Here is a 71,641-nt window from a genome sequence, read left to right as displayed (position 1 = left end):
TTTCAAAAAAAGTTTTAGGTAGTCTGCCATCTTTCGTTATGTTAGCACTTTGCGACTTATCCATATTTACAGACACAACCCCATTCATGTCACCCATCATGATGATGTTGTTATAGTCTAAATAGTCCAGCATAATCTCATGCAGCTTCCTGAAAAATTCCGATTTTCCTTCATTTGGGGCGTATATTCCTAATATCAGAAATTTTTCTCCTTGTGTCTGAATTTCAATCGCCAAAATTCTGCCGTGTTCATCTTTAAATAAGAATTTCGGTGACAGGCTCTCCTTTGCATATATCACCACACCTCTTTTCTTCACTTTATCCGAAGAGATAAATTCTTGGCCTAGTCTTTTATTAATTAACACTTTTCTGTGGAGCCTTGTCACATGCGTTTCTTGCAGGCAAATAATGTCCAAATGTTCTTTTTTCAAAATATGAAATACTTTTCTTCTTTTTTCCGGAGAATTTCCGCCATTTATATTCCAACTAAGAAGCTGCAGCGACATCCTGGTCTAATTGGTGGGTCTACAATGGGGTGTCTAGGCTTCCCCCCGATCCCGGAGGTGGTAATGTTGGTCCAGATCCAGACTGTGTAGGCTTTGGAGATGGTCCCGGTGGTGGTGGAGGCCAAGAAGCTGCAGCTCCTTTCTGGAGGTCCTCCTCGTGGTCGTGTAGGAACTTCTGTTGGTCCTCCGGTGTTTTAATTCTTACTTTCCTTCCTTTGTAAGTAAATGATAGTCCTTGCGGAAACTCCCACCTATAAGGGATTGTGTTATATCTCAACAATTTGGTCAAATCTATATAAGTAGTCCTAAGGTCCAAAAGGTGTTTAGGTATGTCTCTATAAATTTCAGCCTTTTTTCCTTCTATCTCCAAGGATTTTTTAAAGTGTATGCCTAGTATCTTGTCTCTTTCCTCTCTCGATCTCAAAATAACCAAACAGTCTCTGGACTTGTCCTTCTTTATCAATTTTCCCAGTCTAAAGGCAGTCACAATTTTAAAGTCCTTATCTTCTTCTATCCCCCAGAATTTGGAAAACAAAAGTGTTAAAAATCCCTGTAGGTTTCCTTCCTCCAATTCTGGGATAGCCCTTAATCTGAGATTATTTTCCTTACTTTTCAATTCAACCAATGACAGGTAGGCTTGTTGTTCCCCTACCTGTCTTTTCAGAGGCCTTACTTCCCCCCTAATCTCATCAACCTTTTTGTTCGCCTGTTCTGCTTTTTGACAAGCTTCCACCGCAAGCTTATAATTTTCAGTCGTTGCCCCTTGTAATTTTTCAATTGCCTGGGTATGATGGGAAACTTGCTCAGATAATTTAGTGATAGACGATGTAGCTTGGTCAATTTTTGATGATTGGTTGTCCACTTTTTGATTTAAAATTCCAAGTTGTTCCAAGATTTGCTTCAGGACTATTTCAGATCCTCCAGTTGCCATATCTTCTGCAGCAGGCTCTGCAGCAGGCTCTTCAAATTCCACCTCCTGTGCTGTCAGCACAGTTGGAACGGATGATCTTCGTTGATGAGATAGGGTTGTTTGAACAAGTTGCCCTGGTTTCTTTTCTTTCTCTTTAGCTTTAGCTGCTCTTGTTCTCCCTGTGCCACTCATTCCACACCTGCCTCTGTTCAAGGTCAAGTTTTCTTTTGTTTCATAAGTTAGACAAAGTCCAGAGTGTAAACAATTTAACCACAGAGAATCACAATAAAGTACAGTTCCCAGGCCTCTATATCTCCACAATCCTCTAGGTGGGGGTATTTCAAAGTTTCAAGGAAGGAGAGAACTCTTGTCCGCCATTGAAGTTCTTATATTCCCTATGTTAAGTCTTTGATAGTTCCAGAGCACAAAAGGAAGTTTCCACAGGCTTTCTTTGTCTTAAAGAGAAGCCACAAAGTGTCAAGAAGGGTCCCAGCAACAATGTTTAAACGTTAATGTCTCAGTCTATGTATCAGTTAAGCTCCAATAACAGTATCAGCAGTTTGACAGCTCTCCTTTACACACTGACAGCCCGATCGCTGGGTTGTCTCTTTTAACTCCACATAGCTCAAAATTAGGAAGAAGGTCCCAAAGATAAAATCCACAACTTTTACAGAAATTTCCTGCTTGTCTTTTCGCTACAAAGTCTGTCAAATACACCCTCGTTTTACTTCTACAGTCCCCTTTCAGCGCTTCAGCACTCTTCTGCGCAATTGCTTTAATCTGGTTAGCAGGGTCGGGAGACGGACTTCCTGTTACTCGCCTCCCGTTTTCAGCCGAATTTCAACCAAATTCCCAAATTTTCCGATGTTTAGCTCCCCTTACTCACGGGTATGTAGCAGCCAATTTTGATGTTTTCAAGAAGAAAGGTCGGCGCTCATCAGCAGCAGCAGCGCGGCTTTGCATCCACGAAAAGAGCGATGAACTCACAGCGCCGCTCCCCCTTTCGCGTTCCGGAGCCCCTTACGGAGCCCCTTCTTCGTTTCCGGGGGGGCTTTGGGCGCCCGCCGAGTCCCACAGCCGCAGGCTCGCTCTGCCTGCAGTTTTTCTTAACGGGTCTCCGCTTTGCCGTAGCGGACGACCCTTTTTCGCGGAGCCCCTCTTCACCAGGTAAAGAGGACCGCCATTGCTATTTTGCGCCGCCTCCGGAAGTCCTCGGTAGTAAGCTCATTTTAATCGCCGCCATTCTCCCCAACCATGAGAGATGTATTCTATTCCATGTATCCAGGTCCTTCATTATTTCTTTCCATGTTTTCTTGTAGTTATTTTCAATCAAATTTATATTTTTCATAGTTAACCAGATTCCAAGGTATTTTACTTTTTTAGTTATTTTAATTCCAGTTTGACTTTCAAGATCGTTATTGGTTTCTTCTTCCATATTTTTGGTCATTATTTTGGTTTTTGCTCTGTTCAATTTAAATCCGGATAATTTTCCAAATTCCTCTAGTAGCTTTAACACTTTGCCGATGCTCTCTTTTGGTTCTTCCAATAACAGCATAAGATCGTCTGCATATGTTTTCAGTTTATATTCTTTCGCTCCTAGTTTTATGCCACGGATCTCTGGGGTTTTTCTTATCTTGTTTGTGATTATCTCTAAAACCATGATGAACAACAACGGTGACAGAGGGCACCCCTGTCGAGTGCCTTTTGCTATTTCAAACTGTTCTGTCAGGGTATTGTTAATAATTAATCTAGCTCTTTGTTGTGTGTAGATTGCTCTAACTCCTTCCAGGAATGTGCCATCTATCCCTGATCTTTCCAGGAACTTTATCAGAAAACCCCAGGAGACATTGTCGAAAGCCTTCTCGGCATCAACAAACATTAGAGCAGCGGGAATTTCATTATGACATTCTAAATATTCAATAATGTCTATTGTATGTCTAATGTTATCTTTTATTTGTCTGTTGGGAAGGAAACCGGCCTGGTCAATATGAATGAGATTAGTTAAACACTTTTTAAGTCTGTGTGCCATTATATCTGTGAATATCTTGTAGTCATTATTCAATAATGAAATCGGTCTGTAATTCTTGATGTTAAGTTTGTCTGAATCTGGTTTCGGGATCAACGTGATATAGGCTTCTTTCCAGGATGCTGGCATTTTTCCTCCTCTTAGTATCTCGTTGATTACGTCACATAGTACTGGTGTTATGTATTCCTCTAGGACTTTGTAATACTTGGCAGATAACCCATCTGGGCCTGGGGCTTTCCCCAGTTTCATCCTTTTGATTGCCTCCCGGATCTCCTCTATTTTTATAGGTTCTTTCCTCTTCTGATATATTTTTGGGACTATTTTCTTCTAGGTATTTTGCGATGTCCGTTAAATCTTCTTCTTCTCTTTTGTATAGGTTCTCATAGAATTTAAGGAAGTTCTTTTTTATTTCATTGGGGTCTTCCAGGACTTGTTCTTCAACTTTTATTTTATTGATGGTACTAAGTTTTCTTCTTTTTCTCAGTTGCCACGCCAGAAAATTTCCAATTTTATTTGCCGATTCGAAGGACCTTTGTTTCATTAACTTTATTCCCCATTCCACCTCTTGGCTTATTAATATTGAATATTCTGTTTGGAGCATTTTATATTGTTGCTTATGGCCATCGTCGTTTGGATTTTTTATCATGTTTTTTTCGCATTCTTTCAATTGATGGATTAATTCTTCTTCTTTTTTTCTTTAGCCTTTTTTCTTTGGGTATTTTGTTGTATCAGGAGGCCTCTTAACACAGCCTTGCTAGCATCCCATACTGTGTCTATACCTGTTCCTTTATTGATATTTAAGTCAAAATAGTCTTTTATGGTAGTTTTGGCTTTTTCGATCACTTCTTCTTTTTCAAGTAGGTAGTCATTCATTCTCCATCTGTACAACCCTTGGATCTTCCACTTTAATTGTAATGTTATTGGGCTATGATCCGATAAGGTTCTGGGTAGAATTTCACATCTCTCCGTTCTTATTATTAATTCTCTTGAGATCCATATCTGATCCAGCCTGCTCCAGCTCTGATGTGGTTCAGAGAAATGGGTAAATTGTTTCGTTGTAGGGTTTTTGTATCTCCATATATCTATTAGGTCCAGATTTTCTTCCAGATCATTAAACGATTTCGGTAGTTTCCCTTGATTTATGTTCTTTTTTCTTGTACTTCTGTCTAGTTCTGGCGTCGGAACCGCATTTAAGTCTCCGAGTAAGACCAGTTTATTGTTGTCTAGCTCTAATAAAGATTGTTCCAGTGTAGGCAACACACCGTATTACTTGTTGCATCAGAAGAAGCCGAAGGTGGGGTTTCTCCATGTTTTTGGGTCTCCGGCTCATTCCAAAAGCCATGCGCAGAAAGGGTGAGCCAAGGTCTAGGAAGATGATCTTTGTGGGCTATGAGCCGGGTTCAAAGGCATGGCGTTTCGCATACCCTGCTGGCAACCAGTCTAAGCTGCTTATTAGCGGCAGTGCTGAGTTTTGCGAGCAGAGTGGGTGGAAGCGTCTTCACGGGAACCCAGATGTTCTGTCAGACTCAGATGAGGAAGAGGAGGAAGGCGAAGCTGAACCTGTTGCCGATGCGCGCGGTCCACAGCAACAGGGTCCAGCGCCAGTTTCTCCAAAAGGGAGTCCCAGGACCCCTCCACAGGTCACTGTCAAGTCTGAGCTAAGGAGTGCACCATCCTCACCAGCAGAACCAGCTGTACGCCCAAAACGGTGCAGCAGGTCAGAGGAGGATGTTTCTGACACAGAGGATAGTAGAGTTGATCCAGGTGAATCAGGCGCAGTTCCAGAATTCACGCTGAGGAGGTCAGCAAGATCAACGAAGGGAAAGCCACCTGAAAGGTATGAAGCCACTAGTGTCTGGGTTGGTGTGGCTTCATACCTTTCAGGTGGCTTTCCCTTCGTTGAACTTTCTCTTTCTCAAGCTCTGGGAGGAAGACCTTTCATTGCCTACAGACAGCCACCCAATCTTAAACAACTCCTAACCCACAATAATATTACAACCAGACCTAACACGGACACTGGCACCAGAGCCTGCAATAAACCCAGATGCCAACTTTGCTGCCACATACACCCGGACAACACCATTACTGGCCCCAACAACATCACACACACCATCTCGGGACTATTTAATTGCTTATCGTCTAACATTGTGTATGCCATCAAATGCCGACAGTGTCCTTCAGCTCTCTATATTGGACAAACAGGCCAGACCTTACGCCAAAGAATAAACGGACATAAATCGGACATCAGGAATCACAAGACAGAGAAACCAGTAGGAGAACACTTCAATCTCCCAGGACATTCTATACAAGATCTCAAAGTAGCTGTTTTACTACAAAGGAATTTCAGAAATAGACTGGAAAGAGAAGCTGCTGAATTGCAACTTATCACCAAACTTAAAACCATGGAGAGACCTGGTCTGAACAAAGACATTGGATTCTTATCTCATTATACATGACAAAGCCATTTTTCACCTTCTCACCCCTTGCTTTTTCCTGTAAGACCTATTGCAGTCGTTAAGAGTCGTCAACAGGCTCATCACAGCTATCTGCCAATCACCCATTCCCACCACCCTTCTGAGTAATACCCCTCCCCACCTTCTCACTATATAGAAGGGTCTGGAAACTTCTGTTTCAGTGTATCTGAAGAAGTGTGCATGCACACGAAAGCTCATACCAAGAACTAACTTAGTTGGTCTTTAAGGTGCTACTGGAAGGATTTTGTTTGTTTGTTTTGAAATTAGATGTCAGATTCTATATTTTTTTTTAACTGTTGGCTTTTGAATTTTAAATACCACTAAGGCCTGATTACTGATTCTACTGTGGATCTTTAAGCCTCCAATTTCTGTGTCATTTTTGCATGTTGATGCATCTTTCGTTTGCTTATGTGTGCCTTGTAAGCTTCTAGATCTGCAGGTGCTCGGTTTGACTATAGAAAAATGGTAGTATGTTCTCTGCTATGGTGATTCTGCTCATCTTTTGCTCATGCAGGAATGTTTTGGATAATGCAGCAGGAAGCATATGTAAATAGATTAAGAATAGCACTGAACCCTCTCGCACAATTGAAGGAAAGGATTAAACTATTATGCATCAGCAAGCTTTTTAAAAAATAAAATAAAATATTTGACAACACCAACAGCTTTTAAATTGGGAAGGGCTATGAATACACAGAAATCAAGTTTCAGACTCCAGTGCTAGTCTTAGTGAGATGGGATCCCTGCTGAAATTCTAGCAAACATTAAATTGAAGTCAAGCAATGTGGTGTAACATTTTACCTAGAATGGCACATTCCCCACATTGCTAACAAACTTGCAATTAAAAAACACACCAAATAAATAAGCCTGTACTAGACACATCACCTTGCCAACAAAGGTCCGTATACTAAAAGCTATGGTTTTCCCAGTAGTGATGTATGGAAGTGAGAGCTAGACCATAAAGAAGGCTGATCGCCGAAGAATTGATGCTTTTGAATTATGGTGCTGGAGGAGACTCTTGAGAGTCCCATGGACTGCAAGAAGATCAAACCTATCCATTCTTAAGGAAATCAGCCCTGAGTGCTCCCTGGAAGGACAGATCCTGAAGCTGAGACTCCAATACTTTGGCCACCTCATGAGAAGAGAAGACTTCCTGGAAAAGACCCTGATGTTGGGAAAGATGGAGGGCACAAGGAGAAGGGGACGACAGAGGATGAGATGGTTGGACAGCGTTCTCGAAGCTACCAGCATGAGTTTGACCAAACTGCAGGAGGCAGCGGAAAACAGGAGTGCCTGGCGTGCTCTGGTCCATGGGGTCACGAAGAGTCGGACACGACTAAACGACTAAACGACAACAACAACAGAAAATAACATATCTACTTTTTAAAACTTTTCTTAAAAAAACCCACTTCATTTGGAAACTAATAACATGCCTTCTTAGTGGTAAAAACAAGATAAATTTTTAATCTGTGGCAAATGCTTGTCTGTGGTTGAAATGTTTATTGAACTGTGATGCCAGTTGTAGGGAATATACAGCTGTATCTCTTAGAATCTCTTTCTCAAAGGGATTGAAGCACAAGCGTTTTACATGTACCTAACCTGTTCTCAGTGCTGCTAGTCCATAGTGCATGTGATGCTGCTGTAGGGGAACCTCTGTAACGGTTCACAAAGCCACTGTTACATTTATTACATAACCAAGTCTTTGGTGCCAGTCTATCTATGTTATGACTTGAGATTTTTACAACATACCTGATCTGACCAGTGTGATGTGATGCTTTTGTTTTCTGATGCTGAGAAGATCAGGGGTCATTCTTGTTTACAAGGTTCTAAATGGCTCCCCCACCCCACCCCACTTTGCCAAGAGTTAACACACCATTACACCCCCCCCATCAGTGTGGAAACCCAATCTTTTTCTCTTTCTTTCTTTCTTTCTTTCTTTCTTTCTTTCTTTCTCTCTCCCTTTTCTCGTACAAAGCTTGTGTGTCCAGGCCCAGACGGGGGGGGGGGCATATGGGCCACTTGGCCCGGGCCTTTGATTCCAACAGGGGCCTCGTTCAGCATACATTCCCTATGTATTTTTAAAAAGCACTATTGTATATCTATAGTTTCCATTTTGTCTTTATATGCAGATACGGTTCAAGCCTTGAAATAAATGTATTTGTCAGCGTAACTTGTGTGAAAATTATTTATATACTTACTTATTTATAAGACTTCAGTTATCCCCAGTAAGGGGGGGCACATTATCTACCTGGCCCGGGCCTCTGACTGGCTCTGCAAGGCCCTGTGTGTGTCTAATGCATCTGAATTACCAAGCCATACACCCAGCCATGGATGTTTTCCTTTCTCGTCTCATCTGACATTTCTTTGTTGCCTGATATTTGTAATCCGTGCTGTGGTTTTGTACAAAGGTTCAATGGGGGAAGACAATTCTACTAAATAAAATTTGCAATCTAAAACTGTGACTCTCTACAGACCTAACATAGCATCAAGGGAACAAAATGCTGTAAAAAATGCTTTTTATGTTGTGTTTAAGTAACAAGGATATGACATTTCTGGGGTTTTGCTGTCAGTGTATTTTATGGCTTTCACGTTGGTTAATGTTTGCTTGAAATGTGAATACACTCATCGGTTGTGAATTATTGTACATGAATTTTGTATCTGAGACCCACTCAAATTATATGTACTACCAATATACATTAAACATATTTGCTTAAAAGTGTGCATTTCATCCTTCAGGAATAGGTAGGCTACACATTTAAATGAATGAAACTCAATCCTTACTGTTTATCATTATAATTCTGAACCACAGTGATGAATAATAATGTTATTTTCAATCATCTTTAAGAGCAGGAAGGCCCTCTTACACAGGCACTCTTCCCGCTTTCAGTTTTCATGAAAATCTATTATTTTCTTTCTTTAAAGCCAGAATGTAGTAAGAACCCTGCTGGATCAAACTCAAAGCCTACATATAGTCTAGCATTCTGTTCTCACAGTGGCTAACAATATGCCTATGGAACATCCATAAACAGAACATATGAACTAAAACTCTCTCCTCCTGTTCCCCAGAAACTGGTTTGGGGGGGGGGGGCATACTACCAATATATAGTAATTATGGCTATTGAAAATCAAGGCAATTCTTGTGAAAAATAGGAAATCCCAGGCTTGGTGGATTTTTTTAAAGTCTTGGATTAGAGACCGAAGAACCCACCTGCATTAGGAGTACATTGTGCTGTTTTTTCTTACTGTGATGTCACATACTGTGATGTCACATACAGCAGATATCTTAAATTTGGTTCTAGAAATGAAAATAGCCTGGAAATTTCTACCGAAAAGTGGGCTAAACATGAAACTATATGAGGGAAGCAATCAAAAAGGCTTTTTGGGGGGTGGGGGTGGGGAATCAACACCGCCCCACCCACTACCAGCCGAAATGCATTTTCATCTTGCATGGCCATCTTGGGACCAGAGTCACATTTCATTCTCTCTTTCTCCAGGCAGTTTTCAGATCGGTTCACAACCTTGACTATCGGCCCTGCCGACTGGGGCTGATGGGCGTTAGAGCTGAGCAACATTTGGAGGGCCCAGTGTTCCTGCCATCCCGGGGTAGACAACAGCCGACCCCTCAAGTGCCTCAATGTCCCAGGACATCGCGAATTCACAGATCCGGGAATGTCCCGCTTTCGCTTAGCTGGCAAGGAGACGAAGAGCCGCCGCCGCTTTCCAAAGTGCGCGGGCAAATGCCGCCGCCCTGCCCTTGCCTAGTGCGGCGGAAGGGCTTCAATGCTGCAGTTTCCGCGAGTGGCGGGCGGGGGGAACCTTTCAACAAGGGGCCGGGCTCGAAGCTGCGCTCTTGGCCGGCGATGAGCAGCGCCCCGTTGCGGGCGGAGTCCGGCATCCTCAGCTCCATGCCGTTCATGTCTACCATCCTGCTGTGGGGAGGCGGGGGGGGGGTCTCGGAGGGGCTGCCTTGGCTGGGGGGCGGGCGACGAGGAAGGAGGGCGGCCGAGGCGGAGACCGCTGCACTAGAGCAGATGAGGGAGATGGTGGTGGGTGGAGCAGGGGCGGGGAACAGCGGGGCAGAAGTACCATTGCATCCTGGCGGGGCGCCCTTGCCCGGCAGCAGGAGGGGAGGAAGGAGCCGAGCGGTGGGGGGCAGCTGCATCCACACCGCCTTCTTCACCTGCTGTTTCCCGGCGGCCTGATCTAACCGTGGGATCCAGCCGAGGGTGGCAAGCGGCTTTGCGAGGAAGCGATGATCTGCAGGGGCGTCTCCTGCTCCCGAGTTGCGCGCGAGCTTTCTCTGCGGGCTTCAGCCTTGTGCTCAGCTTGCCTGCCTGCTTGGAAGTCAGCGCCTTTCAGCCTGGGGCACATCGACATCAAGGCTTCAGCTCCCACTTACTCAGGCGGGGTGGGGGATAACAAAGGAGGGGCCGATTGTGACATAAGGCACCATAATGATGCTACAGTGACGTTTTCCCCCTGCGCGTGGAGACAGGCTCCCAGCACAATGACAGCGCTGCCTAGCGGTGCTTTGAAATGACAGTAAAACATCAAGATTCAGTATTGTCTCCCGAAGCAGACGGATTCCAACACCAACTTTTGGAAGAATATTTAGCAGCTTTGCAGAGAGACTGGGTCTAGAAAGGTTATGTATGGATTGGACCCTGGCTGGGACCTTCTGCCTGTGTAACTGCCCCCGAGCCCTTAGTTGGCGGGACCTCTGCCCCAGCCCTTCTTGAAGAGCTTGAAACTTGGGGGCTGATTTGGAAGGGATGCTAACTCATAAGAGAAAGAGAGAGTTACCCCTGTTACATCATATGTTAGACTTGGGGTGGGGAGGGAGGTGATTTTCTTTCTTTGTACAGATCAGCACTTTTTAAAAGTATTAACAGTGGATTACAAATTTTAAAAAAGCTAATGAGTTTGACAAACTGTACTACTGTGTACATTTCTCTTTTATTTTAGATAGTTGTACTGTATTTATATTGTAAATAGACATAAAATAATCAAAACATTAATAAAATCAGCAGTTAAAATATACATATTTAAGAAACACATACAGTATTGAATACATTGAGGCTTGCATTGCAGGGGGTTGGACTAGATGACACTCTGGGTTGCTTCCAACCAAAATGCAAAACTCCGTGTATTTGAAGAAAGAGCAAAGCTTGATGGCAGAACACCTGCTTTGCATGCAGAAAGTCCCAAGTTTGATCCATGGCACCATATTCATCTCCTTTTTGTGCTGCTTTTATGTTTGCTGCAAACATTGCAGAACACTGCAAATTCCTGTTCTCCTCCTTGAACTCCAAGGAACTCAGGGGGCCCTCTACTTCCTCCTGCCCTGTTATCCTTCCAGCAAGCCTGTGAAGGAGGTTCGTCTGAGAGTGAGTGAGTGGCCCAAGATCTCTTAGTGACCACTATGGCTGAGTGGGGATTTGGTTTCTGGTTTCCCTGCTTGCTGCAGAACTGCAGCTCTTTGTGCATTTCAGGGGGTTGGACTAGATGACCCCCAGGGCACCTTCCAACTCTACGTTTCTATGATTCTACATTTTGTGGGTCTTTAAAAGACTGGCCATTGCATAATCTCTGTTGGGCTGGTGTTGCAAATAAGTGTCTTGAGCTTTTTAATTAACCCCATTTGAAGTTGCAAATGTTTGTTAGTCTTTTGAAGTGCTAACACAAGGCTTTGAGCATGAGGGTGCTGCAACAGACTCAGGAGCCAGTTAGGCTGAGAGGGAGTAGCTAGCCCAACATCACCCAGTGCTTCTCATGGCTGAGCGGGAAATTGAGCCCTGCTCTCCCAGGTCCAAGCCCAGCACTCTAACCAGTAGGCCACATGGACTCTCCTGGAATCTTGGCATCGTGGCCGTGCGTTCCATGTCACCAAGCAACAGCTGTTTGAACTGAGGTTCTGGCATCCTCAGTGTGGAGAGGTTGGCAGAGGTTTGCTGTAGTGATCCTTGCTTATTTGGATTAGAATATGGCATCTCAAAGACTCCTGGAGGTAAGTGAAAGTTGGCATTTCCAGGGGACTTAGCTTTAGGACGTAGAATAATGGTATCACCAAGTTTGGCAAAGAGCTATCAAAGGTCAAAGGAAGCTTCTGTTTGTGTTCGTTGGTTTGTTTATTCGAATGTAAGCCTGTGACTAGGGAGTGTCTTGTTTTTGATTTTGTATAAGCCTCTCTGGGAGCCTTTTTGGCTGAGAAGAGGAGTACAAATGCTCTGAATGAATGAACGAAACGAACGAACAAACGAGTTCTCCCTGTGGGCATCTCTGACTTTCATCTCTTGTTTCAGGTCACCTTCCTTCCTGCGGAGCAGCTTTTGGAGGCCAAGTGCTTCCTGGCCAGTGACCTTGCTGTTGAGAGCACCTTCGAGCCCTTGGACATCTCCCACTTGCTGCAAGAGTTCAGCAGCAAAGCAGTGGAGGTAGGATGCTGCCAGGGTAGGAGAGAAGAATCTCCGCCTTGAAGTAGGGGAGTTCACCTCATGCCATTGAGTGGCCATGACACATGTTTGTTGGGAAGGGCCTCACAATGTAAGAATAAGAACCTCAGCCCAAGGGTCCTGAGACAGCCCCACTTCCTGGTACTATCTGAGTGACCCTCTCCTTCATCTCTGACAGGTGGAGGTGCTGCTGGAGGCCTCCCATAAGATCACTCCAGGGTCTACAATGGAGAGCAGAGAAGTGGCCATCTTAGCTTATCATCACCTGGAGAAAGTGGTTGAATACCTCCTCCAATTTCCTTTCGTGTATGGGGCACTCAAGCTTCTACTGGCCTAAGGGAGATGTTGGGAATCTGCAGGTCTTGCTCAGAAAGTAACTCTCTCCCCGAGGGGGGAGGCCAGGCAGCTGGAGAACCCGGTCCCCACAGTGTCAGCAGCCAGACTCCAAATCTCTTCCTCCATCTGGATTCCCAGCTGATTTGCTGCCTCATGGCAACAGACAGGATTTGGAGGGCTCCCACCGTGGTACCATAGCCAGGTTAGGTCCTTTAACAGGAAGAGCAACAGAGCAGAAGCTGAGAAGACAGGGACAGGCCTCTGTCCTCTAGGGGAGGCAGCAAGGGATGAGATTGGTGCAGGTTTCCCCTCTCTTTTTGCCATCTGCAGAGATGCAGCAGCACAGAGGGGCTCATCCAGATCACTGAGGGATCCTTCTGGAGTGCAGGAGACCAGGGAAGACCAAGCCATTTTCTCTCTCTGTGGCTCACAAAGGGACAAATGGAGTCCATTTTCCTTCAGCCTCTGGGGTTTTCTGGTCCAGCTTGGTTTTCCAAGGGAGACTATCCTTCAGGCGGCTACTAGGGAGAAAGGATGAGGAAGGAATTCGATTCTATTTGCATGTCAAGGCAGATCTGCATAATTCATAGTTTCTGGAAATATCAACTTCTGGGGGAGCCTTGTAAATGTGGTTTTCCAATTTGGTTCTTGGTGTTTTGGCCATTGTCAGACACGATGGTGTCTGGCAAGTCGTGTGTGGTGAAGATCTGCCACAGGGCCCAGATGATGTCCCTGGAGGTCATTGTTGAGACTGGCATCACCTCGAGTCACTTTGAGAAAGAGTCCACAATGATCAGGAACGTCTGGCCTTGGAATGGGCAGCGAAATCAATGTGGAGTCTTGACCACAGTGTATGTGTCATCTCCCACTGTTGAATCAGGACCTTGGGCATGGCCGGTTGGGACTCTTGGCAGGTCTGGCAGTGCTGGACCCACTCTTCTACTGCTGCATCAATGCCTGGCCACCAGACGTAGCTCCTAGCCAAAGCTTTCATGCAGACAGTGCCTGAATGATTCACATGGAAAGCCTCCGGCACTCTGGTCCGCAGCTTAGCAGGGATCATGACCTAGTTTCCCCATAGCAGGCATCCCTTGTGGACTGACAGTTCATGTTGCTGGGGACGAATGGGGAGAACTCTGCATCAAGGCGACTTGCTGGCCACCCCCTCCACACCCAGTTGAAGATGCGGGAGATGGTGCAATCCTTTGCCAAAGTGCGTGGCGACATCTGTGGCATGGAGCGGTGGCTGGAGCAGAATCTCCAGTAGCATCACACCATAGGCTGGGGATGGGTCGGTGTCAATGTCTGCCAATGACAGGCGGCTTAGGGCATCTGTGTGGCCCAGTTTCCTACAAGGATGGTGGTGCAGCACGTAGTCATATGCATTAAGAAAGATGGACCACCTTAGCATCCTTGGGGACTGGATCTGGGATGTCTGCCGATCAGGAGCAAAAAGGCCCAGCAGAGGTGTTTTTGTTTTTTTTTAATTATTAACGGTTTTTCAATTACAACAAACAGATAAACAAAAATATTGCATATGCTGACACATTTTCTTATCGCTTCTGGACTTCCTCACATCTCGCGCTCCTATGTTCTAATTTAATGAAATTAAAACAACAATTTATTCCCTTATCTCCATCCTTACTATCTGATTTTCAATAATATGTTTCAAATTTTAGATATATTTATTCCAATCCTTAAAGAAAAAAATTAAACTTAACCTAATAATTATCTAAAAAATTGTTTTTTTCCTTATGTTTATCTTATCTTCATAGTTTGCTTCGTCTGTTTTAGTGGTGCCAATTTGTCTAAAAACAAGCATCCTGCTTAACATTCATACAGTTTACAATATTTTTGCAAATAAATCTTGAATTTTTTCCAGTCCTCTTCTACGATTTCTTCTCCCAGGTCTCGAATTCTGCCAGTCATCTTGGCCAGTTCCATGTAGTTTATCAGTTGCATCTGCCATTCTTCCAGTGTGGGTAGATCTTGGGTTTTCCAGTGCTTTGCGACAAGTATCCTTGCTGCTGTTGTTGCATACATAAAAAAAGTTCGTCCCCCCCTCTTCTTCCCTCTCTCCTCTTCTCTCTCCTTTTTTTCTCCCCTTTTCTCCCCTTCCTTACCCTTGGTCTCTCACAGGTAGAAGGGGTGTGGATTCTTGATGGGGAAACTTTTGATCCCCCTACCCAAACAATACTCAATAACTCTTTAATTTTTCAGTGCTAATCTAAGGTATATCTAAGGTACATCTCCACTGCCGACGTATGAACTTTCAGATATATGAACCTCAAACCCGTGGGTTTATCTGAATATCCCTAAGGGTGTAACACAGTGAAAAAGAATAAGTGGTTTTACGTGAATAATTTAAGGACGGATAAAAAACTGTGGGGTAGAACTAATCAGGGCAAACTAATCTCAGTTTAAAAGTGTTGTAATCATATTATCTGCTGTACTAAGTATTAAGTATCAGATCTCCTCTAGCATTAAGAATGTCAAACACTGGGAAAAGACCTGAAGGAGGAACACCAGTGGAAAGGAAAGGATCAAAGCAAGAGGGGGATTTCAGAGCAGAGATTTTGAGAATGTTTGCGGAGATAAAACAGAGTGAGACAAATGTAGAGCGTAAACTAGAGCAAGTGGAACACAGAATAGGGGAAGTAGATAAGAAGCTAGACGAAACAGTTAGTGAATTGAAGAGTCAACTGAAAGAGGTATTCAGGAGGACACAGACAGTGGAGGAAGGTTTGAAAAAGACAAAAGCAGAAGTGAGAGATGTAAGGCGCGAGGAGGAAAAGATCAGAGCTGAGATTCTGGATTTGAACAAAAGCCAAGAGGATATGAAAGACTGGATTGCCATGAATGAACTAAGACAGAGGGAGTCTAATCTTAGGATGAGAGGGATACCCGAAGCCCCGGGAGAAAATATAAAAGAGAAACTAATAATAGAATTAGCTCCCTGGCTGGAAGCACCAACAGAAGAGGTTGAAAAGGCAGTGCAATCGGCTTTCAGACTAAAAACTAAGACACCAAAGAATAAAAGAATCGTAGGAGACTGCCTAGTTGTGTTTAAGGATAGAGAAATAAGAAATAGGGTTCTCCAAAAAAACAGAGAGAAAAGGTTAAACATTGAAGGGAATACCATTGTGATTTTTAAAGACATCCCAGTTAGGCTCCTAAAACGTAGGGATACCTATAGAGAATTGGTACAGATACTCAAAAGGAATAACATTGAGTTTAAGTGGGAGTTTCCCGAAGGCATCTCCTTTACATATAGAAGCAAGAGACAAAAATTGTCAAATCCAGAAGAAACAGACAAGTTTTTGAGGAAATATAAAGAACTGAAACCGCAAAGGAGAGGGGGTGGGGGAGGGGAGGGGGGAACCGGGGGGGACCTGGAGGGAGGAGGGAGAAATTCGGGAGGGGAGGAGGGAGAGGAGGTAGTGACGGAAGAAGAAATCTAAAAAAGAAACAACAGCCACTCCTCTTCCTCTCTCTCAATTAAATCAAAATGGTGTTAAAGGTTTACAGTTGGAATGTTAATGGGATGAACGATAAGGGAAAGAGGAATAAAATTGAGTATATTCTGAAGAAGGAAGGCCTAGATGTTATTTGTCTCCAAGAGACGCATATAGCGAGGAAGCACAAAAGAATTTTGATCAATCATAGATTAGGAAATGAATTTATATCCTCAGATCAGAGTAAAAAGAGGGGGGTAGTTATTTACATTAATAAACAAATTGAAGCGAAACAATTATTCAAAGACGAAGAAGGAAGGATATCAGCAGTCCAAATTAACTGGCAGGGAGAAAAGATAATAATAGTGGGAATATATGCCCCCAATGACAATAAATCAGAGTTTTACGGGAGACTTGAAGAAAAGTTATCTGACTACGCAGACCAGAAAATTATATTGTTGGGAGACATGAACGGTGTGGTGTCGTTAGAGTCAGACAGACAAAGGAATACCAAAGGTAAAGAAGGGAAGTTACCCAGAACTTTCTTTTCCCTGGTCCAAAACTGTAACTTAGTGGATATTTGGAGATATAAATACCCCCTGGAAAAACAATACACCTTCCATTCAGAACCCAACGAGTCACTATCAAGACTGGATCAGATTTGGATTTCGAAAGAATTAGTTTTAAGATCGAAAAAGGTAGAGATCCAGGCCAGAACAATCTCAGACCACAACCCAGTAAAAATGGAATTGAAAGGGCAAGAAAGCAGATTAAATAGATGGAAGTTAAAGGACTATCTGTTGGATGACCAAGAGATAGTAGAAAAGGCCCAAAATAGACTAAAAGAATATTTTGAGGACAACTTAGGCAAAGGTACAAAGCCAAGGGTGGTCTGGGATGCAGGCAAGGCGGTGATGCGGGGTTTCTTTATCCAACAGAGCGTAATTAAAAATAAAAAGAGGGAAAAAGGAAAAAAAGAAATCGCACAACAAATAATGGAGAATGAACAGAAATTAAGTCAAAACCCAAAAAATAAGAAAATAAAAGAAAATATCAAGGTACTACAAGCCCAATACGCAATGCTGATAAATAGAGAGATAGAATGGAAGGTTAAAAGATTGAGACAGAGGAATTTTGAATATGCCAACAAACCAGGGAAGCTTTTAGCGTGGCAATTGAAAAAAAGGAAAGAACAGAGTATAATAAATAAGATAGTGGTGGAAGGAGTAGAGATAAATAAGCCAAAAGAAATAAGGAGAGCCTTTACGGACTTCTATGGAGGACTCTTTAAAAATACAGGAAAAAATATGACGAGAAAAATAGAGAGATATCTAAAATCCAAAAATATTAACAAAATTACTACAGCTGCAAAAGAAGAGTTAAACGCCCCAATCGAGACAGAAGAAATTAAAGCAATAATAACAGACCTTAAAAATGGGAAAGCCCCAGGCCCAGATGGGTTAACCAGTAGATACTATAAAGAGTTGGAATCGGTATTGGTGAATCCACTACAAGAAGTGATGAACAACATTCTTAAGGAAAGAGAAATACCAGAGACGTGGAAGGAGGCATTGATTACACTAATCCCCAAACAAGATTCAGACCTAGAACAAATTAAAAATTATAGACCGATCTCCCTGTTAAACATAGATTATAAGATTTTTACAGGAGTCCTGGCAAGGAGACTAAAAACTGTATTGGTAGAAAGTATTCATAAAGACCAAGCCGGCTTTCTGCCAAGAAGGCAAATGAAAGATAACATAAGGAATGTTATCAATATTATAGAATACTTAACAGAAAGATGCGACAAAGAAGGTTTATTGTTATTTGTGGACGCTGAAAAAGCGTTCGACAATGTAAACTGGGAATTCCTGCTGAAACAACTGGAATATATGGAAGTAGGTACTGAATTTTACAATGGGATAAAAGCAATTTATACCGAACAAAGAGCAAGATTAATAATAAATAATGTGGAGTCGACCGAAATAATAGTAACCAAAGGAACAAGACAAGGATGCCCGCTGTCCCCATTATTATTTATAATGATACTAGAGGTTCTACTTAATTCCATTAGAGATAATAAAGAAATCAAAGGAATCAGGGTCGGTCAACACGAATATAAGACTAAGGCTTTCGCAGACGACCTGGTTGTAACAATGGAAGATCCACTCGACTCAATAAAAGAGGTATTGGCAGAATTTGATCAATATGGGGAAGTAACGGGCTTTAAATTAAATAAAAGGAAAACAAAAATAATAACTAAAAATATGTCGGCAGATAAAATCGAGGAACTACAAAGAGAAACAGAAATAGAAGTAACCAAAAAAGTGAAATATCTGGGCATATGGGTAACGTCTAAGAACATAGATTTATTTAAAAACAACTATGAAACAATGTGGAAAAGAGTCAAAAAAGATATAGAAACGTGGGGCAGACTTAAACTGTCATTCTGGGGTAGAATAGCCACAATTAAAATGTCGGTACTTCCAAGAATACTATTTTATTTTCAAAACATCCCGGTGATCAAAGGCACAAAAATATTCAAAACCTGGCACAGGGAGATTTCCAAATTTATCTGGCAGGGAAGGAAGCCGAGAATAAAATTTAAACTATTAACGGATATTAAAGAAAGAGGAGGCTTCGCCCTGCCAGACTTGAAATTATATTTTGAGGCATCATGCCTGTGCTGGGTCAAAACATGGATAAAACTAGAAGAGGCGGAAGTGCTAGACTTAGAAGGCCACGATAATCGATTCGGGTGGCACGCATACTTGTGGCATGAGAGGAAGAAAGTGCACAAAGAATTTGGAAATCACATCTTCAGGGGCCCTCTAATGGAAGTGTGGGAAAGGTACAGAGATGTTTTGGAACCTAAAACGCCACAATGGCTGTCACCACTAGAAGCTATGGTGGTTAAAAAGAGCGATAGGAGAGCCAAATGGGTAACTTACGAACAACTATTAATGAAGGAGGAAGGAAAGTGGAAAATGAGGCCGTACGACCAGGTTAAGTCCCAAGTGTATGACTGGCTGCATTACCATCAGATAAACGGAATGTTTAGGAAAGATGTTAAAGATAAAGGTTATGCTGACAAGAGTTCTAGATTTCAAAACGAGATTTTGGAAAATAATACAAAAACTCTGTCCAAAATGTATAAACAATTATTGGATTGGAACCTAGTTGACGAGGAAGTTAAGGCAGTAATGATACATTGGGCTAGAGATCTGGGTCGCAATATCTATTTCGAAGAGTGGGAAAAACTCTGGAACCAACACCTTAAATTCACGGCCTGTGTGTTATTAAAAGAGAACCTAATGAAAATGTTCTATCGCTGGTATCTGACCCCTGCAAAACTAGCAAGAATGTACGGATCTAGCAATAAATGTTGGAAGTGCAGGGAAAAGGAGGGAACTTTCTACCATATGTGGTGGGAATGCCAAAAGGTTAAAGGGTTTTGGGAGAGTATATATAATGAAATGAAGAAAATGTTAAAATATACCTTTGTTAAAAGTCCGGAGGCGTTCCTGCTGGGTCTGGTGCGAAGGGAGATCAAGAAGAAAGATCATAAGCTATTCCAATATGCAACAACAGCAGCAAGGGTCTTAATAGCCAAAAATTGGAGATTAGAGGGTATACCGTCATTGGAGGATTGGAGATCGAAATTATTAGAATATGCGGAGATGGACAGGTTGACAGGAAAAATCAGATACATAAAGGATCAGAGGTTTGTCAAAGACTGGGAAAGTTTCACAAAATATCTGGAAAATCTAATTGATGATCAGATAACTCTGGTGGGTTTCAAAGATGCTCTGTAAAAGGTAAAGGGTAATGTCCAAAAGGAAATGTACAAATGGAAATGACTTATGGCATTACAAACAAAGAAACGCAGAAATAATGTTTATTAGTAGTATGGACGATTCGTGGTAAGACTGAAGGAAGTCATCTTCTTATAGAATATGTAGAGAATTGTTATGTTTGTTTGTATTTTGATTTTGTAAACCAATAAAAATTATGCACAAAAAAAAAAAAATACATAAAAAAAGTTCGATCCTTCTTTAACACCCCTTGGCCGACAATACCCAAAAGGAAGGCCTCTGGTTTCTTAAGAAAGGTATACTTAAATACCTTTTTCAGCTCATTATATATCATTTCCCAGAAAGCCTTCACTCTAGGGCAGGTCCACCAAAGGTGAAAGAATGTTCCTTCATTTTCTTTACATTTCCAACATTTATTATCAGACAAGTGGTATATTTTTGCAAGTTTGACTGGGGTCATGTACCATCTGTATATCATTTTCATTACATTTTCTTTCAGAGCATTACATGCAGTAAAGTTCAGCCCAGTAGTCCACAGCTTTTCCCAGTCCTCAAACATAATATTATACCCAATGTCCTGTGCCCACTTTATCATTGCCGATTTAACCGTTTCATCTTGTGTGTTCCATTTCAACAGCAAGTTATACATTCTTGAAAGTACTTTAGTCTTAGGCTCTAACAGTTCTGTTTCTAACTTCGATTTTTCCACCTGGAAACCTAACTTTTTGTCTAGTTTAAAAACTTCTTTAATCTGGGCATAATGTAACCAATCTCGGACTTTGTCTTTCATTTTCTCCTGACTCTGCAATTTGGCCCAGCAGAGGTTTGTAGTCAGTCACGATCGTGAAGTGGCGGCTGTAGATGTAGTCAATCTGGGCAAAATTGTGTTCCATAGATGACAAGGTCCTGGAGTAAAATGCAATGGGGGCCTCCCGTCCATCCAGCAACTGGTGGCTGAGGACCATGCTGATTCCATACGGGGAAGTAATAGAGGCAAGCACAACGGGCTTGGTCTCATCGGAATGGGTAAGGATGCTGTCAGAGGAGAGCAGGTGTTTGACAGCATTGAAAGCAGCATCCTGAGCATGGCCCCAGTTCCAAGGGGCTTTCTTGTCCAATAGCCGGTGCAGGGACTCCGCTATTGCTGCCTTATGGGGAAGAAAGGAGTGGTAGTAGATCAGCAGGCCCAGGAAAGACTGCAGCTCTTGTTTCAAGCGTGGTGGTGCAGCACTTTGGATGGCCTTGACCTTTGCCAGTGTGGGGTGGATGCTGTCAGCATCAATCAGGAACCCAAGGAACTCAACCTTGGGACCCCCAGCTGGCATTTTTCTTTCTTCACCTTAAGGCTGGCATCTTGGAAATGGCGCAGGACTTCTCGAAGACGGGCCGCAGGAAGTCTTTCAGGACGTCTTCCATGAGGTTTTGGAAGAGGTCTGGGGCCACACTGACACCAAACTGTAGTGTCTTGACACGGAAAGCCCTGCGGTGGGTCACGATTGTCTGTGCCTCAGAGGTAGCCTCAACGACCAGAAGTTGTTGCTATGCCTGGGCCAAGTCGAGCTTTGCAAAGACTTTTCCGCCGGCCAGCGATACAAGGAGATGACTCACAACTGGAGCAGGATACGCATGCTGCTGCAGGGCCTTGTTGAGGGTGCACTTGTAGTCAGCGCAGATCCTCACATCCCCGTTTGCCTTAAGGGGAGTGACAATTGGGGTCTCCCACTGAACATACAGGACTGGGTCAAGACCATCAGGTTTAGTTTGGTTAATACATCAGCGATTTTCTGTGACTGGTGTACTAAAATATTACCATCTTGGTCTCTCTCTATTTCCAGAGATAGGTAGTTGGTTACCTCACCAAGATCTTTCATGTCAAAGTGCTCTTTCAGTTGAGCTAGGGCGCTATTGTACATTTTGACATCCTTCCAAAAGTAAAGTATATCATCAACATAAAATAAGCAATACAGCTTCTTTTGCCCTTCCTCTTTGACAAATACACATGGATCAGCTTTACCTTGCTGGAAACCTAGAGAAAACAACACTTCAGTGAGTTTCGAGTGCCAGCACTGAGCACTTTGCTTGAGACCATATAGGGACTTTTTCAGAGAAGAAACAAATCCCTGTTTTACCTGTACACCATCAGGTGGAAGCATATAAAGTGATTCACCTAAGGTTCCGTACAAAAATGCTGTATTCATATCGTGATGAGAAACGTGCAGATTCTCTTCTGCAGCAAGTTTGAGCATAAGCCTAATGCTCTCATATCTCATGGTGGGTGAGTAGGTCTCATGATAGTTGTCTCCTGGTACCTGTGAAAAACCTCTGGCTACCAATCTGGCTTTGTGTCTGACTACCTTGCCATTTTGATCTGTCTTTGCTTGAATACCCATTTGCTGTCAAGCAATTTCATCCCTGGAACTGTCGGAACTAGCTCCCATGTTTTGTTCCTCTCTAAGGAATCAAGCTCAGCCTTCATGACAGTTAACAATGGCTCAGCATCCTTCGAATCCAAAGCCTGGATCTCTTGGAAGCTTGAAGGTTCAAATACCTTCTTGGAGCTATTAACAGCAGTTACAGCTTTGGCTGCTTTAGCAAATTCATCAGCAAATCTCTTTGGAGGTCTTCCTTTCATGGCTCTTTCAGACCTGTGAATTAGATGTAAGTCTTCAATGCTCTCCTCTTCTTTCTTAGGAGAAAAGTGGCCTATAGTGAACAGTGGTTCCTCCAATTCTCGATCAGAGCCTTCAGAGGGTCGCAGAGAGGCCTTAGCACTCTTGAAATCCTCTGAATCATCTGATTCAGTTTCAGATTCAGAATCAGAACCTTCATCAGTGGGTGTGGGGTTTTGCTGCTGTTTATCCTCAGACTCTTCACTGTCATCAGGACTACATTGGTAAATTCCCACATTCTCCCCCCCACTTGGCATTGTACTCAACACTTCTAGTGAGCCTAACTGTGTTAGTGTCAGTCATCATTACTCTGTAAGAACCTTTCTGATATCCTAGAAAGATACCATTCAAACCACGTTTGCCTAACTTGGAGCTTTGTGGTGTGTGAACCCACATGTGAGAACCAAAAATTCTCATGTGTTTGATGAATGGTTTCTTGCCAAACATCTTTTCATAGGGGGTACAACCAATCGGCGATGATAATCTGTGATTATAAGTATAAACAAAACAGCCGAGCGCTTTTGCCCAGTAACTCTCTGGTAGATTTCCTTCTCGCAAGCATTTGCAATCCAAATTAATGGCTTACTGGCTGTCTAACAGAGGTGAAACCAAAGGAAAAAGGAACAGGAGAAGAGGATAAGGAGCAAACTGAGAGAATTGCAGAAACATGAAGGGGCTGGTCACTTTCACCCTAGGGCTTCCAATGGAAGGTGAAATCTGTTGAAGAGCTCATTTCTGAGTTCTTCTTGACTTCTAACCCTCTTCTCTTCTGGAGGCCACAAGGAGGGCTCTTTGCCATCTAGCCCCACAAGTCAAGTGGCGGGCACATCCCAAAAGCTTTGGCCTCCACTTTGTACTCCACCTGGCAGCTAAGTATCTGGTAAGGTCACTTTGCTTTGTTTGCAGCTTTGCACAGGGTTATCCCATTTCATCTTCCCAACAATCCAGTAGAGGTTAGTTATGTATGTGTCCCCAATGCTGCCTGCCTGCCCAGGGTCCTGGTCCTTGCAGGACTCTCTGCAATCCTCTTGAGTGGGGGGAGCAGGCAACCCCCCAGCAGCAGTTTGGTTCCATTCCTCCATTATAAAAAGCCTCCTTTTTATTATTTATTCACCAACAGTGGTGATAATTTCTGGGGCAACAAGAGGGTCTAATGTTACTGATACTCAGTACCCTTCTAACAGAACATCCTTTCTGTCTTTCCTGCATGAAACAATGAATCCACACTGGAAAATGGCGGCCTATCGACTGGAGTGTGGGAGGAGGCCTCTGGAAACAAGAAGACCCACACAAGAATGTCATCTGCCAGGAAAGGAGGCTCAGCAAAGACACCGTCTGCAACCTCGATCCACACCCTTATGGTGACATTGGGTATTAGAGACTTTTTGCTGATTATTTAAAGAGTTACTACAGTGAGGTGAAAACGCAAGCAGGACTTGGAAGTATGAGCAACAGCTTCCTCAACCGTGTTCTACAGAAGAACTTATATAGTTTAGGGAAGTTTTTAATGTCTGACATTTTAATGTATTTTTAATCTTTTGTTGGAAGCCGCCCAGAGTGGCTGGGGAAACCTAGCCAGATGGGCGGGGTACAAATAATAATAAATTATTATTATTGTTGTTGTTGTCAGGGGACTGCCATCGAAAGGTGGGAGGGGGGCAGAAGAGTACAGGGAGCCTCCAACATTGTAGCACTTCGTCAGGCAGCGGAGAGAGTCACGCCTCCAGCGAAGTAGAGGGGGAAAGGAGGGGCGAGGCGAGGCGAAGGCTCACAGACATTACTGTGAGCCCAAGCACCTCGCTCAGCCAGGCTGGTCGGGAAACGGACATGCCACTTCCGTCGCCCAGTTTTTGCAAGAGGGTCAAACGTAAGGAGGGGAGGCGGAGATTTGGGGTGGCCAAGTATTTATGTTGGGGGGGAAACCGGAAGGGGCCACTCCCGGAACCTGCAAGTGACTGAGACAGACATGAACTTTGGATCTCTGAACTGTACATAGTTTGCACTTAATAAAACCTGTAAAAGACAGGTCGGAGTCCTGGCTGTTTACTTGCGAGCAATCACCTGCAAACCTGACAATTATTGTTGTTGTTGTTGTTGTTGTTGTTGTTGTTGTTGTAGTGTTTGGGCAAGACTGAAAAATGTCCTAGAAAGAAAGTCCTCATGATCCCCCATTGAAGCAGGGCTAGTCAAGAAATTAAATGTGAACAAGAACTGGGGCACATACAAGGAACTCCTTGATCTTAGAGAGTGTACTATCAGGCTTTAAAAAGAGAGGTTAAAATGGATATATTGAATAGTATTGGTGAAATGTGCCGCATTCAGGGATAAATAACACTTTATCAATTTATGTAAGAATGTATGAGAGTATATTATATTGCATTTTAAAATATCGTTTTATTTCTTTTTTATATGCATCATTGTTCTTTCCCCCCTCACTCCCACCGTTTTCCTTGGTATTACTTAATTTTTTTATGGTGTGTAATGCCAGGTCTATAGGCAACAAAACTGCCACCCTGCAAGATTTCTTTACCTCGCAGGGGGTCGACCTGGCTTGTGTGATGGAGACCTGGGTGCGCGAAGGGGAAACAGTTACCTTACGAGAGATGGTGCCCCCAGGTTTCTCCATCCTCCACTAGTCGCAGACTGTGGGCCGGGGGGGAGGGGTGGCATTATTAATCCAGGAAGATTGCTTTTTCAGGGCTCTGCCATTGCCATTGATCCCCGGCATTGGATGTGTTGGCCTAGTGTGGGGCTCCAAGGAGAGCTTGGCTGTCTGGCTGGTGTACAGGTCACCTAGCGCACCAGCAGCAGCCGCCCTGTCAGGCCTACTGGAGGCAGTGGCCAGCTGGGCCTTGGAGTTCCCTAACCTATTGGTATTGAGGGACTTCAACACCCATGCTGATGCCACTCCCTCCTCACAGGCTCTGGACCTGGTGTCTTCCACGGCGACATTAGACTTCTCCCAGTTTGTTTCGGGCCCCACACATCAAGCAGGCCACACACTAGATTTGATCTTTGGCACAGGCATAGATGTGATCATGTTCCCTTTGATGAAGGTGCCATGGTCTGATCACTACGCTCTGAAAGCCAGGATTGACTTTCCACCCCCATCCTGCTTAGGTGGCGAGCCAATTTGGGCTCGCCCTCAGAGGCTGATGGACCCCGATAGATTCCGTCAAGCCTTGCAGGACCTTGCTCCCCCTGGCGACTCATTGACTGAGCTTGTTGAGGGCTGGAATACTCGGTTCTTGGTGACCATCAATAATAATAATAATAATAATAATAATAATAATAATAATAATAATAATAATAATTAATTCCAATCCGGCTTCCGCTCTGGTCATGGGACTGAGATGGCTCTGGTCGCTCTAACAGATTATCTCCGCAGGCAGCTGGATCGGGGCGGGGCGGAGCTGCTGATTCTTTTAGACCTGTCAGCAGCCTTCAACATGGTCGACCACGAACTCCTGGACCACCGCCTCACCAACGTGGAGATCCAGGGCACAGTCCTTCAATGGCTGCGCTCGTTTCTCTCTGGTCGGGGACAGAGGGTGGCGCTTGGGGGGAACTGTCATCGTGCCACTCCTTGGTGTGTGGAGTGCCGCAGGGTGTGATACTCTCCCCAATGCTTTTCAACATCTTTATGTGCCCCCTCGCCCAGCTTGTCTGGAGTTTTGGTTTGGGCTGTCATCAGTATGCTGATGACACCCAACTCTATCTGTTGATGGACGGCCATCCTGACTCGGCCTCAGACACACTGATCAGATGTTTGGAAGCTGTGTCTGGATGGTTACATGGGAGCTGATTGAAGTTAAATCCTTCGAAGATAGAGGTCCTTTGGCTGGGTTGGGATGATATGGGATTGGGGGGGGCAACTCCTATCTCTTGCAGGGGCACAATTTGTCCCAGCACCGTCCGTTAAGAGTTTGGGTGTAATCTTCGACACCTCCCTTTCCATGGAGGCGCAGATTGCAGCTATAACAAAGGCGGCATTTTTCCATCTCCGCCAAGCTAAGCAGTTGGCTCCTTACCTCGCCCTGACCTAGCCACTGTGATCCATGCGACGGTCACGTTCAGACTTGATTATTGTAACTCACTCTATGTGGGGCTGCCCTTGAGACTGACCCAGAAACTCCAGCGGGTGCAGAATGCTGCGGCGAGACTCCTTACATTCACCTTGTGCTATACCGGCTGCAGTGGCTCCTGGAGGAGTACAGGATCAGGTTCAAGGTACTGGTTTTAACCTTTAAAGTCCTATACGGCCTAGGACCCTCATACCTATGGGACCGCCTCTCCTGGTATGTCCTATGGAGGACCTTACGGTCTTCAAATAAAAACATCTCAGAGATCCCAGGCCACAGGGAGGTTAGGCTGGCCTCAACCAGAGCCAGGGCTTTTTCCGCCATGGCCCTGATCTGGTGGAACGCTGTGTCACAAGTGACCAGGGCCCTGCGGGACTTGACATCTTTCTGCAGGGCCTGCAAGACAGAGCTGTTCCACCAGGCCTTTGGCCAAAGCACAGTCTGACCCCCTCCTTTGGTAATCCTCACAGAACTCTAGCCCAATGGTTGCCATTAATTTGATTTTGAATTGATTTTAGAATGAATTGATTTTAGAATGCATTTCAATGAATTGATTGTGATTTTATGTAAACTGTGTTACTTTTATTGTTGTTAGCTGCTCTGAGCCTGGCTTCAGCTGGGGAGGGCGGGATATAAATTATTATTATTATTATTATTATTATTATTATTATTATTATTATTATTATTATTATTTGGAATTCTTTCATCATTTTTTTTTATTGAAAAAGGGTAAATATGGAAACCATGGAAGGGGAGGACAGGAAGAAAATGCATAAAGTACCGTAACTTACACTTTATGTTAACATTTTAAAAGTTTTTTTGTAAAAAAATCAATAAATAAGATTAAAAAAATAATAATAAAAGAAAAAGAGATGCTTGGTTGAGAACTCTTCCTTGAGACTCCTCCCCAGCACATTGTCTCTGACATAGTCCTGGGGTCCCCACCTTCTTCTTCTTTGGCGATCACTTGTAGCCAAGTAAGATTCTTCCATGAATACGGTCTTAACAGTGAGTCCGTAAGTGACTATGGAGGCCAATTCTGGACCCACATGTCCTTCCACAGTGGGGACATAGTTTTCCGGGCGGGAGTTTATCACGGTGAGGATTTGCCAAATGTTCCTTCCTCTTAGCAATTTTCTCCCTTTCGTGCTGAGTTTGAGCATCTTCAAAGACTATGACACCTTTGGTAAAGGCTGTTCCCCAACTGGAGCGCTCGCAGGCCAGTGTTTCCCAGTTGTTGGTGTTTATACGACTTTTTTAAGATTTGCCTTGAGAGAGTCTTTAAACCTCTTTTGTTGAGCACCAATATTATGCTTTCTATTTTTAAATTCAGAATAGAGTAGTTGCTTTGGAAGACAATAATCAGGCATCCACACAACATGACCATTCCAACGAAGTTGATGTTGAAGAATCATTGCTTCGGCACTGGTGATCTTTGCTTCTTCCAGTACACTGGAATTAATTCGCCTGTCTTCCCAAGTGAGATGCAATTTTTTTCAGACACACTGTTGATGGAATCTTTCAAGGAGTTGGAGATGGCATTTATAAGTGGTCCATGTTTCACAAGCATACAGTAAGGTTGGTAGTACAACAGCTTTATACACCAGCATTTTTGTTTCCCTCCAAATGTCCTGGTCCTCAAACTCTCTGCACTTCAATCAGGATAAGTTGGAAGCTCTCCAAGTTGGTGGCCATCACTGCCTCCTGTGGCAGTGAGCTCCACAGGTTTAACTATGTGCTGCATGAGTAAGAGTTCTGGTGTTATGAGAAAAATGTTTTGTTATTTATTTATTTTATTTTATTTATATTCCACCCTATCCCCAGAGGTTTCAGGGCAGCTCACAGAACAAAACTAGAACACAAAATCACAAAATATATAATTATCCATCTGCAAGGATCTTCTGGTGAGCAATTGTAACAAGTATGGCTATGGATCTTTGCCAATGGTTTCATAAGAAACGCCCCTTCTGTTGTTTTTTTTTAAAGCAGGCAAATTGACTCTGCCACTGAATAGAAGATTAATATGTAAGGCAAAACATCCCATGAACCAGCACAAAAGAGGCATTTTAGAAAGCTTGGAGGTGGTGGTGGGAGAGGGGAAGGAGACACGAGACTTTTACAACTGCTGATCTATAAAAAGCAGCTCAGCCAGCAAAAGGAGCTGGAAATCAAGTTGATGAGTGCCTGAGATCCTGATGAGGTTGCTAAAACCCAGCTCTGGAGTTTGCATTTCTGCAACTGAACAGCTGAAGGCAGATGCATAAAGCATCAGATTATAAAACACACCCTGTTTATCTGAAATGTGGACATTTAAAGAGCACCTTTGACTGAAGAAAATATCCTTTATAAAAATACAATGCCAGTGGAAGTGATGATATTCCAGCTGAACTATTTAAAAGTTTAAAAGATGATGCTGTTAAGGTGCTACACTCAATATGCTAGCAAATTTGGAAAACTCAGCAGTGGCCAGAGGATTGGAGAAGATCAGTCTACATCCCAATCCCAAAGAAGGGCAGTTCCAAAGAATGCTCCAACTACCGCACAATTGCACTCATTTCACACGCTAGCAAGGTTATGCTTAAAATTCTACAAGGAAGGCTTAAGCAGTATGTGGACCGAGAACCCCCAGAAGTGCAAGCTGGATTTCGAAGGGGCAGAGGAACCAGAGACCAAATTGCAAACATGTGCTGGATTATGGAGAAAGCTAGAGAGTTCCAGAAAGACATCTACTTCTGCTTCATTGACTATGCAAAAGCCTTTGACTGTGTCAACCACAGCAAACTATGGCAAGTTCTTAAAGAAATTGGAGTGCCTGATCACCTCATCTGTCTCCTGAGAAATCTCTATGTGGGACAAGAAGCTACAGTTAGAACTGGATATGGAACAACTGACTGGTTCAAAATTGGGAAAGGAGTACGGCAAGGCTGTATATTGTCTCCCTGCTTATTTAACTTATATGCAGAATTCATCATGCGAAAGGCTGGGCTGGATGAATCCCTAGCCGGAATTAAGAATGCCGGAAGAAATATCAACAACCTCAGATATGCAGATGAAACAACCTTGATGGCAGAAAGTGAGGAGGAATTAAAGAACCTTTTAATGAGGGTGAAAGAGGAGAGCGCAAAATATGGTCTGAAGCTCAACATCAAAAAAACGAAGATCATGGCCACTGGGCCCATCACCTCCTGGCAAATAGAAGGGGAAGAAATGGAGGCAGTGAGAGATTTTACCTTCTTGGGCTCCATGATCACTGCAGATGGTGACAGCAGTCACGAAATTAAGAGACGCCTGCTCCTTGGGAGAAAGGCGATGGCAAACCTAGACAGCATCTTAAAAAGCAGAGACATCACCTTACCAACAAAGGTCCGTATAGTTAAAGCTATGGTTTTCCCAGTAGTGATGTATGGAAGTGAGAGCTGGACCATAAAGAAGGTTGATCACCGAAGAATTGATGCTTTTGAATTATGGTGCTGGAGGAGACTCTTGAGAGTCCCATGGACTGCAAGAAGATCAAACCTATCCATTCTTAAGGAAATCAGCCCTGAGTGCTCACTGGAAGGACAGGTCGTGAAGCTGAGGCTCCAATACTTTGGCCACTTCATGAGAAGAGAAGACTCCTTGGAAAAGACCCTGATGCTGGGAAAGATTGAGGGAACAAGGTGAAGGGGACGACCGAGGACGAGATGGTTGGACAGTGTTTTCGAAGCTACAAACATGAGTCTGACCAAACTGCGGGAGGCAGCGGAAAACAGGAGTGCCTGGCATGCTCTGGTCCATGGGGTCACGAAGAGTCGGACACGACTAAACGACTAAACAACAAAACAAAAGCACCTCTCTTTGCGCATGCGTCCCTAATCCCTTTATGTCACGTCACTTCTGCCAGCCGGTGGTGACTGTGTTTCTGGGTCCGACTGAGTGGTTGACGCGAAACCGTTCTGTCAGAAACCGGCCGGTGAGTTAAGAGAAATGGTTTTATGTTCCGCATTTTCTTTTCCTTGGAGTTTAAAGGGTGTGTGAAATGTGTATTGTGGTCGTTGGGGTTGGGTTTTTGCTTTTTTTTTGGAGGTTGCAAAGCAGCCTTCAGTACTGCCTACGGAGGCATTGTGGCAGCCATAGTCACAGCAACCTATTCCTTCTTCTGCCACCGCCTATAACAGGCAGCTAGGCCTCGTAACCATAGAAACTTTCAGAAAGTGCCAACACTCCCTGCCTATACGTACATTTTTCAACACGACGCCCATTTCCAGCTAATGAGCTCGTTCCGCTTGGCTCATGCAGCAGCCCTTGATTGGACCGCGACACCGGTAGGACGGCCCAATGAGGCTCGAGGACGGCCGAGAGGAAAGAGAAGGGGAGGGGAAGGAAAGCGACACAACCAAGGCCGACGGAGCGTTGCGCGACGGGGCCTAACGCCAGGGACGGAGCGGACCTATCGGCTCCGGCCAGCTCAGTGGCGAGCGACCAATCGGGAGGCTCCAGCGAGAGAAAATGGGCCAATAGTGCACGCAAGGCCACGGGAAGGTATATAAGAGCCGAGGGGGACATATGGGCCAAACCGGTGAGCTTTGAGTGAGAAAATCACAATTCGGATTGTTGCGTTTGTCGGATAGTGCGTGAGGTGACCGCGAGGTCCTGTTACCTAATACAGGTAAGGCTTGGGGTGGCCTAGTGCTTGAGCGGAGGAAGAGGCGGGGGCCGGGGCCTAACGAGAAGGGGAGGGCGGCTTCTCCAAATCTATCGGGCCTTGCGGGGTCCCCCTTGCTCTCATAATGCCACTTCGTTCTCATTTACCCAGGTTCCCATTGAGAAAAATCCTATTGCGGCTCTCGGTCCAAAGCGCGCGCCATTTTTACTCGCATTTCCTGCCAGATCCATATTCTCCCTTGGTGGTGGTGGTTGGGTGGCGATTGCAGTGATTGCAGTATTTGGTATGCATGCATGAATAAAAGGGGTTTATATCGCAGAATAGGAACAGATGTTTGTGTGGGGTATTCTTTTTCGTTCCCCCTTGTTCCTTACCTGGGAGAGGGGATTTTTTTGCAAAAAGCAGAACTTGCTAGATGTTTCTATATGGTGTTGGTTTTGTATATTGATAACCTTTACCGGTTTGGGGTAAATGGTAATAGCTGGGTTTCTGGTGATGGGGACAGCAACTACTCCCTTCTCCCACTTCACCTTATGAGAATGGTGAAGGCAAAACAGCTGTGGTTGCAGTGAACAACGTTAATTATTTGATTTGAGGCTACTCGTTTTACAGTGACTCCATATACCAAAAAAATGGGAGGGGGAGCAGCCTATCTCTGGCACTGGATTACATACTTACTCTTTGCCTTTAATGTTGGGGTTGTCTGAACTAAAGTTAAGAGGTTGGTGGCCTTTTTTTGATGTTAGGTTTTGCAGCTTTTACATACTGCCTTTCCACATTATTTTTCTCAATGGATGCCTGTAGAATTTAGCAGTGTGTGTGGGTTCACATTCATGTTTAAGTATCAGGAGAGCTACATATTTTCTTAACCCCTTTGCTGCCTTTTCCTTGAATTGAAAAGTTTCCTGGGCCTCCTTTGGGGTGGGGTGTTTTCTTTTAGCTGCATGCATGTTTGCAGGCTGTGGGTCTTGGTAGCCTCTAGTCCTGATTGGCCCTCCCAGCCTTTGCTAAGGATGTGTGGGTCCAGTAATACTTACTCTGTAAATCTGCCCCCATTTCCGTTAAACGGGCATCATGGTATTGTCTTTTTGCTCATAGTATTGCCACTGATGGTTGATTTTACTTATTACAGGGGTTTTTTCTCTCTGATTGTGAATATTTGGTACAAGGGCAGAATGAAGTATGCCCTTGTCTGCCTGTTGCTCATTGGCAGTGTATTTGCTGCTGATGACGACAAAAAGGAGGATGTGGGGACTGTGGTTGGCATTGATCTGGGAACCACATATTCCTGGTAAGTAAAAGAAGGGTGCCTATTTGATTGACTGGCTTCTGGGTGTCTTGAATAGCTTATGGCCACTGCACCAAAATATGGCCAAGATTCTGCACTAGTGTATGCAAACGAATTGTACTGTATTACTATTTTAATGCTCTTGGTACAAGTCAAGGGAGTAATAATACAATATCTATTCAACTCAAACTATTTTGTTTTAGTGTAGTCTTAGAACTAAAAGCTTGAGTACTGGCCAGAAACATTAGTATTAGGCTGCCCAGAGGATACAACTAGCTTGCTTGCTGCACCTCATCATAGGGATCAGATTTTTTGCTTGATGTGCTTGATTTTCTCCTGTTTGCTGTTGGTTTTGTGTCAATTCTGTTTTTGTTGGTGGTGGTCATTTTTCCTTGGTTGTGTTAATGCATATTAATGTACTGTATTTTAGGTGTATTATATTTTGTGAACCACCCAGAATAATAATAATATAATAATGATCGGCTTCCAACAGAATATTAAAATACAATAATCTATTAAACATTAAAAGCTTCCCTAAACAGGGCTGCCTTCAGATGTCTTCTAAAAGTCTGGTAATTGTTTTTCTCTTTGACATCTGGTGGGCAAGCGTTTCACAGGGCGGGTGCCACTACCGAGAAGGCCCTATGCCTGGTTCCCTGTAACTTGGCTTCTTGCAGCGGGGAAACCGCCAGAAGGCCCTTGACGCTAGACTTCAGCGTCCGGGCAGAACGATGGGGGTGGAGACGCTCCTTCAGGTATACTGGGCCGAGGCCATTTAGATGTTTAAAGGTCAGCACCAACACTTTGAATTGTGCTCGGAAATGTAATGGGAGCCAATGTAGGTCTTTCAAGGTCGGTGTTATGTGGTCTTGGCCGCTCCCAGTCACCAGTCTAGCTGCCACATTCTAGATTAGTTGTAGTTTCCGGGTCAACTTCAAAAGTAGCCCCACGTAGAGCACATTGCAGTAGTCCAAGCGAGAGATAACTAGAGCATGCACCACTCTGGCGAGACAGTCTGCGGGCAGGTAGGGTCTCAGCCTGTGTACCAGATGGAGCTGGTAGACAGTTGCCCTGGACACAGAATTGACCTGCACCTCCATGGACAGCTGTGAGTCTACCTCTTCCCGAATCTGAGCGACTTTATCTGCAAAAAACTTTGCAAAATCATTGCAGGAGATCATGTGGCCCGTACTGGTCCCTTATGTAGCAGGTGGTTCTGCTAAATTGCGAACCGCCTTAAAGAGCCTCCTGCTGCTGTTTTCTGCATCTGCCAGTTGATAGCCCTGGTTAACGCCACATTCCAGCGGGCCACCAGGGAATCGGCTGAAAGGCCATCAGCATGGGATAAAGCATCCCCTACCACTCTCTGGAAACCATTTTGATCTATTAAGTGGTGGGGGCAGACCATCCAAATCGGTCCCACCTCCCTGCAGAGGGGAAGGGTCGCGGAGAAGTCCAGTTTCACCAGGAAGTGATCTGACCATGGCATTTCTTTAGTTTTGCTTTTACTATTTAAAGAAGCCTTTAAATAATACATAAAAGGGACGCAGGTGGCGCTGTGGGTTAAAGCCTCAGCGCCTAGGACTTGTCGATCGAAAGGTCGGCGGTTCGAATCCCTGCGGCGGGGTGCGCTCCCGCTGCTCGGTCCCAGCGCCTGCCAACCTAGCAGTTTGAAAGCACCTCCGGGTGCAAGTAGATAAATAGGGACCGCTTACCAGCGGGAAGGTAAACGCCGTTTCCGTGTGCGGCTCTGGCTCGCCAGAGCAGCGATGTCACGCTGGCCACGTGACCCGGAAGTGTCTCCGGACAGCACTGGCCCCTGGCCTCTTAAGTGAGATGGGCGCACAACCCCAGAGTCTGTCAAGACTGGCCCGTACGGGCAGGGGTACCTTTACCTTTACCTTAAATAATACATATATTTTAAAAAGTAACTTCCATTCTCTTTTACAGTGTTGGTGTTTTCAAGAATGGGCGTGTGGAGATAATTGCTAATGACCAGGGTAACAGAATCACACCCTCCTATGTGGCCTTCACACCAGAGGGGGAACGTCTTATAGGTGATGCAGCAAAGAACCAGCTGACTTCAAACCCTGAGAATACTGTATTTGATGCCAAGCGCCTCATTGGTAGAACATGGAATGATCCTTCTGTGCAGCAGGATATAAAATACCTACCTTTCAAGGTACTCATTTTGTGCCTTTTATGTTATGGTACAGTGGTACCTTGGGTTACATACTCTTCAGGTTACATACACTTCAGGTTACAGACTCTGCTAACCCAGAAATAGTGCTTCAGGTTAAGAACTTTGCTTCAGGATGAGAACAGAAATCGTGCTCTGGCGGCAGCAGGAGACTCCATTAGCTAAAGTGGTGCTTCAGGTTAAGTACAGACCTCAGGAATGAATTAAGTACTTAACCTGAGGTACCACTGTATATATAAAGTACATTGAACACCTTTTGGTGTGAAATTTGAACCCAGCCTGTCCCCAGCCCTAGCACTTTCCTAGAGACACTAGGTTACTAAGCTATGTATGAAGTGTTTTTCCAGTCCACACAACTTATGGCTCTGCTTTCACTCTGCTCAAGATACCAGCATCAAAGATGGGTTATTCTGCATTTGGCAACCTGATGGGCAGGTTGTTTGGTCCTGCCGCATCCTCAGTGGAACCTCTTTAAGTCCACCACGAGATTAATATTGTAGATGTGGTGCTTTTGGTTTTTAACCATGTCCACTTGTACCTGTCTTTACAGGTCATTGAAAAGAAGTCCAAGCCCCATATTCAGGTTGATATTGGAGGTGGCCAAATGAAGACCTTTGCCCCAGAAGAAATTTCAGCAATGGTTCTGACTAAAATGAAGGAGACTGCTGAGGCCTACTTGGGAAAGAAGGTAAGATGTTGTTTCAGCTGAAGCACACAAGCAAAAAGAATAGGCACTGAGGGGGAGCCTTTGTGAATCTACCATGTATGGAGACTGGCCAGTGGTTGGTCTAATCCTTTACTGCTTACTCTAGTTAGCAGCAGGTCTCGGATGCCTTTCTGATCTAGAGATAATTCTAAACTGGATTGAACATGTACTATTCTGCATGCAGTTTAAGTGTTCTACCACTGAGCTTTAATGCCTCCTAACAGGCCTGGCTGCTTGTACATGAGGAGTCCATGCCTTCTGGGTTCCCTGGGACATAAAATGGATGGGGGTGGTGGAACTGTTCTCCAAGCTGAGGCAGCCAATCTGTAGCCTTCTGGATCTGTTTGAATTCCAATTTACAATATCCCTGACAGTTGACAATGCTGGATGGGGCTGATGAGAGCCCAGCAGCATCTAGAGGGCAACAGGCAATCCACTCTACGTAGTCTTGAAAGATGCATTCTAGACAATCGGGCTCCCTCCCCCTCCCCCCAAAAAACTGTATTAGATGTTAATTTGGAAACAGCAATCCAAATTATTCTCATTCTTCTCCAGGTCACCCATGCTGTTGTCACTGTGCCAGCTTACTTCAACGATGCCCAGCGTCAGGCTACAAAGGATGCTGGTACTATTGCAGGGCTGAATGTCATGAGAATAATCAATGAGCCGTAAGTAGGGTTTTAATAGTCTTCTGCCAGTATTTGGGATTTATGTGTGCTTTTCTCACATTTACCAAACTAACGAGTTGCTCTTACAGGACTGCTGCTGCTATTGCTTATGGCCTAGACAAGAGGGAGGGCGAGAAGAACATCCTTGTCTTTGACTTGGGTGGTGGAACTTTTGATGTCTCCCTCCTCACAATTGATAATGGTGTCTTTGAAGTTGTGGCAACCAATGGAGACACTCACCTGGGTGGGGAAGACTTTGACCAGCGTGTAATGGAACATTTCATCAAGCTCTACAAGAAGAAAACTGGAAAGGATGTTCGGAAGGACAACAGAGCTGTTCAGAAGCTTCGTCGAGAAGTTGAAAAAGCCAAAAGAGCGCTTTCTTCTCAACACCAATCTAGAATTGAGATTGAATCTTTCTTTGAAGCAGAAGACTTCTCTGAAACCTTGACAAGAGCAAAATTTGAAGAACTGAACATGGTAGGTATCTTGAATTTTAAAATGGGCAATTGCAGTAATTGCTGTACACAAAACATAAAAGTGGGAGAGAAGTAATAATAATAATATAATTTTATTATTTGTACCCCGCCCATCTGGCTGGGTTTCCCCAGCCACTCTGGGCGGCTTCCAACAAAGATTAAAAATACATTCAAATGTCGTACATTAAAAACTTCCCTGAACAGGGAGGTTTAGATGTCTTCTAAATGTTAGGTAGTTGTTTATCTCTTTGACATCTGATGGGAGGGTGTCCCACAGGGTGGGCGCCACTACCGAGAAAACCCTCTGCCTGGTTCCCTGTAGCTTGGCTTCTCACAATGAGGGAACTGCCAGAAGGCCCTCGGCGCTGGACCTCAGCGTCTGGGCAGAATGATGGGGGTGGAGACGCTCCTTCAGGTATACTGGGCCAATTATAGTAACATGTAGTACATGCGTGTCATGGGGAAAATAAAGTGGTGCCCTCCTGTGTGAAATGTTATCCCACTCCCAAGACACTATGCTGGTCAAACTGCACCAACAGCAGAGAATAAATTGGTTCCCTAATGGCTTGAGTCAAAATTGCTTGTCCTCTAAAAGATAGCAATGACTGATCTTTGTGGATTCTCCTGTTAAAGACAAATGAGATGTTACGAGTAGGCCCATCTGATCTCAAATAGCATCACACATGGGCATCTTGGGGGCAGGATGTATCTGATAATTTGGTGACTGTATCATCTTGTGGCCTTGTTCTGTGATTGCCTTTCCACATCAATTAAGGGATTTTAAATTCTGCTCGTAGGATCTCTTCCGTTCCACCATGAAACCTGTCCAGAAAGTCCTAGAGGATGCAGACCTAAAGAAGTCTGACATTGATGAAATTGTGCTTGTTGGTGGTTCTACTCGCATCCCCAAGATACAGCAGCTTGTGAAAGAATTTTTCAATGGCAAGGAACCCTCTCGTGGAATCAACCCTGATGAAGCTGTAGCTTATGGTGCTGCTGTGCAGGCTGGCGTACTCTCTGGGGATCAAGATACTGGTAAGTCTGAGTGACTTAAATGCTGCATGAGGTGTTGGGCAGAGTAGCCTGTACAGGTGAAAAGCTTCCAGTCAGCCTCATAACTGTTTGGAATGGTCTTTGCTGGCTGTCAAGTTTGTCACTACAGCTAGATAAATTATGGTGATGCTCCATCACTTAAAACCTCCTTTTCATTCTTAGGGGATCTGGTGCTGCTTGACGTGTGTCCTCTGACCTTGGGCATTGAGACTGTTGGTGGAGTAATGACCAAACTTATCCCAAGGAACACTGTTGTCCCCACCAAGAAATCACAGATCTTCTCCACAGCTTCAGATAACCAGCCAACTGTGACAATTAAGGTTTATGAAGGTAAGTGGCCGACCAACATTATTTGGCTTGGAAACTTTTAGAGTATTTTGTCTTCTGGGCATTAAGAGTAAAAGGTGAATCCAACACGGCTTAATTTTGCAATGCATGTTTCCACATTTGTGAGGTTCCTTAACATGCTTTGAGTATCACTAGCTGTTGATTATTAATAGAAACACAAGTGAGATGCCTTTTAAAAAATAACCTTGTACTTGCATGATTACCAGAGTATAATCTGAGTGATTTCATGTGAAATGAAATCCCCCCCCCCCCCGTAGGAGAACGTCCTCTTACAAAGGACAATCATCTCTTGGGAACTTTCGATCTGACTGGAATCCCTCCTGCGCCCCGTGGCGTCCCTCAGATTGAAGTTACCTTTGAAATAGATGTGAATGGAATCCTTCGTGTTACGGCTGAAGACAAGGGCACAGGCAACAAAAATAAGATCACTATCACCAATGACCAGAATCGTCTTACTCCAGAAGAAATTGAGAGGATGGTCAATGATGCAGAGAAGTTTGCTGAGGAAGACCAAAAGCTGAAAGAGCGCATCGATGCTAGGAATGAGCTGGAAAGTTATGCCTACTCACTGAAAAACCAGATTGGAGATAAGGAGAAGCTTGGTGGCAAGTTGTCATCTGAAGACAAAGAAACAATAGAGAAGGCTGTAGAGGAAAAGATTGAGTGGCTAGAGAGTCACCAAGATAGTGATATCGAGGAATTCAAAGCCCAAAAGAAGGAACTGGAAGAGGTGGTGCAACCAATTGTGGGCAGGTTGTATGGTAGTGCAGGCCCACCCCCTACCGAGGAAGAAGCAGCAGGAGGAGATAAGGATGAATTGTAGACCTCAGTTTCCTAGATGTTGGTGCTGTAAATATTGGACTTTGAACTTTTGTTTAAACTATTTGAACTCTAGATTTGGAGTGTGACCAGAATCTTCACATTGAGTGGAGTTGGAAATGCTAGCCCAAAAGTGGCTGTATACTGCTTTCCATTAGCAGTTGATAAATGTCCAGCAGGGGGGTGGGCAACCTGACAAGGGGAGCGGGTGAAGTATTGAAACCATTCTATTTAACAAGTTGGGTTGTGTGTGTTATGTGGAGAACTTTTCTACCCTCCAAGTGACAACAATAAATTTGTTACTTACACTGAATCTGGGTCTATTTGATCTTTGTAACACAAATGCTTATAGGAACTAAGAACACACCAGGACCAGAGCTATGGTTTTGTCTGCATGTTTCTTGGTCTGACCCCCTCAGAAACTACCTTCCTCAGAGCAGAATACAATTGTACAACGAATTATTCCCATGCATGTCTGCTAGGGAGATGCGGGAGGCGCTGTGGGTTAAACCACAGAGCCTAGGACTTGCTGATCAGAAGGTCGGCGGTTCAAATCCCCGCGACGGGGTGAGCTCCCGTTGCTCGGTCCCTGCTCCTGCCAACCTAGCAGTTCAAAAGCACGTCAAAGTGCAAGTAGATAAATAGGTATCGCTCTGGCGGGAAGGTAAACGGTGTTTCCGTGCACTGCTCTGGTTTGCCAGAAGCGGCTTAGTCATGCTAGCCACATGGCCCGGAAACTGTACGCCAGCTCCCTCTGCCAATAAAGCGAAATGAGTGCCGCAACCCCAGAGTCGGTCACGACTGGACCTAATGGTCAGGGGTCCCTTTACCTTTACCTATGTCTGCTAGGTGGTAGCAGGCCATTGGGCGATGACTTGACAAGCCACTGTAACATTAGAATCAGAATTGTACAATTGAAAGATACCCTCAGGGTCATCTAGTGGTCCTTAATGTTTACATGTTTTGTTTCTAGATGAGAAATGTGTAAATGAGCTCAGAGTAAGTATGCATTATTGTGCCAGGTCAGAATACCTCAAGCTGGATCTCTGAATAATTTCAGGCCCAGAAATATACAAGAGAGAAGCTAAGGGCTGGATCAAGCACACAAGGGAGATGATTTTGGATAACTTAATCCCTAACTTTATCAGCTGCTCAACTCTGCATTTTGTTTGCTTGATCACACAAGAAGCAGCCCATCTACTATTTTAGTTAACCATAACTAACAGACCCATGATGTGTTGCTTATTTAGTATTCAAGCTGTCTGGCTCTTTTGTCAACATAAGCTAATGCAATGAAACCACTTGGCCAATAACCTGTTTTAATTACAATCTGCTGCCCATTGTTGGCAAAAGCTGTGTGCCCTTAGGAGTTAATGGTACTTTCCTATCTGTACTGTTTCAGTGCAGTAAAACTGTTATATGGGAAATTGTCCAATCCTGAACCCTCCAGCACTAATTCTTATTAGCTTCATCTAACACATCCTGATTCATCCCATTGTTGGCAGGAGAGCACCATTTGGGGTTCAGTACCTGTAGAAACTACACATTTCATTTTCTGAGGGTCTTATTTTACTTCCATGGTACTACGAAGCAGTCAACCACCCACATTTGATTTAAGGAAATGATTACATTAAAGGAGGCCAACTCACTGGTATTTTATTAAACACTTCCCTTCCTTTCCCAGCCATTGGACACACTGAAACTTTAAGGAGGCAGAAATATGCACACACACTTCATTTGTAGTCTTCCAGCACAAAATGTGGATTGTCTTGCATTACATGGAGGGTGGCAGATATAGATTATTAAACAGCTACATTTAGTTAAAACATTTTACTTAAGAAGAGTTACAGTACTGTCTTTGTAGATTTACCCTTTAATATCCATTCCACCAAACACTAAGCATAAGTGTTCATCTGGGCAGCCTTGAGATAGATTGTCTCCTTTAGAGCCTCCAGCTCCTTCCTTCCCGTTGCTGTCCTCATTGGAAGACACTTTCCATGGAACAACACACATAGACTGGTCCAGACGAGCAGAAGGCACAGGAGTTTTAAACTCCAGCTTTGTCCAATGTCCATTTTCTGCAGTTAAAAAAAAGAATAGAAAACTATGCAAAAAAAGGGGGAGGGTTTGCAGCAGCTTCTTTTCAATTAAAACCACTATTTGTCAATCTTGGAAAATTAGACCTGAAGCTTCTACAGGGAGTGGAAATACTGGGGATCTCTTTTCCCTCTTAACATTTTAAGTGACATACATGGGAACAGTGACTGCTGACAGCTTGTATGGTTTTAAAAGCAGCAAAGATAGATTCATGGAGGATATAGCAAACCAGTTGTTGGGAATAAAAAAGGGGAGACTGCAGTTTCGCACAATTCCTGCTTGCAGGCTCCTGACTGAGAACAGTACGTGGGAGTATTTAGACCAGAAGGGTTCTTTTGGGTGTTGTGGAACACTGAAACACTGAGCGGCTCTTGGGCACCATTTAAACTCTTCCCATCTAGACCAGGAGTAAGAAACTCGTGGCCTGCCAGATGCTGTTGGATTCCTAACTTCAAACAGCTCCAACCAGCATGGCCAAGGGTGGGGATTCAGCAACATATTGCAGAGCCACAAGTTCAGATGGGTTGGGTAAAAATAATAAATTACGTACTATTATTCCTGACCTAGCCCACTGCTGCCTAATACTGACTGAAAGCAGCTCCTCAAGGTTTCTGCTAGTGAGAGAGGAGAGAGAGAATACCCTTTCGATACGATAATCTTTATTGTCATTGTCTCATACAGAACAACGAAATTGAAAAAATCTACATAAGACATTTAAAACCAACAAGCCAGCTATCCCAGCCTGGTTAGCCCCCTAAAAACTCTGATACCCCATTTTTAAATACAATATACTCCCATAGAGACTCCTTACACTGCATTTGGATAGAAACTGTTTCTCAGGCGGCTAGTCCTAGTCTTTATGACCCTGTACCTTCTTCCAGAAGGCAGAAGCTGAAAGAGATCATTTCCGGGGTGTGCACTATCCTGCACTATCTCTGCAGCTTTCTTATGGCACCTGGAAGCATAGATTTGACCCAAGGTGGGAAGAGTGCACCCAATTATTCTCTCCGCAGTCTTTACAACTCTGGACAGCATTCCTATCACCTGCTGCAAAAGATCCTTTTAACTGGATAATATTTGGGATTAAACCTGGGACTTTTCTGCATGCAAAACACCTGCTCTTTCACTGAGCTATAGATGCTCTTGATAAACTTGAAGCTGCGTTATTCCATATCAATCTTTTTGCACACGTAGCCCAGGTGTGCCTACTCTGAATTGACCACAACTTCCCAGGGTTGCAAAAAGATCTGTTTCAGTATCACCTGTTCCCTGATGCTCCTCCCTCTCCATCTTCTTAAAAACTGCAGACTCAAGGGACTGATCCTGGGACCTTTTTCATGCAACAGATGAGCTCTACCTCTGATCTACTACTCCCACTCCCTTTAGTATGTGGTGACAGTGTTTATAATCCTGGGGGGGCGGGGGGAGTCACACTACATAATCAGAGGCCACATAAGCACTTTGTTTTGGATTACAGCTTCCATCAGCTTCAGCCACTACTAGCTTCAGATAAGGTTGTCATGTGGGGAGGTTACATGGCTGGGGCTGCCATCTCAAAATTGCTGGCGATGGCACATACGCAAAGAGGATTCCCCAGTATAATGTTCCCAATGGAAGCTAACCAAAGACATCATCATAAGAAACACCCACTTATGTGATATTTACACATTGTGTCCAGTGCTCCTGTTGGGTCCATTCCACCAAATATATACAAATGGCCATGAAACACAGCTGCTGAGTGGGCTGCCCGCCCTGCTGGTACAGATCCAGTAGCCAACAGGGTCTCCCACTTCATTTCAGCTGCAAGCACATTAAATCAATCCACATCAGTGCTCATCAGGTGCAAAGCTTAAGCAAACTGAGCTTGAAACACACATAGCAGGGCTGCTTGTACATTCAGTGATTCTGCAACAGGAAAATGAATTTGGTAAAGAGTTTGGGACAGTTACGTCAAAGTTAAGATTCTAGCTGTAATGACAGCAAAGCTTATTGGGGGGTGGCTTAAACAGATGGGAAATGTCTGAAAGAGAGGAATCAAAGGAAGGCTGAATGGAATTTAGAATTTATTTTTCTCATTAATGTCTTCCTTTCCATAAAGGAACTTATGGCAGCATACATGGTTATCCTCCCCTTTCCTCCCTTGTATCCTCACAACCCTGCACAGTAGGTTAGACTGAGAGATTGTGCCTAACCTAAGGTCACCCAGTGAGATCTGAGTGGGAATCTGATTCCTCGTCTTCCTTTTTTAAAAAAAATTAAATTTTATTAATTTTCCATACATTCATAACACATTACAATTTCTATTAAACTTTTCGGTTTTTTACTTCCTTCAGCTTCTCTGCCAATCATCCAAATTCTAATTTCTTTAAATACACATTTCCAAATTTTGGTATTGCCTTTATACCTACCCCCCTCTTCTATTTTGCTTTTTTACAATATTTCTTTTGCTGTTACAGAGCTTCTCTAAATGCCACTAACGTTATTCCGTTATCACTTATACATTCCCAGGATTCAGCTAATTTTCCCCAGTCCTCGATGAACTTTTGATCTCGTAGATATCTAATCTTCCCAGTCAGTTTATCAAGTTCTGCATAGTCCATCAGTTTCATTCTCCATTCCTCCAACGTTGGTATTTGTTCTTGTTTCCATTTCTGGGCCAGTAATATTCTTGCTGCTGTTACTGCATATTGGAAAACTTTGTGGTTCTTTCTATTTATTTCATTACCAACAATTCCTAAGAGAAAAGCCTCTGGTTTCTTGACAAATGTATATTTCAACATTTTTTTCAACTCATTATATCTCAGCTCCCAGAAGCTTTTCACTTTCTTACATTCCCACCACATATGATAAAATGTACCATCTTTTTCTTTACTTTTCCAACACTTCTTACATGTTTTGTACATTTTTGCAAGTTTTACTGGTGTAATATACCATCTATATATCATTTTCATAACATTTTCCTTTAATGCAGTACATGCAGTAAATTTAATACTTTCATTCCATAGTTTTATCCAATCGTTAAATTGTATATTATGACCAATATCTCTGGCTCATTTTATCATAACTGATTTAACTTCTTCATCCTTTGTATGCCATTCCAACAATATCTTATACATTTTGGATAGGATTTTATATACATTATTTGTTATTTCTGTTTGGAATTTAGAATCCTTCTCTGCATATCCATATTCTTTAAAATCTTTTTTAAACATTTCATTTATTTGGAAATAATGTAACTGTCAGAGCCGCCCCTAGGTCCCAGCTCACAGAGGACCAACGCCAGGCTGTCGTTATGTACAAAAGTCTTTATTGAAGTTCAGTTTCTATTTCAAAGCCGCAGCGCGCAGCTCTACGTCTTAAACCCTAGACCGCCGAAGTTCCGTCTGAATCTCCTCCCCTCTGACACCAGTTTAAGATCCTAGCCCTGCTCCACCTCTTCCTCTCCTCTCTCCTCCTCTGGGTCCTCCTGCCCGCTGGGGCATTCGCCATTCTGGACTCTTCTGACGCTGAGTCGCCTGACTCCTCCCCCTGCCTCCTGCGGGCTTTAGGACCTGGTTCCCAATCCTCGTTCTCTGCTGTCCCGCGCTCCTGTACATTTGAACTTGGCTCTCGCGCCAACCCCGTGATCCTCCTCCTGACCGTTACACTGCTTCTATCACTGCTTCCTTCCTCCTGGAAGCTGGCTGGACGTGACCTCCCCTCCGTTGCCTGACTCTCCGATGTAGGCGTGGTCAACCCTGACTCATCTTCTCTCCCTGGTGGTGAATACGCTGGCCCCGATACCTGGGACTCCTCCCCCCCACTACGCTCTGGTGGGGAAGCCGGTCCTGATCTCCAACTGCTGCTCTGGGAGTCCCCGCTGGCCCCTTGTTTCTGGAGTGTCCCCCTTGGGGCCCCCCTTGCCCTGGCCACCGGCGCCCCCTTCTGTGAATCTTCCGATTCGCTGGAGAGGCTCATGGAATCTCTCGGGCTACTGTCATCTTCTCCTACGCTGCCCTCGGATTGCTCCCCCTCGCTCTCCATCTCCTCCCTTCCCTGTGCTCCCGCTCTTGAGTCCCTGACAGTAACCAATCATACACAAACTCTTTCACTTCTTCATAAGTTCCAGTTACAGATAGGTAGCCGTGTTGGTCTGCCATAGTCAAAACAAAAAATTCCTTCCAGTAGCACCTTAAAGACCAACTAAGTTCTTGGTATGAGCTTTCGTGTGCATGCACACTGCTTCAGATACCAAATCTGAAGAAGTGTGTATCTGAAGAAGTGTGCATGCACACAAAGCTCATACCAAGAACTAACTTAGTTGGTCTTTAAGGTGCTACTGGAAGGAATTTTTTTTGTTTTGACTTCTTCATAAGGTTTCATTTTCCATTTTCCCCCTTCTTTAGTAATCAAATTTCCATATGTAATCCAATTCTTTCACATATTAATTTTTTTAACAGTCATAACCTCTAACGGAGACAACCAGTGTGGAGTTTTTGCTTCAAGTAGGTTTTTGTACCTCTCCCATATTTCTATTAACGATCCTCGGAAAATGTGGTTTTCAAAACCTTTATGGATTTTCTTCTTTCCAGCCCATAAATACGCGTGCCATCCAAATCTATTATCAAATCCTTCCAAATCTAACAACTCTGTATTTTCTAATTTTATCCATTCCTTTAACCAACAAAGACATGAGGCTTCATAGTACAATTTCAAGTCTGGCAAGGCGAAGCCTCCTCTTTCTTTTGCATCAGTTAGTAACTTAAATTGAATTCTTGGCTTCTTACCCTGCCAGATATACCTTGAAATCACTCTTTGCCATTCTTTAAAGACCCCAGTCCCCTTGATTATTGGAATCGTTTGGTGCAGGAATAATAATTTTGGCAACACGCTCATCTTTATCGTTGAAATCCTTCCCCAAAATGACAATTTCATTCGTCCCCACACTTCCAGATCTTTCTTTATCCCATTCCACACTGGTATGTAATTGTTCTGATATAAATCTATATTCTTGGGGGTTATCCAAATACCTAAATATTTCACCTTTTTCACCACCTCTATACCGACTTGTTGCTGTATATTTTCTGTCTTATCTAGATCCATATTCTTAACAATTATTTTAGTCTTTTTCTTATTCAATATAAATCCTGCCACTTGGCCAAATCTCTCTACCTCCATAAGTATATTTTTCATACTTTCCAAAGGCTCTTCCACCGTTATGACCAGGTCATCGGCAAAGGCTTTCACCTTATATTCATTCCGGCCTACTGCGACCCCTTTTATTGCCTCATTTTCTCTTAGTGACTTTAGAAAGACCTCCAGTACCATGATGAATAACAATGGCGAAAGTGGACACCCCTGTCGCGTACCTTTAGATATCCCTATTTCCTCCGTGATCATATTGTTTACAATTAATTTAGCTTTCTGCTCAGTATAGATTGCTTTTATTCCATTGAGAAATTCCTTCCCCACCTCCATATATTCTAAACTTTTTAACATAAAGTCCCAAGATATATTGTCGAAGGCCTTTTCTGCATCCACAAATATTAACATAGCTTGTTTCTCATTTCTGGCAGTCAGATATTCCAAAATATTAATTATATTCCTTACATTGTCTCTCATCTGTCTGCCAGGTAGGAAACCCGCTTGATCCTTATGTATGATTTCTTGCATTTTTTTTATCTCCTTTTTGCTAAAATACTTGTGAAAATTTTATAGTCTGTATTAAGTAGTGAAATAGGCCTATTGTTTTTTACTTGTGTTAAGTCAGAATGTGCTGGCCCCGGGGGGGAAGGTTACCGTTGGCGTAGTCAAAGTCCGGTCCTGGGTCACTAGCCTGGAAACAGTTCACAAGGAGCGGGGCGAGGTCTGAAGCCGGAAGCCGGGCGGGGACAGGAACACTGGAGGGTCAGGTCTGGGTCCGGGCAGGAACAGGTACTCAACAATGACGTTGCTCCCGCAACCTGGGACCGGGCTGACTGGCCTTTATCTTCTCTGAGGCCAGGGGCGATCCCGGCCCCCAGGAGACCCGCCTCTCCTGGCCTTAAGGCGAGCACTCCTCCTGGGAGAAACCAGTTCCCTTCGCCTCTCTGCCCTGAGCCTCTGCAGTTCAGGAGAGGCCGAAGGGTTACTGGGCCCAGGGGGAGACTCACCTGTAGGCACTGAGTCCTCAACCACCTCTGGAGCCAGAGTGGACTCACCTGGTGCCTGCTCCTGAGGATCCGGCACAGGTGCAGGCACTTCAGAATCAAGGCCCTGCCCCAGTTCAGCCGGCCCTGGAGGCGGGGACTCCTGTGCAGGCTGGGATTCCTCCGGTTCAGCCTCTGAATCGGATTCCTAGGCCATCACACCGAATCTTGTTTCGGGATAAATGTAATAAATGCTTCCTTCCATGTTTCCGGAATTTCTCTTTCCTTAAGAATATTGTCCATAACTTCTTTCAAAGGTAACGACAGGATGTGTTTCATCTCTTTGTAATATCTTGCTGTAAATCCATCTGGTCCTGGAGCTTTCCCTTTTTAAAGTTCTTTTATGATCTCTTTTATTTCATCCATTTCAATTGGGGCGTTCAGCCTATCTCTTTTTTCTGTCGGGATCTTCTGCACCATTTTTTCTTTTAAGTATCTTTCTATTTTCCTCATATTGTTCTCTGTTCTTTTGTATAAATGTCTGTAAAAGTCCAAGAAACCTTTTCTGATACCTTTTGGGCTATCTATTTCTTCTCCCTCCACAATGATTTTGTTGATTGTATTCTGTTCTTTTCTATTTTTTATTTGCCATGCCAGCCATTTGCCTGATTTGTTAGCCGATTCGAAGTTCCTTTGTCTCATTCTTTTTATATTCCATTCAACCTCTTTATTGATTATCATCGCAAATTGTGTTTGCAGAACCTTTATATTCTGTTTTGCTTTCTCATTATTCGGTTTTTTAACCAGTTTTTGTTCATTATCGATTATTTGTCTTAAGATTTCCTTCTTTCCTTTTTCTCTGTTTTTATTTTTGATTGAATTCTGCTGAATAAAGAATCCTCTCATAACCGCCTTGCTGGCATCCCAAACAGTATTGATTGCCTTTATTATAATTATTTGTAAAATAGTCCATCAGAGACTTTTGGGCTTTCTCCACAATTTTTTGATCATCTAGGAGGTAATCGTTCACTCTCCATCTAAACGTTCTCTCTTCGTATCCTTGTAGTTCAAATTTTATTGGACTATGATCTCAGATTACTCTTGGTTGAATTTCTAGTTGCCTGATTATTGGAGTTAACTTGTTTGAGACCCATATTTGATCAATTCTCGACATTGACTGGTTCGGATCTGAATAAAATGTAAATTGTTTTTCCAGTGGGTGTCTCAATCTCCAAATATCAATTAGATTGCAGCTTTTTATCATTGAGAAAAATGTCTTTGGGAGTTTCCCTTCTTTGCTAGTCCCTGCTGCTCTTAATCTATCCATTTCCAGTGACACCACACCGTTCATGTCCCCCAGTATTATTATCTTTTGGTCCATGTATTCGAACAGCTTTTCTTCCAAATTTCTAAAGAAATCAGCCTTGTTTCCATTTGGTGCATAGATCCCGACAATTATTATTTTTTCGCCTTGCCATTTGATCTGCACCGCGATGATTCTTCCTTCTTCATCTTTGAAAATTTGTTGAGCATCAATTTTGTTCCTCACATATATTACGACTCCTCTCTTCTTGTTTTTATCAGAGGATATGAACTCGTTTCCTAATCTTCTGTTAATCAAAACTTTTCTATGTTTCTTTGCCACATGAGTTTCTTGTAGGCAAATTATATCCAAATTTTTCCTTTTTAAACATTGTTCAATTTTATTCCTTTTTTTCCTGTCGTTCATTCCATTAATATTCCAATTCCAAATTTTTAATGCCATTATTACCTCTTAAATTAAATATGAACTTTTTATAATTTATAATCCTTTTGCTTTTCCTTCTCCTTCTTCTTCTTCTTCTTCTTCCTCTTCCTCTTCCTCTTCCTCTTCTGACACCTTTCCTCTCTCTTCTTTTTCTTCGTCAACCTTTGGACCCAGTCCTCCTGCTCCTGCTCATCCTACAGCTCCTTTTTCTTCTTCATCTTCTTCTCTTAATTCTTTATATTTTCTCTGGAACTTGCTTGTCTCTTCTGGGCTTGTCAATCTGTGTTTCTTACTTTTGTAAAAGAATGAAATTCCTTCAGGGAATTCCCATCTGAATTCTATGTTGTTTCTCTTAAGAATTTGTACAAATGCTTGTATGGTTCTCTTCGTTTCAATAATCTTATTGGAATATCTTTAAAGATAATAATGTAATTTCCATCGATGTTTAATCTTTTTTCTCTGTTCTTTTGTAATATCTGGTTCCTCATGTCTTTATCTTTAAATGTAACTAGACAATCTCCTGGGGCTTTCCGTGTTTTAACTGATCTTGCTCTCAATCTAAATGCACTTTGAACTGTCTTTGCAAACTCTTCTTGCTCTATCTCGAGCCATTGTGCCAATTCCTTTATCAATTTCTCCTTAATATTCTCTCCCCGTGTCTCCTGTATTGCTCTCAGCCTCAGATTGCCTTCTCTCTGTCTTAATTCATTCATTGCAATCGAATCCAAAACTTCCTCCTGGGTCTTGTTCATCTCTGACATACCTGTTTTCATTTTCTCTTCCTCTCTTTTCATCTCTTTCATCTCTAATTTTGTTCTTTTCCACCCTTCCTCTAATTTTTGTGTTCTTTTAGTTACATCTTTTATTTGACCTTTAAGTTCATTAACTGTTTCGTCTATTTTTTTATCCATTTTGCCAATTCTATTGTCCACCTGTTCTAATTTAGTTTCCATTTTTTCCCCACTTTGTTTGATTTCTGCAAACATTCTCAAAATTTCCGCTCTAAATTCTGACTCGTTTCGACCCTTTCCTATCCCCTGGAGTTCCTTCACCCGATTTTTTCATCTTTTCCATAATGACAATTTATAACTAACAAAATATTCAAATTATTACAGTCAACCTTTAAATAGTATCAGATCACAACAATTATTACAAATAAGTCAACTCCCCCTGGGGGTTGGAAAGGGTATAGTATGCAGATCCGATTGAAGAAAAATAAGAATTATTAAATTGTTCCTTATTCCAGATTTTACAACTCCACTAAACAATATTAATAGAGGTAGAGGTAGGATGGTGCAGCCCTTATATCTTCTCGCCACCACTTAGGCTAATCCTTCTTCCGCCACCAGTTAGGCTATTTCCAATTAGATGAGGACAGTAGAAACCAAAATCCAAAGTCCAAAATGTTCCAGAGCAGATAGATCAGTAAATAAGAGAATTTGTCCAGTTGTAGAAATTTGTAATCCAATTATGGAAATTTCCCTCCAGAAATGGCCCAAAAATCCAGAATTTTAGATTGGTCCAAAAAGTTATTCCGAGGATACAAAATAATACTTCTCAAATTGGAGATAGGAGCAGACCAGATTCAAAACTTCAAAAAAGGAAATTAGAAATTGATAAGACAGAAACAAAAAAAATAAAGAAAAATAAAATGTCAAAAAGAGTCCTAATCCAATTCTAAATAGATTCCAAAATAAAATAATTAATATCCAAATAAAAATACTTTAAACAGTTTCTAGGATTGGGGGAAATGTCATCCAAAAATTGTTTCCATAAGTCACTAAAATGACTTCAAAGCACAACAGGGCATAAAAAAAAGAAAAATCCAAAGTAGTCAGATCAAAAAAAGAAGTTGTAGTTCCCTGTTTGTCCACAGGGTTTCAGATCTTAAGTTGTATAGAGTTTTTAGCGAATTTTAACTTAATTTCCCCCTAATCCAAATAATGCTAGTAAAAAAAAAATCAACAGTTTGTAATCCTTCCAAAAAAACAAATAGAAGAAACCAGCAAAAACCAGTTGGAGTAGCATTCAAATATTTCCTTCTATCTCTGTATTCCCGACAAGAGACATTGTTCTAAAAATAGTAACAATGGAGTCTGAAGCTCTATTGCGCAGATATTCGAAAAAAACAGACCTGAGTTGTTCACAGACTCCTCCTAACTCAGTGCTTTATATCTTCGAGGGCTTAAAAGTTTCCAGCTTCTTCCCCCCTTTTTAACTTTGTTATTTTTCCACTGCTTCTACTGAAAAGGTTACTTTTAAAAGTTTCAAAAGGAGGAAAAAGATCAAAGCCGCTAGCGGCAACTCACTTCCCGTTTCCAGCTCTGCTTGCAGTCCTGCGTCTAAGCTGATTTCAGAAGACAGCCGACCTCCGTTGTTTTAGCTTTTAGTTCCGAATCCTTCCTTAGACCAAATCAATCCTTTTTTTAATTAAAGTTAGGTCCGAATTTCTTGTAATTTGAGAATTGAGCACTTTCCTTGCGAACTCGGGGCTTCACTTTCCGAAGGCAGCAATGGCTTCCCTTCAGCCCGCTTCCCTGCCCGCCATTCTCTTCACCCCGAATAGGAGCTACCTGACGGCTGGACGGTTAGCGTTTCGGCATCAGCGGGAACCAGAACTCCTGGACCTCCTCCAGAGAGTATTTTCGGGGGGCTACTGCGCCCTGTAGCACCCCCTTTTCCTTCGGAAAACCCGGGATTCTCCTAGCGGAAAAATCCCCGTTCGCGCTGGGGTCTGGCTCAACCGGAAGTCCAATTCCTCATCTTCCTGGATCTTGTCAAACGCTACCCACTACCCCACACCACCTCCTAAGGCTGTACCACAATTCTGTAGTAACACAGACTGCAGGTGGAAACTGTAATCGGGATCCTACAGTATTTCTCACATTCTTAGCCTTTAAGGCTTTATAACATGGGTAGGCAAACTAAGGCCCAGTCGCCTTCTAAATCTGGCCGACAGACGGTCCGGGAATCAGCATGTTTTTACATGAGTAGAATGTGTCCTTTTATTTAAAATGCATCTATGGGTTATTTGTGGGGCCGGCCTGGTGTTTTTACATGAGTGGAATGTGTGCTTTTATTTAAAATGCATCTCTGGGTTATTTGTGGGGCACAGGAATTAGTTCATTTTTTAAAAAAATTCAAAATATAGTCTGGCCCCCCACAAGGTCTGAGAGACAGTGGACCGGCCCCCTGCTGAAAAAAATTGCTGACCCCTGCTTTATAATGTGTAGCTTCTAAAAGCTAAAGTTTTATGGCTTTGGTTTTTTTTAAGGCAAGATGGGAAGATAAGAATCCCTTTCCACAAAGTTTGCACAACTGAGTACTTATTTGTATCAAAGCAGATGAGATAATCAAAAAGGGTATCACCTGCCAATCCACCATGTATGTAGAGCCTGTTCTCGACAGCCACCATGGCATGGCCATGTCGAGGAGCAGGAGGGTCGCCCCAAACTTCTGGTTGCAGCCATGTCAGAGTGGCTACAGGTGGCGAGAGAGAAATGTATTAAGATGAAGCAACAGCTACCTCAAGGTCCTTGCTCCCTGCTTCCCACACATAGGGTTGCATTTAGCTATGTTTTACCTAAGAGTAGACCCATTGCAATTAAAAGGCCTACATTAGTCATGTCTATCCATTTCGACGGTTTTTCTCTAAGTAGGGCTAACAGGATTCAACTCCTACTTTGCTCCATCTGCTGCCAGGCCCAGGGGAATCAGCTAAACATTTAGTTTGGGAAACATCTGCACAGGAGCAGAGGAAGCTTACCAGAGTCAAAGATGTGAAGCTGCTGGTCTTTGACTGGATCCACCCCTTTATCGCCTCCTCCAAATACATATAAATGGTCCCCAATCACTGCTGAGGATGTATGATAAGTCCGAAGGGATGGTGGAGTGCCGATCACCTTAGGGCTCATCCAAGTTCCACCTTCTAACGTGGAAAACAAAAATATTTGTAAGCTACAATATTGAAAAATTGGGGATTGCACACAAGTAAATTATAAGCACAGAAAATGGGAGTGGGTGCGAATTACACGTCACATGTGGAAGAAAGAAATGGAATTCCTGGACTTCCGGGTTGGCGCCTCCGGCAATGGCGGAGCTCCTCCGATCAGGAGGAACTTGCTCCGTAGAAAGCAGGGTCTGACCGCCACGGTGAAGGCGGAGAGCCACTGAAATCACAAGCGGGAGAAGCTTGTGAACCTGGGATTCGGCTGGCACCTTTTGCGCCTCCCCTACTCGCGGGGAAACCCTGTTTTGGGGATCCGGAGCGACGTGGGGTGAGTGGCGCGGTGCTTTGAATCGACTGCTTCTTTCACGGAGTGAAGCCGCATTGCTGTTGCCGGAGAGCGCTGACTTTTTCCTGTGGACAATTGGATTTTAAACAACTACCGGTGAGTACAACGGAAAATTGGATCTTTAAATATCTTAATTTGGCACCAAAGCGGGAAGGTTATAAACAGGAAGTCCGCCTTCCGCTTTTGTAAATAGACTGAAGCAAAGACGTTACAAGCTAAAGTCTTTGAAAGCTTTTGGCAAAAGATTAAATTTCCATCGGTTAAAAATACAAACCCCCCCTTGGATTCAGGAGAAGAGGGGGGAAATTTTGGACCTAGTGAGCCTGCAGGAGAGAGTGAAAAATCAAATTGCCACTGCTCTGAACCTGGAAACGGGCTGCCAGATGACGTTTGGGGAGAGTTCATTGACAGAACGGATTTGACAGCTAGCTAAATAAGAGTAAGATACTGTTTCCATTGTCCTCTTCTGCGTTTAAAAAGGAGGGGAAGTAACAGAAAATTGAAACTATTTTTATTGCTTGAGTTGTGCTTGAAATAATTGATACAAGTGGAGACTGTTTCCCTCTAGAGGGAGCTTTTGAAACTGTTACAGGAGTGTAACTGGGAGATCTCCAGCTGCAAGATAAGGATTCTGAGAACCAGAGATTAACCTTGGACCATTCAAAATGTTGATAGGAGAAGCCATTGTGACGGTATTATGTAAGTTATTCGCTGGAACAGCTTCATAAGAAGACGGATGACATGTCTCTCAAAATTGACAATTTGGAACAAAAAACGACCAATTTGAGACAAAAAGTGAGCACCAACATAGAAACAATTCAGGACTTGGTACAAGAATCTACTTTGGCAGGACAAATTGTGGAGGAGAAAGAGAAAGCTGTGGTTGTTGACTCTAAAGTAATACAAGCGGGATCCTCAGTCCTACAGAAGCAAATCGAGGATTACAAATTGAGGCCTTCTATGATTGAATCCAGAAAAAGCCAGATTTTAAGGATTGGATCCCGGCTTCGACGGAAGAAGGAAAGTTGGAAAGATCCCTCTATGCAGGGATTAACTGACTTTTGGGACATGGACTTGGGTCTGGAAGAGATTGGAGTTCTGGGGGCATTTGGATTTGGAGGAATTTCGAAACATGTCATGAAACATCTTATAGACCTCAGTTTCAACTATGGAAATTTGACTGATCTATCTAGGAGGATTAAAAGTGTTGTTAGGTTGGAGTTTTCCCGAGATCTGCTCCTTGGCATTAAAGAATATGAAGAAGATCAGCAGAAAAGAGTTAAGAGCCTCGGACATAAGATCTCCAGGTTGATGGATTATATGGAATTGACGGAAAAGACTTCCGGAGGCGGCGCGAACGGTAATGGCGGTCCTCCGCATTCTGTGAGGAGGAAGCTCCGTGGAAACAGGGTCGTCCGCTACGGCGAAGCGGAGACCCACTTTGGCAACCCACAGGCAGCAAGAGCCTGTGGTCTTGAGACTCGGCGGGCGCCAGAAGCGGCCCCCAAAACGCTGAAGGAACCCCGTAAGGGGCTCCGGAACGTGGAGGGGGTAGCGGCGCTGTGAGTCGTTTCGCAATCTGCGGAGTGAAGCCGCGCTGCTGCTGCTGGTGAGCGCTGACATCTTTTCCTGGAAACCTCTGATTCGGAAAAGCAACAACCCGTGAGTAAAGAAGGACTTTATAAAAATTTGAGACTAAAAATACTGAATTTGGCTGAAAGCGGAGCGATGTAAAAACAGGAAGTCCGTTTTCCGCTGCCACTGAACTTCAAAGCAAAGAGCTGGAGGAGTGGATGCATAGAAAGAACTCTCAACCTAATTGATCTGAGCACCCACTGAACTTTTCCTCAATCAAAATAAGGATTTTAAGCATTTGATTTTTTGACTTTTACTAGCATTGTGATACCTTTCTTCTATTGGAACTACAATTTGAGTGAGAAACCCAGGGGCTGGAGCTGCCTGAGTAACTGAGCTGTCAGTTTGCAGATCTGGCTATTGTGTATTAAAACTTGCAACAATCTGAGGGGTTTGGACTTGCTACTTTGAAAACACCATTTGAAACACCAGTATGCACTGTCTGAAACATTGTGGCTGACAACACTAACTGCTTAAAACCTGTTATTGAAGGTTCTTGGACATTAAATTTGATTTTAATAATTATATCAGAATGGGATTCTTCCCTAAAGACATTCCAAGCTCCCCCTAGAGGATTTGGGACTTACAACAGTGACATCATTTTACTTTCCTTTTCCCGACCTCCTGTTTGACTGTTTTTCTCTGGGCTGCAGCTTTCTCATGGGAACAACTCAGCTTGACCTTGACTTTTAGATAACTCTGGAATGAGTGGTGCAAGAAAGAGGGGAAGAGCTGGACAAACAACCTTAACAACCTTAACCTCAGCCTCGCAGACACGTAGATCATCTGTACCTACTTTGCCTTCAGAGGAAGAAGCCGCCTCTCTGCCACGGGCAGGGGAGGGAGAAACTGAGCAGCTACAATTAGAAGATATGGTCTCAGGAGCAACTGCTTCTATTTTAGAGAAAATTTATGAAAAATTGGAATCTCTGGACAAGAGAGTGGAATCTTTGGACAAGAAAGCTGATGAGCAAACTGCTAAAATTGATCAAAATACAGAATGTCTAAATAGATTAACTGGACAAGTAGCTCAGAACGTACAAACAATTGGGCAGTTGACGGAGGCCACAGTAGAAAATCGGAAATTAGCTGAGGATACTAGCCAAAAACTTGAAAATTTAAAACAAGAGGTAAGACCACTCTGTAAACAAGTAGGTGAACACCAGACCTATCTTTCCATGATAGAACTGCGGAACCGGAAGAGTAACTTAAGGATAAGGTTAATACCAGAAGCGGAAGAATGCAACTTAGCTGAGTTTTTGACTAAAGAATTTTCAAAGTTTTGGAATTTAGAGGAAAAGGACTTTAAAATTGTATCAGCTTTTAGGCTTGGAAGACTTGTAAAGAAAGAGAAGCCCAGAGACTGTTTGATAACATTGAGATCAAAGGAGGAAAGGGATAAGATTTTGGGCCTACACTACGAAAAGTCACTGGACATTTTGGACAGAAGAATTGAAATTTACAAAGATATTCCTAAACAACTGTTGGACCTTAGATCCGACTACTTGGAATTGGTTAGATTGCTGAGGAGCAACTCAATTATCTTTAGGTGGGAATTTCCCCAAGGACTATCCTTTACCTTCAGAGGGAAGAAGGTTAAAATTAGATCACTGGAAGATAGAGACAAATTTCTGACTGCATACGGAGAGGACCTTCAAAAAGGAATTGAATCACCCTCTGGGCCTGGAGCTCCGGCGGTACTGGCACCCTTGGAACCTGAAGATCCAGCGAACAAGATACCACCCCTAGGAAAATAACCAGATTTATTCAGGATGTCTCTGCAACTCTTGAGCTGGAATACAAATGGCTGTAACATCCCGGAAAAAAGGAGGAAAGTATTTCACATATTAAACAAAGAACAATTGGACATTATTTGCCTACAAGAAACACATGTGACTAGGCTCCATAGAAAAGTGTTAATAAACAAAAGACTTGGCCAGGAATTTATTTCTTCGGACAGAGTAAAGAAGAGAGGTGTGGTGATATATGCAAAAGAGAGCCTGTCACCTAAATTTTTATTTAAAGATGAACATGGAAGAATCTTGGCAATTGAGATACAGCATCAAGGAGAGAAGCTTTTGATATTAGGAATCTACGCACCAAATGAGGGGAAATCGGAATTTTACAAGAAGTTGCATGAGATTATGCTGGATTATCTGGTCTACAACAACATCATCATGATGGGAGACATGAATGGGGTGGTATCAACTAATATGGATAAGTCACAAAGCCAAAACGTTACAAAAGACGGCAGACTACCAAAGACTTTTTTTGAAATGACAGACAATATGGACCTGATTGACATCTGGAGAACAAAGAACCCCTTGGGAAGAGAGGGAACATTTTTCTCTGAAGCCCAACTGACCTGGACAAGAATCGACCAAATATGGATATCTAGAGGTCTGGCACCCAAGGCCAGGAAGGTGGAAATCTGCCCAAAGACCTGCTCCGACCATAATGCAGTAAAGATGGACATGACACTACTACCAACTACTTCCTTTAGATGGAAGATGAATGACAATTTGTTTAGAGATCAGGAGATTATTAAGAAGGCCCAAAAAGCTTTGAAGGACTATTTTGAGATAAACATGAACACTACGGTGGAAAAAAGAATTATCTGGGACGCAAGCAAGGCCGTGATGAGGGGGTTCTTGATACAACAGAATGCTGTAAAGAAAAGGACACAAAATGAGAGGAAAGATAAGATCCTGGAGAAAATCAAAGAACTAGAGAAGAAGTTAAGATTAAATCCGAAGTCACAGCCGACTCTGAGAGAAATTAAACTTTATCAAGCACAATATTCTAAATTGATAAATCAGGAGATAGAATGGAAGATCAAATTAATGAAACAAAAAAAATTTGAATCGGCAAATAAATGTGGGAAACTGCTAGCTTGGCAGCTGAAGAGGAGACAAAAACAAAATACAGTTACAAATCTAGAGATTGAAGGAAGAAATATTCAGAACCCTGTGGATATTAGAAAGTGCTTCCAGAGATATTTCAAAAAATTATACACTCAAGGGCCGCAAGATGAGGTTGAGATTAGACAATTTTTGGGAAAAAATGGATTACCAAAATTGTCACAAGGAAATAGTTCAATCCTGAATTGCAAAATAACACGACAAGAGATCAAACAAGCCATTCAGAACATGCAATTGGGCAAATCCCCAGGGCCAGATGGGCTGACCTCCAAGTATTATAAGACATTAAAAGACTATCTGATACAACCATTGATGGAGGTTAGCAATGAAATTATGGAGGGGAAGAAGGCGCCAGAATCGTGGAAGGAAGCTTTTATCACATTGATACCAAAATCGGAAGCTGAAAAGACACAACTTAAGAACTATCGTCCCATCTCTCTTTTAAATGTGGATTACAAAATATTTGCAGATATTCTGGCAAGTAGATTTTAAAAAGTATTAAATGAAGTAATTCACAAGGACCAGGCAGGCTTTCTCCCAGGTAGACATCTGTTTGCTAATACAAGGAACATTATTGACATCTTGGAACTTTTGCAAACAGACATAAATACAAAAGCAGTCTTAATTTTTATAGATGCGGAGAAGGCCTTTGACAACATCTCCTGGAAATTTATGAAGGGAAATTTAAAAGAAATGGGAGTGGGACGGGGTTTCGAGAATGGGATTGATGCAATATATTCAGAACAAAAGGCCAAACTGATAGTTAACAATGTGGTTACAGAAGAGTTTAAAATTGAAAAAGGAACACAACAAGGCTGCCCTATTTCCCCTTTGCTATTTATTTCAGTTCTGGAGGTGCTCTTGAATATGATTAGAGGGGACCGGTTGGTGGAAGGAATTCAGGTCGGAGCGAAGCAATATAAACTTAAAGCTTTTGCAGATGACCTAGTTTTGACCCTGCAGGAGCCAGAATCTAGTACGAAAAGAGTATTACAATTGATTCAAGACTTTGGTCAGGTGGCGGGATTTAAATTAAACAAACAAAAAACCAAGGTATTGGAAAAAAACTTGACAGATACAGAGTCAGAACGGTTTCAGAGAGAGACAGAATTAAATGTGGTTAAAAAAGTAAAGTACCTAGGGGTAAACATAACAGCAAAAAATCTGAGTCTATTTAAGGACAACTATGAAAAATGTTGGTCAGAAATTAAGAGAGACTTAGACAGTTGGACAGTTGAAACTTTCTTTGTTAGGCCGAATTGCTGCTATCAAGATGAATGTATTGCCAAAAATGTTGTTTCTGTTTCAAACAGATTGTGGACAAGACGGAGTGCTTCCGGAAGTGGCAGAGAGACATCTCTAAGTTCGTCTGGCAGGGCAAAAAGCCCAGAATTAAGTTTAAGATACTAACTGATGCGAAAGAAAGAGGAGGCTTTGCCCTGCCAGACCTAAAGTTGTACTATGAGGCCGCAGCTTTCTGCTGGCTAAAAGATTGGCTACTTCTCGAAGACACTGACGTACTGGATCTGGAAGGTTTTAACAATGCTTTTGGTTGGCATGCATACTTATGGTATGACAAGGTTAAGATCAATAAGGCCTTTAAGAACCATATTGTCAGAAAAGCAGTGTTTAATGTCTGGACAAAATATAAAGACTTATTGGAAAACAAAACTCCAAGGTGGCTTTCACCGCTGGAAGCTAAGGCCCGAAAAAGACCCAATATGGAGGCCAAATGGCCAAAATATTGGGAAATATTAGAAAAAGATGGAGACAATTGGAAATTGCAGAGTTTGGAGAAAATGAAGGATAAAGTGCGAGACTGATTACACTACGCTCAAATTAAAGAAGTCTTTAAAAATGACAGAAAGTTCGGGTTCCAGGTGGAGAAATCGAAATTGGAAACAGAACTGTTAGAACCTAAGACTAAGGTACTTTCAAGAATGTATAACTTGCTGTTAAAATGGAATACACAAGATGAAATGGTTAAATCGGCTATGATAAAGTGGGCACAGGATATTGGGTATAATATCATGTTTGAGGACTGGGAAAGGTTGTGGACCACTGGGTTGAACTTCACTGCATGTAATGCTCTGAAGGAAAATGTAATGAAAATGATATATAGATGGTACATGACCCCAGTCAAACTTGCCAAAATATACCATTTGTCTGATAACAAATGCTGGAAATGTAAAGGAAATGAAGGAACATTCTTTCACCTCTGGTGGACGTGCCCTAGAGTGAAGGCCTTCTGGGAAACGATATATAATGAGTTGAAAAAGGTATTTAAGTATACCTTCCCTAAGAAACCAGAGGCCTTCCTCTTGGGTATTGTCGGCCAGAGGGTGATAAAGAAGGACAGAACTTTTTTCCTGTATGCAACAACAGCAGCAAGGATACTCATCGCTAAGCATTGGAAAACTCAAGATCTACCCACACTGGAAGAATGGCAGATGCAACTGATAGACTATATGGAACTGGCCGAGATGACCGGCAGAATCCGAGACCTGGGAGAAGAGAGGGTTGAAGAAGACTGGAAGAAATTCAAGATTTACTTACAAAAATATTGTAATTTGGTTGAATGTTAAGAAGGATGCTAGATCATAAATAATTGAGCACCACTAAATTAGATGGAATTAGGATGATAAGTGAGATTGAGGAAAATATAAACCTTTTGGAGAATCATTAGATTATATTTAAATGAACGGGAAGTAAGATTGTAAACAAGATGATAAATTGCTGGCAAAAGTTTATAATGATGCAAGTGGGAGCGGGAGACGTGAGGGAGTCCAAAGAAGTTATGAAACTATGTTATGATATATGTTATATTGTTTATTATCTTTGCACTTATATTTAAAATTTTTAATAAATATTTATATAAAAAAAGGGAATTGACGGAAAGGACTGGCAGATTCTGAAACCAGGGAGAGGAGATGGTGGAAGAAGATTAGAGAATTTAAAGTCTATATATAGAAATATTGTAAAATTAATGAGTGATAGAAAATTGGTGGAAAGAAATTTTATGGTCTTAGCAGAAATGTTATAAAGAGTTAAGCATATATAAGTATTTTAGTTTTAATGGAAAATAAGGATAAAAAATATGTTAAGATATTTATAATATGACAGAAAATATAGAAAGATGGAAAGGATTTGCTGAAACAATTAATATAAGTGGAATACAAAAAGGGAGGTGAGAGGAAGTCGAAGAAACAAGGGAATGAAAGACAGAGCATGGAAAAGCTGTGATGTATGTTTTTTTATGGTTTTTGTCTTATTTTGTTTAGGGTTAGGGTGGGTTAGGGTTTTGTTTAGCTTAGTTTAATGTGGTTAGTTTAATGTGTTTAGGCTGTGTATTGTATTGTTTTTATATTGTATTGTATTGTTCCTTTCTTTTTTGTTTTTTCTCTTTTGTCTTTCTTCTTTTTCTTTTCCCTTTCTGTAATTTTTAAAAGCAATAAATATTTTTTTTAAAAAAGAAATGGAATTCCTAGTCCCCTTTGCTTACCAGGTGAGTGCTTAAATGCAAGGCTAATTTAGTGGTACTTTGATTCAAAGTAACGTCAAAGAGAAACTAGAACTTGAAACTACTGAACTGTACTTCCTCAAGAGATTTAGTGCTATAAATTAGGGACTGAATTGAAACATTTTGGGGTTTTAAATCAAATTACATGTGCCAGTTTTCTGACCGATGGCTTGGATGTTATAAACAACTATTTTGTGTGTATGTCAATGGCCACTGTTAAAACACAAGTATCACCATCTCTGCATATTATTTCCTTCTGATCTCACAATTCCACCTTCTGACCCACTAGTGCAGTAACTCAGGATAATACTTCATGCATCTAAAGAAGCCAGATTGTAGTGTGCAAAAGCTGATGCCATAATAAATTTATTAGATATAGACGGTGACACAAGACACTGTTGTTTTTGCTGCAGTACGCTAACCCATCATCTAACAGATAGCCAGTGTGGTGTAGTGGTAAGATTGTTGGACTAAGTCCTGAGAAACTAGGATTCAACCCCCTGACTAAGGCCAAGTGAACTTAGACCAATCACTCTCTCCTAGCTTAACCTACCTCAATGGGTTGTTGTGAGGATAACTATTCTCAGGAGAGCTATATTTGCTGCTCTGAGCTCCTTGGTGGGATAGTGGGATGCAAATATTGGATATGAATAAATTTAGAAATTGGACAGCTGCATGTTTGAAATCTTTTTTCAAAAATACTCCAAGAAGTAATAAAATGAAACGGAAATAACTGATACGGAGGTCCAGAACTTGCACACAATTACTGTTCCCAGTTTCACTGGCTCCTCCAAACACCCAGAGGCTCGTGGGCCAGCTTGTGGGAATGAAGGTGGCATGCTCATACCGTGGCAATAGACCCCGCCAGGCAGGTGCCGTCCAACAATGTGCATCTGGGAGCCAGAAAGACACGTAAGAGCCTGGTAGTGGGATCAAGCCAAAGGGGGCTCATCTAGTCCAGCATCCTGTTTCACAGCAGCGCCTGATTTTGGGCAGTGTGGGTGCTTCCCATATAAAGGGCGCCAAAAGAGGGAGAGCAAAATTGAGACGGTCCATTTCAGTGTGCCAAATTTTGTCATACCTCAGTGCACCAGTTTACCAAAGATTACCAAAGTCTGCCCCTGCTCAGAGGCCAGCCAGATGCCCCAATGCAAAGCCCACAAGCAGGACCTAAAAGCAGCAGCACACTCTGCAATTGCTGTCAGGTAAGGGACGCGGGTGGCGTTGTGGGTTAAACTACAGAGCTTAGTACTTGCGCATCAGAAGGTCAGCGGTTCGAATCCCCGTGACTGGGCTTGAGTCATTTGACATGATTTCTGATCAATCCCACAAGCCTCCGCACCTCTGACCATTTTCTCTATGCCTGGTAGTCACATAGCACAGACTAGTTGTTCACCAGGCATCCTAAGTACATAAAGATAAGGAGGTAGCTATGATGTAGCTTTTGGTAATCTTTAGGTAGCTTTTAGGGCCAGGAACAGAGTTTACATGGAGGTGGTAAAATGCCTGTATTTCCTTTCCTATAGGTTTATGACCTCCGGGGTTTGCTAAATGCATTCCTCTTTGGTTCCTGTTTTATTTAGCCTAAACATGTATGCATGCTCAAATAGTAAATAGTTCTTTGTAGTTAAGAGGCTTCCTCTGATCTCACTTTGTCCCCACATGGGATTTTTTGAAATGCTCAGAGGAAATCTGATTGGTTGTTACAAACACTGTGTTAAAATTCTTTTGTGAATAAAAATGGCCTGGGCCAGGGAGTGGCATTGCACACTTTTCTCCCAGAGTCTTTCTGGTCAAGCCTCGTGTCTATTTTATTAATCAGGGTCCAGTCCTTCCTTTACCTTCAGAATGCAACAGATGACTTTCCCTTTCCTGCTGCCTGGCTCTGCAGGAGTTAGGTACAAGGAGTTTTGCCCTACATGGGCACAGGGACTGTCCCCAGGTGGGAGAAGGACATACCTGGCATGGAGAAATAAGCAAAACGGATCTCAGCAAGGCTGCTGTTCCATGTGGAGCAGAAGATGGAGCGTGTCTCTTTAAGCCTGCAATGCTATCTATGCACACTTACTGTGCTGCCAAATACAGCAGTTATTGTGAGGAGAACCTGAGCTTACAGGATTAAACAGCTCAGAGTGTGCGTCTTGCCTACTGTGGGGCGGAGATACTCTGCGTCACTTCCAAGAGTCTCAGTTCTTTGTTCTGTTCTGTTCTGTTTTCGTTTTCGTCCAGGGCAGACACGTTTGTACAATGTTCCATACTCTGCTGGATAATGGATAGTTTACGTTGTAAATTCCTGCCAACCTAGCAGTTCGAAAGCACGTCAAAGTGCAAGTAGATAAATAGGTACCTCTCTGGCGGGAAGGTAAACGGCGTTTCCGTGCGCTGCTCTGGTTCGCCAGAAGTGGCTTAGTCATGCTCCCTCGGCCAATAAAGCGAGATGAGCACTTCAACCCCAGAGTCGGTCAGTAACTCTGCGTGACAGCCTGATTTATGCATATCGACGCACAGAAAACACAAGGCTTTATTTTTGACCGCTGTGAGACTCTGCTTTTGCTCAGAGCTTTTGGAATGTGTGCTGCGCAACAGAAGCACGCTGGACCTTATCTCTCTGAGCAATAAATTATTCTCAGAGGTTATGGAAGCCGAAGCTTTTATGCTGTCAGAGAAAGCCTGCTTTTATGTGCTGTGTGCTGAAAAGCTGCTGGCTGCTGAAGAAGAAAGCCCAGCTCTGAGACCCTGCCTGGAGGGAAGCAGGGAATCTCGCTGACTGCAAGCTGTGTGCTGCAAAGAGTTGCTGGAGGCCTCTCATCGGAAGACGGCTGGTACGCATGAGTACTTCTGAGCCCCAAGGGAGTGTTGGTTTCTGCTTCCTTCACTGTGCAGCGAAGTGCTTGTCACGGGACAATGTTTTGCATTCCACAGTCAGTGCACTGTTGGGTTTCCCACGGGAATGGGAGACTGGATGTGACGTACACTGGTTTCCTGTTTTTCACTGCTCTCTCGGGGTTCTTTGAGGAGAGAGGATTTGCTTCTCTGCTCTCACAGAAGCAAGATGCCTGCTTGTGATCTCTCAGCATTGAAGTGTAAATAAACTAAAGTTAAGCATGTGGCATGTACTGCTCATCCTTCCGCTGTGTACAGGAGTCTGCAATTACAACATTTTTGGTTCCGGGCCCAGAATAACACAATCAAACTGAAGGATGGACTCCAGAAGTCGGGTCGGAATTCCGGCAAAGGAACAGAGAAACAGATCGGATGTTATCTTCTCTGCGTCAAGATGATTGATGAGAGGTATGTGCTCATGCTCCGGGCAGCCTGCCAGCTTCTAGTTGATGGCTTTATGGCTGGACTTTGAACTTTTAAGGCCGTTTGCCACGGCAACAGGCAAAGGCTTCAAAGGCTTGGGGGTGGCTGGAAAACCGAAAGTACTTTTGAACTTGCCTTTGGAATGAAGTTTGAAGCAGCAGTGACGCAGCTTGTTTAACGTAGCAGAGATGGCAAATGAAAGGCTGGCTGATGCTTTTGGGATTCCTAAGCTCAATAAGAAAAACTATGCGGACTGGGTTCTGTATGCAGAGGCAATTCTGCGGAAAGAGGGTCTGTTTAAAGTTATTACAGACAACTCCCCAGCTCCAGTTACAGATGAATGGAACACTATGGATTCCAAAGCAAGGGGAACACTTACATTGATAGTATTCCCAGAAGAGCTCTGACTGTTGCGTGATAAGACCTCAGCCAGAGAAATTTGGGACGCTTTGAGAGAGGCTCACTTGAGGACAGAAGCTGGGTCCACTATGTTCTACTATACCAGGCTGCATGGTATGGCTCTTGCTGAAGGTGGAGATGTGCGTGCACATCTGATGGAGATGCAGAATCTGAGACATGAGCTGCAACAGAGAGGACTCACCTTTCCAGAGGCTGTGTATTCCTTCATGATACTACATTCTTTGGGTCCAAGTTGGGAGTTTGTTGCCACTCAGATTGCTGTTCAGCCAACTGCTCAGCTCACAGTAGACTATGTTACTGCCGTGATTCTGAATGAAGCAGACCGCCGGGGTGCTAGCTGCATGGGTAAGGGGGAGTCTTCACAGACGTCATCCCAGAGTGCAGTGGAACCACCAGATGGCGCCAAAGCTTTGAAGGCAGTGAAATGCTACTCGTGTGGACGTCTAGGCCATATGAAGAGGGAATGCAGATATCCCAGGGCCAAGACAGAGCAGCGCAGCGAAAGCTCATCGCGTGGAAAAGGCCAGAGCAAAGGCAAAGGTCCAGTGTCCAGGACAACGCAGCACAAGGCAATGGTCTCACGCTTCACTCCAAAGGTTGCAAAGGTCCAGAAGACGTCTAGATCTTTCTTCGTTGTTGATTCAGCAGCGACCCACCACATGTGCAATGATAAGCGACTGTTCGTGTCTTTTACACCGCAGGAAGGTGCGATTCACCAGGCGGATGACCACACGATCCCCAGTCAAGGCTATGGAACTGTTGTTCTTCACAGTTTGGACTTATCGATACAAGATGTACTTTACGTACCGGATGCCACACACAATCTACTCAGTGTTGCGCAGCTGAATGAACAGAAAATTGACGTTTCCTTCAAGAACAAGAAATGCACCATCACAAAGAAAAACGATTATGTATTGCATGCTGAATATGTTGATCGTTTGTTTGTTTTGTATTATGATGATGTTGTGCAGGATGAAATTTGTTGCATTGCAGGTTCTAACAAAAGTTTGCATGCAGGATGTATTCACGATTTTCACCGGAAATTTGGCCATTTGCATTTTGAGGCAGTATCTAAAATGCCTGCCTTGGTTGAAGGTATGACTATTAAACCCTGCAAGTACCACATGAAGTGCAAAGCATGTGCAGCAAACAAGGTAAAAATGGCTGCCAAAGGTAAGGTGTCTAGTAGGCAAGCTACAGAACCATACCAGGTTGTTCATGCTGATTTGGTTGGTCCACTATCGCCCTCTTTGGGTGGAAACAGGTACTTCATGGTTCTCATTGATGCATTTTTCAGGTATATTTATGTGTACAATCTCAAGCAGAAATCAGAGGCTTTTCCAAGGTTCAAGGAATTCTGTGCTTGGTTGGAAAATGTGCATGGAAAATGTGCATGGTAAGAAGATAAAGACTCTTTTCACTGATCGCGGGGGGGGAATTCACTTCTCAGAAGTTTGAAGCTTTTCTGACTGAGAAAGGAATTCAACACGATTTGTCTAGTCCTTGCTCGCCATGGCAGAATGGACTTTGCGAGAGGGCAAATCAAACATTGCTTCAAGGGTTAAAAACCTTGCTGCATGATGCCAATCTTCCAGAGAGTTATTGGGCCGAATCTCTCGTGTTTTGTTTACAGTTATAATCGCAGGTTATCTTCAGCGATTGGTTGTACCCCATATGAAAAGATATTTGGCAAGAAACCATACATCAAACACATGAGAATTTTTGGTTCTGACATGTGGGTTCATACACCACAAAACTCCAAGTTAGGCAAGCGTGGGTTGCATGGTATCTTTCTAGGTTATCAGAAAGGTTCTTACAGAATAATGATGTCTGACTCTAAGACAATTAAGCTCACAAGAAGTGTTGAGTACAATGCAAAGTGGGGAGAGAATGTGGGAATTTTCCAATGTTATCCTGATGACAGTGATGAGACTGATGATAAGCAAAAGCAGCCGCAACAACCCACACCCACTGATGAAGGTTCTGATTCTGAGTCTGAAACTGAATTGGATGATTCAGAGGATTTCAAGAGTGCGAAAGCCTCTATGCGACCCTCTGAAAGCTCTGATCAAGAATTGGAAGAACCATTGTTCACAATAGGCCACTTTTCTCCTAAGAAGGAAGAGGAGAGTGTTGAGGACTTAAGGCTAATTCGCAGGTCACAAAGAGCCACAAAAGGCAGACCTCCAAAGAGATTTGCTGATGAATTTGCTAAGACAGCAGTAGCAGCTGTTAAAAGCTCCAAGAAGGTATTTGAACCTTCAAGTTTCCAAGAAATCCAGGATTTGGATTCAAAGGAAGCTGAGCCATGGTTAAATGCCATGAAGGCTGAGCTTGATACCTTAGAAAGGAACAAAACTTGGGAGCTAGTTCCAGGAATGAAACTGCTTGGAAGCAAATGGATCTTCAAAGCGAAGACAGATCAAAATGGCAAGATAGTCAGACACAAAGCCAGATTGGTAGCCAGAGGTTTTGCACAGGTACCAGGTGAAGACTATCACGAGACCTACTCACCCACAGTGAGGTATGAGAGCATTAGGCTTATGCTCAAGTTAGCTGCAGAGGAAAATCTACACGTTAGTCACCACAATGTGAATACAGCGTTTTTGTACGGATCTCTAGGTGAATCACTTTATATGCTTCCACCTGATGGCGTACAGGTAAAACAGGGATTTGTTTGTGCTCTGAAAAAGTCCCTTTATGGTCTCAAACAAAGTGCACGGTGTTGGCACACAAAACTCACTGAAGTATTGTTTTCTCTAGGTTTTCAGCAAGGGAAAGCTGATCCATGTGTATTTGTCAAAGAGGAGGGGCAAAAGAAGCTGTATTGTTTGTTTTATGTTGATGATATATTATTCTTTTGGGAAGATGTCACAATGTACAATAACGCCCTAGCTCAACTGAAAGAGCACTTTGACATGAAAGATCTTGGTGAGGTACACAACTACCTATCTCTGGAAATAGAGAGAGATCAAAATGGTAACATTCTAGTACACCAGTCACAGAAAATTGCTGATGTGTTAAGTAAACTAAACCTGATGGATGCTAACCCTGTAGACACACCGATGACAACAGGTTATCAGGTAGAAGACACTGAAGAAGCATTTTCTGACACTACACTGTACAGAAGTGTGCTAGGCAAGCTAAACTTCATTGCCAGATGTTCAAGACCTGACATTTCTGTTAGCTGTAATTTGCTAAGCAGACAAGTCAACAATCCTAGTGTTAAGGATTGGAAAGCTCTGAAACGTATAGCGCGCTATTTGAAAGGCACTATGCATTACAGACTGAGATTTAACAATCACAAGTCTGGTGGTCTTGAGATATTTGCAGATGCAAGTTTTGGAAGTGACACTACAGACAGGAAAAGTACATCTGGAGTTTGCTACATGTACAATCAGGGTCTATTTGATTGGTCATGCAAGAAGCAAACAACAATTAGCTTAAGTACTTGTGAAGCTGAACTGAATGCACTGTCTTATTCACTTAAGGATTGTGAATGGTCGTTACAATTGTGCAAAGACATGAAAATTCCTGTCAAATGTCCAATCCAGATTTACCAGGACAACAAAGCATGTTTGGCTTTGCTGAATTCTGAAGGTTGTAAGCAAAGCACGAAGCACTTGCAATTGAAATTGCAACATGCTAAGGAATGTATTCAGAAGGGACTCATAATGGTGTCCTATATGCCAGGTAATGAAATTCCTGCTGATGTATTGTCCAAGATTGTATCAAGGGATCAACACTGTACCTATGTACAGAAGTTGGGTTTGTACTGATATTGTACGAACACGCTGCCCAGTGATGTTCACAGAAAGGGGGAGGATGTTGGTTTCTGCTTCCTTCACTGTGCAGTGAAGTGCTTGTCACGGAACAATGTTTTGCATTCCACAGTCAGTGCACTGTTGGGTTTCCCACGGGAATGGGAGACTGGATATGACGTACACTGGTTTCCTGTTTTTCACTGCTCTCTCGGGGTTCTTTGTTTCCAAGGAGAGAGGATTTGCTTCTCTGCTCGCAGAAGCAAGATGCCTGCTTGTGATCTCTCAGCATTGAAGTGTAAATAAACTAAAGTTAAGCATGTGGCATGTACTGCTCATCCTTCCGCTGTGTACAGGAGTCTGCAATTACAACAGGGAGGACCGGGGGAGGAGATGGCAGAGCTCCAGGAATCTTTTGATGTCCTGTTTGAGAAGCTCACTGGCCAGAACTGGGAAATCTGGTCCAGAAGAGCAATGGGGTTGTTTTGGCCACAAGGCTCTGGAGTTCTTTCCAGAAGGAGCTGGCCCCACCCATGCAAGCTGCTGCTGGAGCTGGTGCAGCAGACATGGAGGCTGCTCTGCAGAGGGAGAGAGTGCAGAGAGAGCTCTGCATGCTGAGAGCAAGTGTGGATGCTTTGCTGTTACCCCACCTGGAGGGTCTTAAGACGGCCCAGGGCGCCTGGCAGGCGCTGAAGAGTCTGTGTGAAAGCTCACCAGGAGCCGAGGGCCTGGTGGGGGCTGAAGGCCACATTCCTGAAGTTACAGCTGGGAGTTGCTGCTTTGTCTCTGGGAGGCCACGTGATGCACAGGCTCGAAACCAGAGTGCTGGGGAGCATGCAGGCCCAGGCTGTGCACCCAAAGGTGGGGGTGCAGGGAATGTAGGAATGGATGGAGGGGATGCTGTGAGAGCTTTTGCCTCGAGACGCTGTTATAGATGTGGCTCCCCCTCCCATCTCGTGAGAGACTGCCTGGTGGAGGCACAGGAAGGGCCCAAGGTCATCTCCCGGAGCAACCAGATTAGGAGCTCTTTGTGGCCTCAGAAGAGGGATTCACCTCGGTACTAAGCAAAATTTATGAAAAATTGGAAAGCCTAAGTAAACAAGTTACTGAACAAACTACTAAAATTGACCAGAATACTGCTAGCATTAATAGCTTGGGACAGAAGGTGAATTCCAATACAGAATCTATTGAAAAATTGTTGCAAGAATCTGCCTCTAATCGAAAGATAGCTGAGGAAGCAAAAGAAAAAGCAGCGGCAGTAGAGGAAGAAATAAAACCGATGCGCAAACAGCTCGGGGACCATCAGTCGCTTCTGTCTATGATTGAACTGAGGGAGAAACAGACTAATTTGAGGATCAGGGCGATATCGGAACTTGAAAAAGATAACCTATGTGACTACCTTGAGCAGGAATTTGCAAAATTTTGGAATCTGGATGCTAATCAAGACTTCAAGATAGTGAGTGCTTTCAGACTTGGAAGAGGAGGGAGAAAGAACAGGGTGAGAGACTGGTCACCCTCCGAACGAAAGAAGAGAGAGATAAAATACTGAGTCTGCACTACCAGAAAAGCTTGGAAATAAACGATTCAAGAGTGGAGATTTTCAAGGATATTCCGAAACATTTACTGGATCTTAGAACTAACTACGGAGATTTGGTGGCCCTGCTGAGAAGAAACAGAATTGTTTCTAGGTGGGAATTCCCCCAGGGCCTATCCTTCACATTTAAAGGGGAAAAAAATAAAATCAGATCAGTGGAAGACAAGGAAAAATTTCTGAGAGACCACGAAGAAGATCTGCAGAAAGAAGCTTTAGAAGAGTTAAGAGCCTTAAAACCAGGAGTACTAGACATAGTACCACCACCTTTGGGATTGGACAAACCAGCAAAAGTGATACCACCGTCAGAACAAGAGGAATTACTGGGAGCAGTTGGAGGAAAGTAGAATGTCTCTGCAATTGTTAAGTTGGAACATTCATGGATTTAACTCCCCGGAGAAGAGAAAGAAAGTCTTTCATTTATTGAAAAAGGAACAGTTGGACTTAATTTGTTTACAGGAAACACATGTGATAAGGCTACACAGGAAAGTATTGATTAATAAAAGATTGGGTCAAGAGTTTATCTCATCTGATAAGGTTAAAAAGAGAGGAGTTGTAATTTATGCCAAAGAGAGCCTATCACCGAAATTTGTTTTTAAAGATGATCAAGGAAGATTTGTGGCAATTGAAATTCAATCACAAGGAGAAAAAATTTTGATAGTAGGAGTCTATGCACTAAATGAGGGGAAATCTGAATTTTTTAAGAAATTGCATGAGGCATTGTTAGACTATATGGATTACAACATTATTATGATGGGAGATATGAATGGAGTGGTATCTACAAATATGGACAAGTCGCAGAGACAGGTTGTAACTAAAGATGGCAGACTACCAAAAACTTTTTTTGAACTGACTGACAATATGGACTTGATTGACATTTGGAGAACTAAGAACCCCTTGGGAAGGGAGGGAACATTCTTCTCTGAAGCCAAAATGACATGGACAAGAATTGACCAAATATGGATAACTAGAGGACTGGCACCTAAGACTCGAAAGGTGGAAATTTGCCCAAAAACTTTCTCTGACCATAATGCTGTCATAATGGAGATGAAACTAACACCAATTGGTTCCTTCAGATGGAGGATGAATGACACCTTGTTTAGAGATCAAGAGGTTACCAAGAAGGCCCAAAAAACCTTGAGAGACTACTTTGAGATAAATTTGAACATCATGGTTGAAAAAAGTGTAATCTGGGACGCAAGTAAAGCGGTCATGAGAGGGTTTCTGATTCAAAAGAATGCGATAAAGAAGAGAGCCCAAAATGAAAAAAAGATAAAATTTTGGAGAAAATAAAAGGAGAGAAGAAATTAAGAG

General features: G+C 43.1%; 3 protein-coding genes across 3 annotated transcripts; 2 read left to right on the top strand and 1 right to left on the bottom strand.

The window, feature by feature from the left end:
• The first annotated feature begins 11,668 nt into the window (after window positions 1-11,668).
• LOC310835978 (uncharacterized protein) lies at window positions 11,669-13,117 on the top strand. The gene is made up of 3 exons (XM_083720949.1): window positions 11,669-11,919; window positions 12,215-12,346; window positions 12,543-13,117. The coding sequence occupies exons 1-3, from the start codon at window positions 11,896-11,898 to the stop codon at window positions 12,699-12,701; spliced, it is 315 nt and encodes a 104-aa protein (XP_083577075.1). The 5' UTR covers window positions 11,669-11,895; the 3' UTR covers window positions 12,702-13,117.
• A 19,408-nt stretch (window positions 13,118-32,525) lies between these two features.
• Window positions 32,526-39,240, top strand: LOC310836101 (endoplasmic reticulum chaperone BiP). The gene is made up of 8 exons (XM_083721011.1): window positions 32,526-32,657; window positions 34,605-34,836; window positions 35,405-35,542; window positions 36,116-36,228; window positions 36,318-36,708; window positions 37,505-37,742; window positions 37,923-38,090; window positions 38,366-39,240. Exons 1-8 carry the CDS (start codon window positions 32,542-32,544, stop codon window positions 38,929-38,931), a joined length of 1,962 nt encoding a protein of 653 aa, XP_083577137.1. The 5' UTR covers window positions 32,526-32,541; the 3' UTR covers window positions 38,932-39,240.
• A 1,553-nt stretch (window positions 39,241-40,793) lies between these two features.
• LOC310836072 (rab9 effector protein with kelch motifs-like) lies at window positions 40,794-63,215 on the bottom strand (the record flags this gene model as incomplete). The annotated part of the gene is made up of 6 exons (XM_083720997.1): window positions 40,794-41,005; window positions 42,675-42,839; window positions 52,137-52,358; window positions 52,645-52,806; window positions 61,990-62,196; window positions 63,209-63,215. 6 exons carry the CDS (start codon window positions 63,213-63,215, stop codon window positions 40,794-40,796), a joined length of 975 nt encoding a protein of 324 aa, XP_083577123.1.
• Window positions 63,216-71,641: the final 8,426 nt, after the last annotated feature.

Source organism: Podarcis gaigeae (assembly GCF_964106915.1).
Source record: "Podarcis gaigeae genome assembly, chromosome: W".
In the NCBI taxonomy this organism is placed as follows: domain Eukaryota; kingdom Metazoa; phylum Chordata; class Lepidosauria; order Squamata; family Lacertidae; genus Podarcis; species Podarcis gaigeae.
Note: the sequence above shows the minus strand (reverse complement) of the source record. Positions and strands in the feature narration are given on the sequence as shown.

Coding starts and splice junctions, on each gene's coding strand:
- LOC310836101 (XM_083721011.1), top strand. CDS start 32,542: ATGAAGTATGCCCTTGTCTGCCTGTTGCTCATTGGCAGTGTATTTGCT. Junction 34,837..35,404: donor TAAAATACCTACCTTTCAAG/GTACTCATTTTG, acceptor CTGTCTTTACAG/GTCATTGAAAAGAAGTCCAA. Junction 36,229..36,317: donor ATGAGAATAATCAATGAGCC/GTAAGTAGGGTT, acceptor TTGCTCTTACAG/GACTGCTGCTGCTATTGCTT.
- LOC310835978 (XM_083720949.1), top strand. CDS start 11,896: ATGGCATCTCAAAGACTCCTGGAG. Junction 11,920..12,214: donor CATCTCAAAGACTCCTGGAG/GTAAGTGAAAGT, acceptor CTCTTGTTTCAG/GTCACCTTCCTTCCTGCGGA. Junction 12,347..12,542: donor TCAGCAGCAAAGCAGTGGAG/GTAGGATGCTGC, acceptor CATCTCTGACAG/GTGGAGGTGCTGCTGGAGGC.